This window comes from Vigna umbellata, chromosome 5 (genome assembly GCF_029865625.1).
Source record: "Vigna umbellata cultivar VRB3 chromosome 5, Vumbellata_1.0, whole genome shotgun sequence".
In the NCBI taxonomy this organism is placed as follows: domain Eukaryota; kingdom Viridiplantae; phylum Streptophyta; class Magnoliopsida; order Fabales; family Fabaceae; genus Vigna; species Vigna umbellata.
The window spans coordinates 52,906,451-52,978,539 of record NC_142169.1 but is presented as its reverse complement, the minus strand read 5'-3'; the positions used below and the strand labels follow the sequence as shown (position 1 = coordinate 52,978,539).

The following is a 72,089-nucleotide window of genomic DNA, read 5'->3' as shown; positions in this document are numbered from 1 at the left end:
GATGATCATTGCAAAAGAAAAATACAACCATAAAAAAAGAGAAAATAACACACGAAAAGGATAATCAAATTTGCAGCACAAAAGTAATATATATATATATATATATATATATATATATATATATATATATATATATATATATAATCAATAAAAAAGCCAATTCAATAATTCAAACACACTCCACACCAGAAAATATAATATAATCATTCACATAGAGACATCTTTAGACTCAATGATCCCGATATAGACATTGATGTATGATTCTCAGTGATTTTGACACTTGTGGTGGATTCTAATGCTTTAGAGAGTCATTGTCAATGGGTTTGAACCGCACCAATAATCACGTGAAAAGCATAAATCAAAAGATCACATAACCATAGATGATGAAAAACATCAAAGCATAACACAATACAGACTAACACTTAGTTGTACCAGGGCATGCTTAGCATGCAAAGGCTCACTATTTAAGGAGTGCTTAGTGGCACAAGCTGAAGCTCAACACTGACAACCCATGGAGCTCTCTAACTTGAAAGCACTTATAGGTTAAAACCAACACTCAACTTTAGGACCATTGGAGCTCACAAACTTGAGTCGTTCAATAACAAAAACCACCACTCAACATCCTGTTACGAAATTTACCACTAACTTTGGATTTTTTTAAGCTAGCATTTCCATCGCTCAGCACCACATCAGATGTTTCATGAAAAAGTGAGATTTTAACTCGTTCAACTACTCAATTTGGTATCCTTCACTTTTCTCAACTCAAACTCATTCCAAAATGCTTTCTAAATGATATCAAACTAACCAATTTCAACAACCAATATTTCTCATTCAACCCCTATCAACTCAATACCATCAATCCACACTTGATCAACAAACACCATAATTACATCAACAACACTTAAAGTTATAGTTCCACATGACCAAAATTCACACATCACTTTTAAAGACATATTCATAGTATAAAATGATGAAACACCAAAATACCAAGATATCAAATAAAATCTCAATTTGTCTCCACAGTACAAATTTCTCACTTATTTTCACCATTAAAAATAAAATAACTAATTTCAGCATGAACATTTATCCCTCAACTCAAATCTTCAACCACATTAAACATGCAATATGTATTCCATTTCATAATTCGAACAAGAAAATAACATAATTAGCTTCTTCTCCTTAAGAAAATACCTCAAACAAATTTAGACAACCAAAACACATCTAGTTTCACAGGATGCTTTATCTACATATCGAAATATCACATAAATGATCGTGTCATACCGTTATGATCACTAATCAATAAGGACTTATATTGACGATTCAAAAAGCACATACAAGCATAAAAAGCTCACATGCAAGATGAAACAAATTAGACATCAGAGAAAGACATAAAACTCAACTTACACGATTGAAGAAACCGATCGATTTTAATTGAAGACTTCATCGTGAAGATCACTCCTATGATCTTAGATCTTCAATGAGATGAACAAGGAGCTAGAAGGAAAAGTCAGAGTACTCTAAAATAAGTAGTTTCTAAAGAGATTATGTGTTTTAAAATGATAAAACTTTTTTATTAAAAACTATTTATATTAATTTCTTTTAATATTAAAATAATTGAGTTTCATTATTTTTAAATCACTATCAATTCTAAAAAATGTCATCGTCTATATGTTAAAAAAAATAACATTATTCACAAATATCATCCCTTATCTTTTTAATTATTAAATATTTTAACATTTAAATAAATTTTACATTAGAATTAAAATAAGAAAACTAAAACTTAATAAATTTGAATTAACTTATCTAAATAAAATATTAAAAAAATTAATTTGAAATAAAAATATTTAAAATTTAATATAAATTAATATTATAAATTATGAATTTTTTATCCGAACTGAAATTTAAATAATGGAAAAAAAAATCAAATATTCTTAACCATGAAATGTCTAATTTATAACAATAAATAAAATCAATAAGGATCACAATGCCAAAAATAGTAATTATATTAACCTAAAAATAAGCAAATGGGTTAAATACTCAAAGTTAAAAAAAATATTTATGGTAAAAAAAATCATACATATGTAGATAAATTAAACTATTATTAATGTTAAAATAATTAAAAAATAAATCTAATATAATTTAGTTTGATAAATATGATTTTTAACATGATAGTTACATCTATTTTGTATACTTTAACTTTAAAGTATTTAATATATATATATATATATATATATATATATATATATATATATATATATATATATATATATATATATATATATATATATATATATATATATTTGGACGTATTTTTACTCAGAATTTTCAACAAAAATAAGTAATGAAGTAAAAATATATTTAATAATTATAAAATATTAGGAAAAAGTCATTCTTCTACGATTTTTACTTGCTAAAAGAAAACAAAATTGAAGCTCCACTCTAAGTAATAACATAGTAACTGCAATGGAATAAAAGGTAAATATTATAACATCGCAAAAATATAGTAAAGTATTATACAAAAGAGTCATCATAGATATATATGATATAATATGATAGAACAATTATTAGCTAAAGTATAAAGTATAAGTTATTCAAAAATAACTATAGAATTTAAACTTTATATACAACCGATTTAACAAAACAAATCACAAGTCTAGTATAAAAAAATCTACACCACAGGGTCTCCTCCATCGAGCGTCTGCTCCATAGAAACCTCATCTCCCTCTGCTCACACCCACAGGATTGCAAAGAAAAGAATACAACCACATTCAAAACACAATCACAAACAAAAAAAGAAGGGTAAATTAGATTACAACAATTTATGATATATATATATATATATATTATATATATATTAACATAATGGTAACATTCACACAACAACACATAACATATTTAAACCAAACATCCACTTGTTATGCATGACAAACATTTTTACTTGACCATCCGGATTAGTATGAATATGTAGCTATGACAGTTTGTACACTTCTTGTGGTGAAACAGCTGGCCCACCCCAAGCTACCACACAAGGTTAATCTGTTATCACTCGTCTTAGGCCAAGGTAAAGCCCCTAAACTAAGGCCTCCTGCTATTCTCACGACATGCCTCACCCTTCTCTACTTGAGAATAGGTGACCATTAGAATGTCAGAATGAACTCCAAGACTGAGCTTCCCATATTCATACTTATAATACTTGAAATCACCACTGAGAAATTCCTCCTTGAAATTCTCTTCCACACCATTTTGAAACCATGATTGAAGCCATATACTTTCCCTTTTGAATCACAATACATAACATTTATAATCACAACATCTCATAAACATTTACACATCATACACCATGAATCAAAACGTAACTTCAAGCCATAAGGAAATAAGAATGTAAAGAATAAAACCCTCCTCACTGAGCAACCAGAGAGTCCTTTCACTCAGCGACCCTGCTCGTTGTGCGAATACATATACAATGTGACATACCCCTTAAGCTCTCGCTCAGTGACCCTACTCGCCAGGCGAGACCAGAAACAATGGTCCAGACCCTTTAACCACTCGCCCAATGACCCAACTCGCTAGGCGAAACTAGAGACAGTGGTCCAGATCCTCAACCCTCTCGCTCAGTGACCCAACTCGCTAGGCGAGACCAGAGACAGTGGTCAAGACCTTCAATCCTCTCGCTCAGCGACCCAACTCGCTAGGCGAGACCAGAGACAGTGGTCTAGACCCTCAACCATCTCGCTTAGCGACCGAACTCGCTAGGCGAGACCAGAGACAATGGTCCAGACCCTAAACCTTCTCGCTTAGCGACCCAACTCGCTAGGCGAGACTAGAGATAATGATCTAGACCCTAAACCCTCTCACCCAACGACCCAACTCGCTAGGCGAATCCATAGATAGTGGTCCAGACCTTTCAACCACTCGCTAATTGAGTCGTTCAGCGAGTCTACATAATTCTTTAGCACTGAACTACAGAATTTGCAACTTACACCCAACTTGACCAAATTGAAATATTTTTCCCAACTTTTAATCCTCCTAGATCGTGTTATATAATCAATTAAGCTTGAACAACTGTGTTTAAACCATTCTAAACTCATTTTAAAATGTTTACTAACCAAATTAAACTTCAAAATCTACTAAACCTCAACTTATGGACTCAAATTGAATTCTACCACTTTTGGTACAATTTCAAGAAACTTAGGGACTCTAACAAGTCCTAAATGACTTACCAAGACTATCCCAACTGACCATTTGATCACCTAACTCCTAGTTCAAGTTTTTACTATTCCACTTCCTCAAAACTAGCTCTTAAACAAGGATAAACTATACCTACTCATAACCAACTAATCATATCACATATTTCTAACATTTTACACATTCAATAACAAATCAAACATTATTCTATACTGTTCATAATCACAGTTCATAATTTCATACTCCAAAAGCAGTCAAATTGAATATGATACATCTATCCTAAAACAGAATTTCAGTTCAAACAACTCAATATTCTTGTACTCATCAACATACACAATTAATTATCAATTAAAACAACCTCTAACTTCCTTTACCTCAATAAAACGTGCACAACTCTATAAAACCCCGACAATTGCTTCCCTTGCAAGGAAACTCTAGAAAAACCTATAAATCATCGATTGATGATAGGAAACAAACCTTAGAATCTAAATTGAGCTAAGAACCAAGAAAGAGAAACTCTCCTTACTTGCAAAATTAGCTTCTTTGCATGATCACAAATTTAGAGAAAAACTAAGAAAAAGGGAATGAAACTTACTTGCTCAACTCAACAAATTGATCGGTTGGAAAGATAACCCTTGTCGCAAGGATCACTTAGACACCTCCTAATCATCGAACAAATGATTTAGGAGTAAGAAATTGTAGAGAGAAGTGAGAGAAAACAAAGAGAAAAGAGTTTAGAAAGATAGACAATATTTTAGATAATGAGACGAATTTAGAAAATTCTATTTATATTATAAGATTATTTCATAATAAAATATTCGATCTAATTATTTTATTACACTTATCAACTCTAATACTCTATTTTCTAGGTTTTTACACGTACATGATGATGAATATTAGTTAACAATGTATAAATATTATAAACTCTTAATATATCATCATAAAAAGTTTTTAATTGAATTCATAGTTATTTTAATTAATTAAAATAGTTCCCACAGGAAATAAGGACTTAAATTCCTATAAAAAGAAATGTTTATATATAATATTATAACTTACCATAACTAAAATGCTTCTACATGAGAATGTTGCGAAGAAAAAATTATATGAAGAATGCTAGACAGGAATGGCAAATTGGAAAAAAAGATAAAACAGAAATGATGAGATGGAAAAAAATAGTGTAGAAGTGAAGAGATTTTGAACATGAGTATAAAAAATCCTGCACTTTAATTCTCGAAATTTCCCCTTCTGATTCATGCATGGGACCCAAAGCACCTTGTTCTTCCTCCCAAGGAATGGTGCATATAGTCTGCACCATAAATTGGTGCACAGATAAAATGATAAGATTAATTATGGTGGGGTCTTGTGTTTTTTCTTTGAAGAAATAAAGATGACCAAAGTTTCAACATTGAATGGTGTTTGAAATATTGCATCCATGGTAGGGTTGAAGATTTCTTCAGATGACCTGCTGCTGCTGCTGCTCCTCCTTTCAACAATCCCTTCACAACAGTTATTTTGACTCAAAACATATTCACGCTCACCAACCATTTCATTCAATGTTTTTAATCCATTTTTAATTTTTATTAAATCTACCACTGAAAATACATCTGCTTAATTCTATCTAAATCTATAATCTTTTTCGATTTCCTTTCAACTTTATCACCAAACTAACTAAGTTTATGTGTAATTTTCAAGTTTAAGTCATAAATAAGTGAGACTAATGACGTACATTGACATCTTTTTTAAAATTTAAAATTTATATTTGAATTAAATATCATCTATTTTGATTTCAATTTGATATATCCAAAATTTTCATGTTCTATCTAACTATTCACAAGAGAGAAAAAAAATACTTATTATTTATTGACAACAAAAAGAAAACAAAATAAATAAGAATATTTTAATAAAAAAAGACAATTCAAAGAAATTGTTATGAAAAGACAATGTGAATTTCTCGAAAGGTTTTTACACATAAGGATGGAAGTAGTATTTTATTGTATCTAACTCTTTCAAAATAACAAAGAATATAAAGTAAAAGAAAGAAAGTGTTATTGATTTTTAAATCCCTATTATACATATTGATGTATTTTTTCTGCCTTGATCTCGTAGAGAAAGATTCCGAAATTTGCGTTTCAAATAAAAAGTAAAGGAAGGAATGAACATGAGTCACCCCATAACCTTACCATTAGATTTGAAGCTCTTAAGAAATTATGATTTGGGTGCCAAGTGATTGAGACTTCAAATCTTGCACTCTTTCAATTTCTGAAATTGACTGAGTCATATATATATATATATATATATATATATATATATATATATATATATATATATATATATAAACATCACTTTTTTTAAGAATTTAATCAAAATATAAATCCAAACTTTAAGATGAAATGATTATACTATACAAATAAAATATAACGGTTACTAAATCGATAATTTTAATTAAATCATACAAAATTAAAGGTTAAACATGCTTTTTAAAATTATTTTAGAAAATTGTGTTTCGTAACTAAATTAAATTATGTACTTATTTTACTCTTATATTTCAAAATGGTTATACAAAAAAGATATGTGAAAATCATATAATTAAAATTTGTTTGTCGGATAAGGAGCACTCTACATATCTTTTTGTTGAAAAAGATAATTAATACAACTTTCTTTGAATACAAAAAAAAAATAAGTGTTAGATTGAAATATAAGTATAAGTTTCATAGAATAAAAATAAGAAAATTGGATAACATATAAATATTAAAATCCGTAAATTTATTATTTTAAGGTTTTCTTGGAAGTGATATTAATTTGAGATAACTCCTCTTTAAAAATGCATCAATAAATATATAATTTAATTTAAAAACGAAACACATTATTTTAAAACAATTTAGAAAAAAAAATGTATTTAACTTCGAAATTATTTTTTGTAAAATGAAGGATATATCAGCCAAACTTATTCCTAATTGACATGAAATTCCTAACTACAATATTTTATATGAATTAACTGATCTTATATATAATTGATTTAAAATTTCTAAATATAATATTATATGTAATCAATTTGGTAAGAATGAGATATAGAAACTGAACCTACATTAGAAGAGACAATATGATTCTTAATAAATAGTAGTGTTGACCTTGAGGAATAAGTGAGATATAAATTATTAAAAGAAAATGTTTGAAAGGGTTATTGGACCGTTGCTAATGTGAGTAGAAAAATGTGAGGGAGTAGAATTTGTTTGTTTGTGAAAAAAAGAAAAAGGTAAAAGTAAAAGAAAAAAGAAAATTTAATAAGAAGGCAATGACGCAGGGGATGATTGCAAATGTAACTAAAGAGAGTGAGAATAATTGATTAGTTGATGAATGAAAATGGTTTGAAAAAATGGGCCTTTTGATCACTTTCATGGGGCTTTCTTAGATGCCTCTCTTTGACTTAAAAATCCCGTGTTTGACATGCAACTTACCTACTCCCTCATTACTCATTCTTCATCTTCAATATGCATAATAAATAAACAATCTATTTTTTCCAACATTCTTCTCCTTTTAATAACCACAACCATCTCACTTCTTGTTGATAAACAACGATATTTGTTTCCTTCTCTGCTAATCCAAAATAGGCAATATGTGGAAGCATAAAAATAGCTGTGTATGCATAGAGAAAAATAACACCAGAAATTTTAACGTGAAAAATCCTCTCGGAAAAAACTACGGGACCTAGTCCAGAAAATTATCTCCATTATGAAAGTAGGATTACAGTGTTTCTCTCACTCTCTGAGGATCTCTCAATAAATCTCACCCTCTCAGATGGTATACAAAAACACTCTTTTTTGCACACTCACAGTTTCTACTACACAGTGTCTTTCACCTCTCGGTGATGTTTCTCTCTTCACGGTAGTACCCGTGGCTTTCTCTCTTTCTCATCTTGAATTTTTTCTTCACCGTTTGATTCTTGGTGAGTTGTGTTTTGCTACACATTTTGCATTCATTTTATAATGAATGAAGGAAGAAAGGACAAGAAACATGATTGGTGCATTGGAGCAATTTATGGAGCTTTAGTGAAGGTGGAAGACATTCTTCCTCAATATATGGTATATGAAAACATTGACCCTTCTTTTCAGCATGTGGATGGATCCCATTTTTGTTTTTATCCAACAAAACTCCCCCATAAAACTCAAAATGGGTATTCCATCCTTCATTCCATCATTGCATCCTATCTTTAGTTGGAAGGTACCACGACACCAACACCTTGACAACAATCTTTAACCTTCTTGGTTGGTATTGACTTAGTCATCATGTCAGACCAATTTAAGTCTGTATGGATTTTCTCTATCTTCAATTTCTTCTCATCCAACGCTTCTCGTATCCATTGATATCGGACGTCGATATGCTTCGAGCGTGAATGGAACATGGGGTTCTTGGTTAGATGAATAGTACTTTGATTATCATAATTCACCACATAATCATCTTGATCATGTCCTAATTCACTTAGGAAATTCTTCATCCATAGCATCTCTTTAGAGGCTTCAGTCACCGCTACATACTTTGCTTCAGCAGTAGACAATGTCATACATTTTTGTAGCTTTGACTGCCAAGAAATAGCTCCCCCTACAAAAGTAATCAAATAACCTGATGTTGACTTCCTTGAATCGACATCTCCAGCCATGTCTGAGTCTGAATATCCGATTAGCTTTAGATCTCCATTGCCAAAACACAAGCTTCTTTTGACAAATCCTCTTAGATACCTTAGTATCCACTTAACAGCTTCCCAATGCTCCTTTCTTGGATTTGACAGGAATCTGCTCACAACTCCTACAGCATAGCCAATATCTGGCATTGTACAAATCATTGCATACATAAGGCTACCCACGGTAAAATAGTAGGGTACCTTGTTCATTTCTACTTTTTCTTCTTCATTCTTTGGACATTGCAACTTGTTGAGTTTGAAATGTCCAACAATTGGAACACGAGCAGATTTGGCATTGTGCATGTTGAACCTTTTGAGAATCTTCTCAATGTAATCTTCTTGAGATACCCATAGCATTCTTCTAGAACAATCTCTGGAGATTTTCATTCCAAGTATCTTCTTCACTGCACCCAGGTCTTTCATGGCAAAAGACTTAGTCAATGCCTTCTTGAGAGCAGCTATTTTAATTTTGTCATTCCCTACAATCAACATATCATCAACATACAAGAGAAGTATGATGGACTCACCATTTTCATAATGCTTCACAAACACGCAATGGTCTGCGGAGGTCTTCTTGAAATTATGTTGGATCATGAAGGAATCAAATTTCTTGTACCATTGTCTTGGAGCTTGCTTCAGACCATAGAGACTTTTCTTCAGACGACACACAAAGTGTTCTTTGCCTGGTTCTTCAAAACCCTCTGGTTGCTTCATGTAAATTTCTTCCTTTAGGTCTCCATGTAAGAATGTTGTTTTGACGTCTAGTTGTTCAATCTCCAGGTCTAGTGTTGCTGCCAGACCGAGAATCGCTCTAATGGATGTCAACTTCACTACTGGTGAGAATATTTCATCAAAATCTATTCCTTTCTTCTGGTTGCACCCCTTCACGACAATTCGTGCTTTGTAAGAATGTTGTTTTGACGTCTAGTTGTTCAATCTCCAGGTCTAGTGTTGCTGCCAGACCGAGAATCGCTCTAATGGATGTCATCTTCACTACTGGTGAGAATATTTCATCAAAATCTATTCCTTTCTTCTGGTTGCACCCCTTCACGACAATTCGTGCTTTGTACCTTGGGCTTGGGTTGTTCTCTTCATTCTTGAGCTTGAACACACATTTGTTCTGCAATGTTCTTCTTTCTTTTGGTAATTCTACCAAATCATAAGTATGATTTTCCTTTAAGGATTGCATCTCTTCTTCCATGGCTTGCAACCATATGTTTTTGTCTTTCATCTCCATTGCTTCTACAAAGCTTTGAGGTTCACCTTCATTAATAAAATTAACATATTCATCTGAAAAATACCTTCTTGACGGTTGCTTCTGCCTTGTTGATCGCCTCAATTGGGTTTGTTACGGAGCATTCTCAATTACTTGATCTTCTATCGTCAGATTAGGTTGATTTGCTTCTTTAGCCATCTCATCAAGTTGTAACTCCTGATTTGTCTCAGCTTGACGAGTCTCTCCCCCTAAGTTGTTCATCACAATAGTGCTTTGATCACTTATCACCTTAAGTGTTGGTTTCTCCACTTTCTTGATGTCTTGGATTGTCTGATCTTCAAAGAACACCACATCTCTGCTTTGAACAATCTTTCTGTTTGCAGGATCCCATAATCTGAAACCAAATTCATCTCTTGGAGAACCAAGGTATATGCACTCTTTCGCCTTAGCATCGAGCTTTGCTCTTTCATCTTTCGGAATGTGAACTGATGCCTTACATCTGAAGACTCTCAAGTTGCGATATGAGGCCTTTTTAGCGGACCATACTTCTTCTGGTATCTTACCGTTTAATGGTCTTGATAGTGATAAATTGATCAAATGAGTCGTTGTTAACACGGCTTCCCCTCCCAGAATGACTTGGGAAGTTTTGAGTGAGACAACATGCTTCTGGTCGTCTCGGCAATCGTTCTGTTGAATCTTTCAGCTACGCCATTCATTTGAGGTGTCTTGGGAGGTACTTTCTCATGTCTGATCCCATGAGTCTTGCAATAGTGCTCGAATGGACCTCTATACTCTCCACCATTATCACTTCTCAAGCATTTCAACTTTCTACCAGTTTCACGTTCAACTGAGACATGAAACTCCTTGAAGATTCGTAGAACTTCATCTTTTCTCTTCAAAGGATAGACCCACAATTTTCTAGAGTGGTCATCAATGAAGGTAACAAAATATTAAGCACCACCAAGGGACCTTTCGGATGTTGAACAAACATTTGAATACACAAGATCCAAAATATGCTTTCTTCTTTTTCTATTATCATATTTATGGAAAGATACTCTGTGTTGCTTACCTACTAGGCAGTCTTCACATAATTCAAGTGGTTGTCTTTTTCGGTCTTCCCTTCTGGAATTTCCAGATCTGTGATCGGCTCATACAAATCCTTGCAGTATAGATGATCTTCCCTCATCGGCTTCTAGTAGGAGTAATTATCCGCAGTTAGCTTGAACATGTCTCCTTCCATCTTGAGTTTCACAGGATTTTGACTTTTTCGAACTGGTGGCTCTGATACCACTGTTGGGAAACAACGATATTTGTTCCCTCCTCTGTTAACCCAAAATGGGCAATATGCGGAAGCGTAAAAATAGTTGTATATGCGTAGGGAAAAATAACACCGGAAATTTTAACGTGGAAAATCCTTTTGGAAAAAACCACGGGACCTAGTCCAAAAATTATCTCCACTATGAAAGTAGGATTACAATGTTTCTCTCACTCTTTGAGGATCTCTCAATAAATCTCACCCTCTCAGATGGTATACAAAAACACTCTCTTTTGCACATTCACAGTTTCTACTATAAGTGTCTTTCACCTCTCGGTGATGTTTCTCTCTTCACGGTAGTACCCGTGGCTTTCTCTCTTTCTCCTCTTGAATTCTTTCTTCACCATTTGATTCTTGGTGAGTTGTGTTTTGTTGCACATTTTACATTCATTTTATAATGAATGAAGGAAGAAAGGACAAGAAACATGGTTGGTGCATTGGAGCAATTTATGGAGCTTTAGTGAAGGTGAAAAACATTCTTCCTCAATATATGATATATGAAAACATTGACCCTTCTTTTCAGCATGTGGATGAATCCTATTTTTGTTTTTGTCCAACACTTCTCCAAATAAATTTATTTACCATGCTAGAGTTGCCCAAATTTTCCTTCAAATTATACTTAATGAATAACAATCATTCTTCATTTAAATATTTCTCTTAAATTTTGTCCAAAATTTAGGTGTATTAAATATAAATGAGTGAGTTGAACATCTTATATAAGATAGAAGATTTATAAATTTATTATTTTTAGATTTTTAATGAAAGTAGTGTTAATTTTTTGTATGAATTAAACTTAATTATTAATAGAGTTGTTTTCTTGATGAATTATTTTCTCAAATGACTTTTCAAATTTCTTTTTTCTTTCTTATCATTTAAGTGTGTTTAATTTTGTTATAAAGCTTATTTAGAATATTTTTTGATATTTTTCTATCTAAATTATATTTTTAGAATTTTTTATTTTAAAAATACATTTGATATTAAGAGGATGAAAATTTATTTCTTTTGATTTATTTTGAAGATTGTTAACTTTTATCATATATTGAACGGTTTGCTTTTTCCTTAATTTTATGAAATAGTTTTATTTGATTTTATCTCTTATTTCTTCACCTTTCTCTCCAACGAATGGACCATACGTGTGTCGACAAATTGATGTCTTCCAATCATTTTTATTCAACCTAGTTGTGTCTCTTTTTCACAATTTCATGAGAAATTATTGAATAAAAGACCTCTTCAAAAGGTATAATGATGAGAAAAATGTTAAAATAATAATTTTCTTTTCAGAATGAATTAATGCCAATGGTCCCAAGCCACTTTTTTAAATGATATTATTCACTGGTATTTAATGTTGGCAGATTCTGTTTGAAATTTTCTTCCCATCATGTACACTGAATTACTCTCTATGTAATGGTCCCTCAATGAATTTTATTTTAATCTACGTTTTTTTTTCTTCCTTCGTAACATTCTTTTTCTTTGTATTGTATTTCTTTTCCTTCTACTTTTTTCTATTTCAATTTTTTGGATAAATGAGTAATTTTTTTATCTATCAATATTTTATTTTGAAGAAGTTTCTATTTAATATAAAATATTTATGTTTCATAATATTTTGATCGCATATATAAATACTTGAAAGTTTTTACTGATTTTTTAATAGAGAAATATTGATATTTTAGATTCATATCGTGATTATATATATGTGTTTTGGTTGATCTCTGGTGGTATTTATTTGGGTTTAAAGTTTGATATATGATTTCAACTTTTTTGTTTTAAATTTTGGGCAAATTATAAATAAATTTTGATATATATTACATTGACTATTGGAGTTATTAATTTGTGATTTAATATGTTAATTTTAATTATGAAAAATTACAAGTAAAAATATTGTAATCATGAAATTGAAATAGAAGGAGAATTAGAAATATGAATAGAATTAATGTAGACCTTTTTAAATTGAGATAATTTGATTAAATATTCTATACTAGGAAAATATATTTTTATGTTCTTTTTTTAACTTTAGTTTTAGTATTGTATTTGAATGTATTAACATTGAGGTAGATGGTAAATAAATAAGATGATTAAATAAGATGTGGACACTAACAATTTAATTATTATGTTTAATTTATGTTATGAACATTAAATTCCATGAATTCGATGCTATTTTAAGAGTGTGTGTTATCTTCATTGAGTTTTGAGTTTTCACTCAACCTGTGAGTTCAACAATTACATCAAATTAGTTTTAAAAAGTTAGACTATTTTTAGGAAAACTCATTAACTATTTGTCATTATATAGTCATTTTTTATTTTTAAAAACTTTATTTTCAATCCCGTTAGTATAGAAAGTTTGTTTTATATAGAATATTTAAGACTAATTACATTACATAAATTATATAGGAAGCGTGATGTATTTTTTTTTTTAAATTTAATTGATTTTAGTTAAGGTCAAAATCTAAAATAAGTAAAAATAATATTAGTATTCATTTATATACAATATAAGGGTAAGACCCTAAAAAATCAAGTATTAGATGTGGTAGAGTGTTTTAAATAATGATATTCCATTATTTTATTTCAAAAATATCAAGAGTAAAAATAAAATTTCTTAATCAAGAGTTTTATTATCTAAGAAATTTTATTTCTCTAAAACTTTCTTCTCTAAATTTCCTCTGTCTCTAGAAATCCTAACTCCCTACCTATCTGTTGAAAGATTAGAAACCGTCTGAGGATTCTTTGAGGCGAGATCTTCATTTCTAATCGATTGGTTTCAACTATAGAGTAAGTTTAATTCTACCCCTTTTTCCTTAACTTTTGGTATCTTTGCATGTAAGGATTTTCTTCACTATTTTGGGATTTGAGTCTTCTCTAAGACTCTTGGTTGATTAGTTGTACTATGGATATACTATGATCAAATTATCATGAAATGTAGGAGTAAGTAGAGATCTTGGAGCCATAGGAAGAATTTTAGAGTTTTTAGCACCATCAGAACGACAACCAAATAAGTTATGTAATAGTTGATGTTTATATAATGATGTAATGACTTAGTTGTGAATTTTAATTAAATCATGAAATTTGGTATGACTTGGTGCGTGAGAAAGGTGGTGAATTGAATTGAAAACTGATGCATGTTGGGTGTCTAGTTTGCTGCTATTAAAATTTGTTTATTGAATGAATTTGTGAATGTGAATTTAGTGGGTTTGAGCTTATATGTTTTTACATAACTTGGGTGTGGAATATAGTAGTAAAAGAGTGAGTTTTGGGCATAAAAATGGGGTTTTAACAAGTAAGATTCCAAGATCATGGTTTAAGGAAAAATCTGCAATTTTAGGAATTGTCTTGGGGTCATTTAGGGCTTCTTATTGTACAAAAATCTAGTAGATCGTCTGATAAGAGATCTTTTAGGTAAGAGTCATCTGGGAGATCGTCTGGGTAAGAGTCGTCTGGTGAGGAGTCGTCTGGGTAAAATTCGTCTAGTGAAGGATCGTCTGGGTAAGGGTCGCCCTTTGGAATGTGTAAGGGAAGACTAATCTCATGGGGAAGTAGGTCGTGTGATTCTTGTTTATGACTCTGCAAAGTATAAATACTACCATGTGTGCAAACCTTCAGCGAAGTCTATGTCAGCATCGGATCCAGATCATCGAGTGGAGAGGTTTAAGTGGGGTATGATAAAGTGTTTGATGGGTTGTTATAAATGTTGATATATGATTTCTTATATTAAATTGTAATATGTTGATTTCTTTGTATATTAGCTTATCCTTGCTTTTGTGTTGTCTGTTTGTGTGTATTATAATCTCTTTGGCAATGATCACCATTTGGTGTGAGTAGAGGATGTTCTAGGTGTCAGCCCACTGTTGATGGAACCAGAGGATACTATTGAGTGATATTTAGATTTTAGCATATAGATATGTCTATAGATTCAAATATATAAATACCTAGACGCTTTGTATAACAATTTACCTCTTTTGGAGATACTTTGTATTTAGGAGGTTCCATAAATATGTGTTTTATGGATTATCACTCTGGATAATTGTAACGATAAACTACATGTTTTCTTGTCTATATGTTATGTTTTATCAAATCTATAATATTTTGTTTAGTAGATTACTCTATTAAATGGGATGTTACAATAAGTACATGTGGTGCATCCACTTACTTTAAACTTCTCTTATTATTAGGATTCATATTTTCGTTATAGAAAGTTTCAAGAAATAAAACAAATTCACAATATATAAATAGGTGCAAACCTTATCTTAAAAATTAATTTTGTAAAATTAAGTTATAGTTTATTTTTAATATAATATTAAAGTCATGAACTAAAACTTATCTTAACAAATACTAATTGTTTGTTAGGTCTTACCATTAGTTTTCACAACCAGAGTGAACAAAGTATTATGAAAATCATAATCCAAATAAAAATACAACAGTAGCAAAACACATAATCACTAACTATTAGGTTCTTATTTATGTTATAAAAATGAGTATATAAAATCTTATTTAAACATACCTAAAAGGGAAATATCAACAACATGAAATTATAAAAATGTAAGATATAAAGGTTTAATAAATCTCTATTTGACATAAGGAAATACTACAAAACATTTCAAAATTTTCTAACATGGACAACTTTTATAATAAAAAATCATGAAAAACTTGTATTCAGCATATTATCTCTCAAACAACTTTTATTTTTATTATATCTTGATCCAAGCTCTTTGTAAGAGGTTACGAGTATTTGAATTTTTTTTTTTACCAAATTTTTGTATCTCGAGTATTCTATCATATGCAAGAACTCTATTATCAAATATATACAAAAAAGAAAATACCAAAAAATTAGGTTTAAAATCAATTTTTAACTATTATAGTGATTTTTACAAAATCGAGTAAAAACACAAAAAAAAGATAAGTTTCCTAACATTAAATTGGTGAAGATAAAAACTACACCAACAAACAAATTCAATGGAAACATTTATATATTGTCATGATTGAGATCCCAAAATCAATCACAAATTCAATTTTTATATTATAACGGAGATATAGAACATTGATAATGGTGTGTCGTTGACGCGATCAAATTAATATTATTAAATTATAACAACTTCAGTATTACTAAGATAGTAGCCAACAAAATAGAAAGAGTAAATTTAACCCTAAGTTGTCTCCTAATGAACATGAAATTGATCATTAACAAATTAGTTCTTATAAAAACTATACAAAAGTGTTAGTAAATTAATAAAAAAGATAAATATAAAAAGAAAATTAAAGAACGAAGTAACAAAATATAGAAAGAAATTTATAAAGATATTTAAAAAGATAAAAAATATAATAAAAAATAGTTTGATTTCACTGTTTTATCAAAATAGGATTCATCATTGGTTATCTAAAGATTATTGTTCAATTAATTATTATCTTAGATTTTCAAATTCTCAATTAATTTGTTGGTGTTCTCACTCTTAAAGAAAGTACATTGTCACTTAAAAGTAAGAACTTTGTAGATTAATCATAGTAAATTGAACCAAAGTACATTCTTAATTAAATATTACTATGCTTAATCATGTATATTCTTTTACCTCTTATATCAAGTAAAAAACTAATTAACCAAAGTACATTCTGGATTAATTCTTATTTAAGTTTTTACCACTAATCAAAGTACATTCTCAATTATTGGCAAAAACTCATTCAATCATATGAAAGTTTCTAACTTTAATTAAAGTAAATTCTCAATTAAAATTAAAAACCCTTGGACTCATATGATTGATATGTTATGTAGATTTGACACCATGATAAATTTCTATAATATAAAAACCATTACTTTTACTTGATTAAGAAGCAAAAGACAAGGATAAAAATAAATCACAATAAGAATAAAAAAAACAAACAAATTTATTCATCTAACCTTAGAATCCAGTTAAGAAGTTACAGCAGAATCAATCTTAGTGGCTTATCACACCATGAAATGTTGAAATAACATGAAAATAGAAGAAGAGAGGGTGTAGAACATGTGAGAAGAGATGGTGGATGAAATTTGAACCCTCAAAGGGTTCTAAGCTCTCTAATGTGTCTCCCTAAGTCTCTTTATATAGAAATTGAATTGGTCTTTGTTTCACGCTTTTCTGTTGTTGTAATCTTCTTTATGATAATGTAATATCCTCAAATTATCTTCTAAATGATCCAATATCGTCAAAATATATTTGATTGTTATGGAGATCAAAAAATATTTGAGAAGATATATGCTAGATTAAAAAAGATTTGGTAAATATTAGCTTATGATATTTATTGATATAAATAAGTAATTATTTACTAATATCAAATAAAATATCTTAAGACATATTTTCTTCAAATTATCTTTAATCATAAAATTTTATCAATTATAAAAGTCCTTTTAGTAAAAAAAACTAGAGAAAACCGTTAGATCCAATTTTTGTTACCTCTTCCCTCTTCTTGGCTTAGCCAAATTTCTTCACTTTTTCATGTTATGCTTGATTGACTTCTTATGGTCTTGATTATTTGCTATTCTTGGATTTATCTTTAAGGTGTTATGAAACTTTTGACCAATTTATTTTCACACCTGAATGAGCTCAACTTAGCAGCAGTTGCACTAACACACCTCAAAATATCCAAAGAACATTATGCAACTAAAAAGCTAATTTTAACATATTTTTGTATCCCATGCTAAATAAATCCAATTATAGAAAATCCCAATTAAAATACTCTATTAAAGTACAAAAAGTAATTAAAAATCCAATATTAAAGGCTAAATAAGGACATAAATACGCATTCATCAAACACCTAGCTCGATAACGTACTTAGACCTATAAAAACTTCAATATAGTTGGAGGAAAGCACTCACAACTATAAACACCCACAATCATTGGTTCATACCACAAAAGCGACATTTTAAACATCCACCAACACACACATAGCTATTATCGAAGAAGGATCGCTAATAAAAAAAATCACTTTTTATAATGATTTTTTGTATTAGTTATAATCCATCCACTCTAATAAGTGACAGGTGACACAACTGTAAATATCTATATCGGTTTTAGGTATAACCGGTATGTGATATTTTTTTAATAAACAAGAATTGTTTTTTACCGATTCTAGTTATAACCGATATAGAAAGTGAATGTAGTAATAGTTTTATAATAAAGAAGAAAACTTACTATACCAATTCTAGTTTTAGCAATATAGAAAGTAGTTTCTTATTTTGTTTAGGCTTAATACCTATTTTGGTCACTATTTTCGTAACTTTTATTCAAAGTGGTCCTTAACCTTTTTGGTGTTCAAAGTGGTCTTAATTTTTTATCAATTTAGTCATTTTTCTTAACGGTGTCTAAATCGTTAATGACATAATGTCCATATGATCCTCAATGAATGACATGACCCATTTTTTCTAACGTGGCTTCCCATGGTCTCTTTCCACCTCATCATCTTCAACCTCTCACCACTAGATCACCATAGTTTCCTTCCACCGTCGTTGGCGATTCGAAATCCTTGCACCTTCCATCTTTGTCAACCACCACATAGCAATACAAAGCCACCACAAACCATCATTGTTCAAAATCGCATCCTACAACAGGAATCACAACTTCAAGCAAAAAGCCCCAAACAGGAAACGAAAATAAAACCATAAAATCGTGAGCACCGAAAATCATGAATCACATCCCAAACTTGTAATCCCAAATTGCAATGCTAGTTCACACTACCACAAATCTCCCTTTCCAAACAACGACGAAACTTATCTACATTCACCACACACAACACCATTTCTCATCTTCTCCAAACCATAAAATCTTAAATCACGAGTTCAATGCTTTGTAGCATCACCAGGGAAGACCACCATAAAATCGTGTCTCCTCCACGCACCTACAACGCAGAACCACCATGAACCACAACGAAACAACAACAACCTGCAAATTGAAAACCCAAATTAGAAAACTCTAATTGATTCACTATCATGGGAAACTAGAAAACCCTAATTGCTTCACTGTCATTGGAAACGAAAAAACCCTTAATTTCTTCACTGCCATAAGAAACCAAAAAACCTTAATTGCTTCACTGCCATGGGCACGTCGTATAAAATGGCAGCCACATCATTCACTGAGGCTCAGATGTGGTACTCTAAATAAACCAAACCCCTACTAAAAATCCTATCTTGGTGAAGAAGAACTTGACACGTGGTACTCTAACTTTTAGAAAAACTTTCTACTCCTAGAGCGTCATGTGGAAAGCCATTTTAACAAAAGTTTCTCCACTTGGAAAATAACACATGACTACTACCTTTATAAGAAAACTCTCCATTAAGAGCTTGTCATGCAGAAAACCACTTTAGCAACCCTTTTGATATAACACGTTTGTTGAGTATTAGATTTTTCAAATTAGTACTTAAATGCTTGACCTTGTAAATGATTATATATGATAGTTTCTTTTTACGTGTTATTGAGAACGTACATTGTAATTGTTATAAAAACTTCCTCAGTTGAATAAGAATCGTTTAATGCAAAAGTTTTTTGTCAAACAAATGTAGCTGCATGTTTTATAAGAGAAGCATTTATACCAAGGGTAAACAATAATTGCACAATCATTTTTATACTGGTTCACTCCAATTGAGCTACGTGTAGTCTCCTCTATAGAAGGTTCCACTATAATCTTAAACAAGATTACAACTAAGTATTCGCACCACTTCTGGTCTTCTCAATCAGCGAATAACCTTCCGATACCCTAGACTGGATGAGTATTCACACCACTCCTGGTCTTCTCAATCAGCGAATAACCTTCCATTACCCTAGACTGGATGAGTTTTTGCACCACTCATGGTTTTCTCAGTTAGCTAGTAACCTTCCATTACCCTAAACTAGATGAGTATTCACACCACTCTTAGTAGTAAACAACCTTAGCTAGATTCCTTAACTCCACTAAGTTCAACAAGTGTTTTATTTCTCTTAAGAATTGCAATCAACGATTGCTTACAAGTCGTTTAGACTATTACTCTCGTAGAGAGGATACAACTACAATACAATACAGTCTAAACACTCGTAGGTGTTTATCTTTTTTCTCTTTTTTTCTTTTTCTTACAGCAATAAGCAAATATCACAATGAAACTTGAGAGTATTGTTTGACTTCTTTCCCTTTTTTCTGCTAAGATGTTTTCTTTTGCTTAAGCTTTTTTATGCTTCTCTTTTGAATGCTTTTGTCATGATGAATATTTTCGTTGTAAGCTATCCTCTTGATTATTGCTTTGAGTGTTCTTCTATTTAAAGACTCTTGGAGAAATATCTGTTAGACTGAGCTCTTAGCCTTTATTCTTGTGTCTTCTCTTTCTTCATGTACAACAGTCGTTGGTTAAAGTGAACTTGTTAGAGTAGACTTTCTTTTTCAATATTTTGCTTGAAGTAGGTTGTACTTTATTTTAAGCACTGGTTCTCAATCATAGAACATTTTGCGAATATCTCTTTTGTCTCTGATGTCCACTTCTGATATTTGAATAAAGCATGTGGATGCGTGTAGAGTAGGTTATTTGCAAAGAATAGAGTAGATTGTGCATGCAACATATATATCTTATCTCTTATAACTTTTGTTGGTTTTGAATGTTAAGCATTTATTGTCATTTAATATTTGTTTAGAACAACAAAGTGCTTTTCATTTTTTAGTGTTGAGGTAGCGTTTGACAATTAAGTTTTTCTTCTAAAGATACCAAGCGTTGAGAAATAACTTCATCGTTGGACGAAGTAACAACTTTAGTTCATGGTATCATTTAGACTGATGTAAATGCTTTTTGTTTTTTTTTTGTCTTTTTAGAGCAAGAGTGTTTAGCAGTTTGTGTTTTCTTTTACATTTTAGGTTTAAGCTTTTTAGAGTGTTTTTGTCAAAGACATAGTCTTGACACTTTTTCTGTTTTTCTGAGTGTTCAACTGAATACCCATTGGGTATAGTATAGCTTACGCGTTTAGAATAACTTTCTTAGATGCTTTGACTTGTTAGTTTTTAGCATAGTGTCTGGGTACTTAACTTAGGTGTTTTTGTGTTTTCTACATTCCTAGGTGTTTTCCTAAGGCTTTTGTGTTGTTGGGAATTTCGAACCTAATGCTTATGTTTCTACCTATGGTATTTTCATATTCGTATTTCGTTTAATGTTATTTGATTAAACTTCAAAAAATGAGAGCGTTTAGACGTATAGACGATTTTGTCCTAACATACAAAATTAATCACCCAAGATTAGCTTAAGTTAGGTGCAAATATTATCTTATAACTTAAGCAAGATTGTTAAAAAAACCCTACACTACTTAGTCTTAATACAAGGCTTAAAAAGAAATCCTACACTACTTGATCCTTAATATAAGGTCTAAATATTCCTAATTTAGTAGAGCTACTCCAGGATGACTTAAGAGAAAGAACTTTGCTTCATCGTACATAGATACTTCTAACTCTTCTTAAATGTGCTTGGACCATGGTTAGGAGGTATGCCATCAAGTGCTGAAGCCCCAACCCAAATCCTAGCAAAAAGCTCTAGTTCGTTTGGGCAGTTGCCCCGACAACATTTAAGGGATGGCATTATCGTGGAAGACCTCATCAACCTACACTATCATTCATTTCTTGATTTCTATTTATGTACTATGAATTTTTGGTTTTTCTTTCTTATTTATAAAATTTGGTTTCAGATTTATCTTTATCGTGCTTCTCTTATGTTTGATTTTTCATTTTGTGTATTTTTTCTATATTAGTCGTGGCCTTAACTGTATAAAAAATGACACTTTCTACATCAGTTGTAAATTCAGTATAGAAAGATTTTACTTTCTATATCGGTTGTGAAAAGTATAGAATAATTCTATACTATCTATATCTATATCACTTGGAAAACATATATAAATTTTTTTTAACCGATTTAAAAAAGACTTCCTTACACTATAGTAAAAAAAAATGGAGAAATTGCGTAACCATTTTACATCATATTATTTGAAATTCGACATAAAAATTACCATTTAAGTCATTTGACATAAATATTAAGTTTTAATTAGACCCAGAAAATTTGAAGTAAAAGAGTTTAACTTATTTTAAAAAATTGTTACCGTATATTATTTTCATGCATCCGAGATGAATCGTGTTACGTGACCTCATTTATAATAGTATAAGTATTTTAATGTCACATGTTTATTTTATCTTACCCAACAACACAATAGTAAAGTTTAGAGTTTAAAGAAAATTTTGAAATGAAAAATAAAAATAAAATAGTTCAATTACGTTATAAATACATTTCACCAAGAACAAACTTGATAAAGAGCTTTAAAAAATGATCTTGATAAGAACACAAAAAGAAAGAAAAAAGAGGGAACATCAATTTTAAATCTTAATTTATTTTTAAAAATATTTTCAAAGAAAATACATTCTACCCTTCAACCAAACCTATTTTAACTTCCTCTTTTATTTTAATAAAAAGAGTTTTACACAGAATAAACAAACCTTTATTCTAAAATTACAACAAACTCCTCATCCCTATTTACTTAGCACGCAAAACTAGTTTTAGAAAAAGGATACCAGAAAAAGAAAAAGTTCAGTATTGAGCAAATATTTAACCGATGATAAATGATAGATTTATGAATAACTTTTTTTTTTTCACAAACGAGTCTTTAAATCATTCATCTTCTCTCTCTATATACAAGTTTTTCAGTCAATGAAACTTAACTAATGAGATGAAGTTCGATTAAGAATTAAAATAAAAAACTTATATACAAAATAATAATTCAAAACCAATAACTTCATATCTTTCTGATGAACCAATTTGTATATTTAGTATATGAAAAGTATAGAATAATTGCATGTGATGTGAGTGATGAAGAAGTTCTTGGGGCTAGTTAATGATGGAGAAATGAGTTTGTTGGGTGCATAGACTAGAAAACAACCCTTTTCTAACCCTCCACTTCATCATGTTCCCATCAAAATGGTAGCTGCAGTCTAATCATGCTTACAAATCAAAGTATCAAATTTCTTTATTAATGAAAGTTAATTAGTGTGTGGTGGAAAGGGACCAATGTATTGAAACTGCTAAGTTATGGTGTTTTCTTAATTAGCATGCATTCATATATTTCTGGAATAGTGTGAGTGACAACACACTCAAACAAAAAAAATAAGTATCCTAAAATGTGTAGCTATGTATATTAATTGATCATCTATTCAGAATGTGTTAATCACGTGTCACCGCTTAGTATATGTTTTTCATCAAATGGGTTGTTTTAATCATAACAAAATTATACGTGTTTTCATTGTTGATTTTTTTTATACGATAATGAATCATAAGTAACCGCTACAAAAATAATCTATTATAGGAGAGATTCATTACGACGGTTTTAGAAATTTGCAGTAATTTTCGGTGATTTTACTAAAAGCTTTTATATTTTATTTTTTAAATAAATTTTTGATAATTCTGAAATGGCGATTAAGTTTTGTTTTTTTTTTAAATAAGTTTTCGGCGATTTTAGAAAGAAAGTGTAGTTAACTTTTTTTAGATAAATTTATGACGGTTTTGGAATATAACTGTTGATAATCGTTATAATATTTTTCCACCTAATTCCTAATTATTTCATTCGTATTATGTCTTTGCTTCTTCTTTATTTCAGCTTCAGACTTTATCTTTTCTATCTGGTCTTTAGACTTTGTCTTCTCCACTTCGCCTTTGGATTTCGTCTTCTCCACTTCACCTTCACACTTCGTCTTCTTCACTTCGCCTGCACACTTCCTATTTTGTTCTCCATTTCACATTGTCTCCATTGCATCTTCTCCATTCCATTTTCTCTATTTGCTAGGTATTGACATCTATCTTCAACAAATGATGACATGAATGGTCTTTTTCTTATTATTGTCTCCAATTTATGCCACTAGAATATGAACTCTCTTATTTGGGATATAAGTGCCTGTGTATGTGTCACCCAATATTTAAGCATATTTATGTATGCTATGATCAGTCTAGTGTGTTGAAGAGGAGTGTAATTGAAGGTTGTCATTGTATTCTTGTATATTCAATCATTATAGTGGATTCACTGCAACTAAGGTTGTTGAAGGAGGACTAGATGTAGGCTTGGCATAGCCGAACCAATATAGATTGCGTGTCTTGATCTTTCTCTCCTTCTCTTTATCTTTATTGATTCATTTTTCTTTGATTATTGATTTCAAGTTTTAAGAATTCATAAAGATTTCAAAAAGGGTTAAAACCAATTCACCCCCCACTCCCCTCTTGGTTTGAGATATAAGGCTTTTTGTTTCTAATACTATCATTAAAACAATCATAATAATAAGATATAACATACTAAATATATCAACCATAAACAACCACCCCATACCCAATGATAATAATGATAAAATTCTTAATCTTGTAACGTAACAATTCAATCATAGTAATTTACTCAATTCTCAATACACGATCATCGGTCTTCAATCCTTCATCCTTGATTCCTTGGTCCCTGATGTCATCACTAACATCTTCCACGTAGACCCTTATCTATCAACTCATTAGCACTTATGCTAACTATTAAAATAACCATTGTAGTAACACCACTATTAACATAGCATCATTTGGAGCATCTCCAACATCATGATCATCATCATAGATATACATCATCATGATTGTCCCAGTCAAGACCAAACCATGAGCATTATCGTACCATAAACACCTTACAGTGGAAAGAGTCAGTTTCATCATGTATTGTACCTCACCGATTGTAGCCGGTTCTAGAGCCCAATCTATAGCCTCCCCATACAGATACACTCGAGTAGTCCATTTATCCAGCTAAGAAACATGTAATCCTACCACACAAGGAAGGAAGACACCATCACCTCCACACAAGGAAGGTTCAATACCCGAAATAACCCTTCCTATGCACCCAAGGCAAAGGAAGCACCTATTCGCAGATAGAACCAGGATGTACTAGGTACAACAAGTAGACCTATCCTCTAGTCTCATGCTCATCAATCACATAGTCAGGTACACTCGAACACTCACTCATGCTCCAACCTCAACCCCACGTCAAACTTGATCCTAAACATAACCACTAATCTCATTCTCTTATTATCATCACGTTGTACAACTCCTCAAGCTTGGTCCACATCCATTCTTCACCAAGACACACTTTTCTAGTAAAAATACACTGGATAATCGATTATCATAAGTGATAATTGATTATTCCTGAAACGTTCACATTTTCACAAAATACACTGTGATGATCAATTATCATTTAAGATTATCGATTATCTCAATGGTTCCACACAGTAAACCACTAGAATTTATCACGCATGATGAGATAATAGATTATCATCCCAGATAATGGATTATTCCCGAAACAAAACTTAATATCATTGCATAAATATTGGATTATAGTTAGTGGTAATCGATTATTTCCGAATCAAAACACATCCTGGACAGAATTCAAGTATTCAAAACACACATACATCAACCCTAGATCACAAGAAAACATACCCAATACATCATGCATGTATTCAAACCTCATATACCCTTATGAACAAACCCTGATACATACATTACATCATTTGGATTATCAAAAATCCATCATTATACAGATTATAATCCCCAAGAAACCAATATTCTCAAAACCACTGTATTCTCTATATACTACATTTTTCTTGGGTCTTATAAAAAGTTACTTCCATATTCTGATAAAAACGATCCTCACTGTGGGCAGGGTGTTGCCTGCCGATGCCCACTCTGTTTGTCGAAAACATTCTCACATTAAGTAACTTAGTAAAAAATAGTTGCAGTTCTTCACAAGTAAGCTTGTAATGGATTCATAACAGAGGCCCATTCAGGTCAGGGTTCATAATTAAATAAACCCTTATAAATATTATTTTAATCGTATTTTGACTTCAACATTAATTTAATTTTGACTAGAATTTCTGATATAAAACACTAACTTGAAGGTCAAAAAATCTTTTACAAATACTTACCATTCGATAGAGGACAAAAGAGACCGAAAATTCAGTACCTAGTAATAACCGTTCTTGAAGTGAAAAAAAAAATTACAATTTTACAAATAAATAATATATATATATATATATATATATATATTTTTTTTTTCTGGCATCATAAAAGTAAAAAAAGAGATGAGAAATGTAATTATACACTACATTCCAACAATTTCGGCTTTTAAGGTGATGTAGTTAATGTAGAATGTCAAAACTATCCGTTAAGTCTATGTAGAATATCAAATCTATATCTCTTCTAAATGATAACTAACGTTTTTTATTTAGAAAAATTGATGGTAATTTCGGTTATCTATACTATTGACTGAAATTTATCTTAATAACAAGAAGAAAATAAAGAAACCAACTTTTAAAACATTCTAAGGAAGAGTCCCTAAATATTTAGACTTTCAAAAGAAAAAATCTTTTGGGAAAAATATTTTAAATTATAAAAATGTTTAAATAAGTTTTAAGTTCATAATAAAAATTTTATACTTTTCAAATTTAGTTCTTGTTATTTCATTATTTTATTAATTAAGTGATGTGATTGTTATTTTGTTTTTTCACTATATTTTGGTTGTTTTCACATGTTATTTTATTATTTTAAATATTATTTATGTTACAATTTTCATCATCAATTTTAATTACTATAATTTTTCCTTTTTCCAACTCATTAATAAATTCTCACCTTCTCTCAGTTTTCTTTATCAAAAAATCTCTCACCACTTCTTTCTTTCTTTACATTTTTTTAGACCTTTTACATATCGTTTCTTTCAGTGACCATTTTGCGAGCTTCTCACTCAACTCCAATTCCTCAACCTCTCTCCTATAACATGTTTAATGTAGGAATACATGACTTTACATGAGAAATTAAAATATTTCTAGTTGGACTTTAAACACATTCACAAAATCTTACTTGAACTATTGTATATCTGTTCCTTATGATAAAACTATTGTAGACAAAACTAGTGCACCAGAGGATACCACTTTGTTTCTCTTATTTAGACTTCTTACTCCCATCCTTGAAACCATTCCAAAACTTTAAGAGTGTGTTCACTTGAAGGAGAGAATTTGAAAGAGAGGAAGTAAATGAATTTGAGGGGTTTTGAGAGTAAAATGTGTGTTTTTTTTAAGGGATTTAGAGGTGATTGAGAGTAGATTTGGAAGTAAAGTTTCTGAGAAATTTGATTGATGTAATAGATTAAAAATGTTTTAATGGATAGAAAATGGAATTACTAAATTACCTTTAATAGTAAAAGTAGTATAAAATGATACTTATGAGTAATATATTTTTTTTGATAAAAATTATTTGAAATAGTAGATTATTATTATAATAAATAAAATTTTTTTAATGTATTTGTTATAAAAATGTTTAAAATTTTTGTGCAAGAAAGAAAACTAAGGCTTGTTCTTTTGAGTGGATTTGAGAGAATTTGAAGATAATATTTTTTGTCGTTTTTTTGAGCGAATTTGGAGGTAAATGAGAGTGAATTTAAAAATATTTTTTTTTTAATTTGTCACGTCAATACAATTCTATACTAATTCTCACAATTTTTTTTAATTGTCACATAAAAAATCAGTGTTGGACGTGATAAGTAACCTAAGGAAAGTTTTGTGAAATGATTAAACTCACTCACAAATCTTTTCATAATATAATATATAAGATAAGATAAAGGACGGATCTCACATTTTCACGCTCCTTATCGACTTCAATTCACTTTAAATGAATACAAAATATCATCACAAATCTCCACTTTCAATTTTTGTGTAAGTAGTAAATCATTTAAAACGAACACACCCTGAGCTTAACAATTATATAAAACAATTATTTTTGTTATACATCAACTAAACAATAATATAAAACTTAATTAACCTTATAATTACTTTTAACAAATTTTATGCTTTGTCACAATAATATTTATAAATAATAATTTTTCACTTCATTTTTAATACATTAATAAATTCTTGTCGTTATTATTATTACTTTACTATTATAATAAAATAATTATATTGGTTATAAATAAGTAATAATTGATTTCGGAAAGGAAAGTCAAGTCATTCTCTCCCACCGCCCTCAACGACTACTTATTTTGAATATAATTTCCGAATGGACCATTTTATCCTCATTGTGTCACTCTCTTGGAGGAGCGTTCCTTTTAAATAGATTTAGTTTATAAAATTTAATTATCGTAACATTAATAAATAAATATATTCTACATATTGATTTATGATTAAATGATCATGTAAATAATAATTTACTATATTTTTTATTTTTTTATGAATTTAAAAACTGAATTTGAAGTTGTTGACAAAAGAAACAAGTTGGAGCCAACAAAACAAATGATTACTGTGTTAGTTTAGTTTTTCTATTACAAATAGCTTATCTCATATTTAATTCAAAATAAGAACATCAAGGCATAATGAAATGAAATAAAAAAAAATGTGACTAACATAAAGTACGAGTAACATGATTAATTTATTTGTTGATAAAACTAATAATCACTTAATTTAGACATTGATCTAACTTTCTCTTTATATTTCCCACATTCTTATATATTTCTAGTTATTTAACATAAATGAGACATTATTATTATTATTTTCGATCTTTCATGTTACACCTTCAAATAGTGTTTTGTAATTTGATTTAAAAGCATGCATTTTCAAAGTGGAGATGAATATTCAAAGTATATTAAAAGTAAGAATGAATGTCAGTTATTTTCAGACAAAAATATGTATACAATTTAATTTAATGTATTCTTAATAATTTTTTGAACGGTTAAACTAATTTAAAATGAGATTATGCATAATTTAAATTATTACAAAACTAAACAATATAACTGGATGTGTTTGTCATTAGCAAAAATATAAAGAGAATAAATAATAGTACTGTCTGAAAAATATTAGATTAGTAATGTAAATTATATATTTAACCTTACCTTTTTTATTTAAAAGCAATCATTTCTCCATAAACCAAAAAGGGCAATTTAGGAATTTCAATTGTAGCATTCATAACGGTCATCTTTCTTTCCTCTTTGAGTAATTCCAATTCAAACACTCTTCATCTTCCTCTCCATCCAACATTTGAATCTAAACTCTCTCTCTCCCTCTCTTGTGAATTTTTCATTCTCGAAAAAAAGAAAATGAGGCAAAAGACCAACAACACAGATTCTAGTGGGTTTTTGGGAACCATTTCTTCTAATTTTCTCAGATCAATCTCTTCTTCCAATCGCAAACCCACTTCTTCTTTCTTTACAAACCATAAATTCCTGAATTCCGACGTTGAAAACACTCCCCCTACCCATCCAAACATTTCCCTCAATCACCATCAACAATTGAAGCCCCACGACCCATTTTCCCACAGCAACTCACATGTGAAGGCAAGTTCAAAATTTTACTTCCTTTTGGGTCACATTTCAACTTTCAAGATGTAATCTTTAGCCTCGGAAACCAGTGTGTAAAAAAAATATTATTTTTTGCTTATTTTGGAACAGGTTGTGGTGAGAATTAAGCCTGAAAATATCAATGGAAAAGAGGGGGATTGGGAAATTAAGAAGGTTTCTTCTGATGCCCTGTGTATTGGGGACATAAAGTTCATGTTTGATGAAGTTTTTGATGCCAGCTCCAATCAGGTAGGAACTTCACTTAATTGTGTGATTGGGATTCTTGTTTTAAATCTTAAAGTATCTCTTGATGTAAGAAAAGAAAGTAATTCGAAATTACAGCACTTTGGTGTAATTATGAGGGAATGGAGACTTGGCCTTTCTTTATTCATGTTCTTGCTGCCTGGTTTGCTTTTAAGAGGAGATCAATCTTGAATTTGATTTATGAGCTGTTGTATGTTCAGGAAGATGTTTTTCAGTCAGTGGGTGTTCCCTTGGTTCGAAATGCCTTAGCTGGTTACAACACTACTATTCTGTCATTTGGCCAGGTACATTTGGTTGCTTGCTATGTTTTTTAACTTTCTTAGTGACAAAACGAGTGTCATTTTTGGATGGAATATTGAGGATTATTTTTCCCTTCTCACTTGTGTTGTACTTCTTTACTAGTCTGGGAGTGGAAAGACTTACACAATGTGGGGTCCCCCAAGTGCCATGGTTGATGAGTCCTCGTGTTCTAGTCAATTGGGAATTGTTCCTCGGATCTTCAGAATGTTACTTTCTGAGCTAGAGAGAGTATGCTCTATCTTCTACTTAAATTACTAATTTTTTGCATATATATGTATATATATATGTGTGTGTGTGTGTGTGTATATATGTATGTTTCTTCTTTTAAATTTAGAATAATTGAGTCTGGCTTACAATATTAGGAGAAGCTTATTTCTGGTGAGCAGCAGTTCAATTATCAATGTCGTTGTTCATTTCTTGAGGTAAATCAGAACTTTAGTTTCCTCTATAAAGCTTCCCAAAACAGCAATGAGTTGGTCGCTTAATGTTGGTAATGTGTTCCTTCCTTTTATTTGGCTGTGTTTTAAAACAGATATACAACGAACAAATTGGCAATTTACTCAATCCTATCCAGCAGAACCTTGAGGTAGGCTCCTTCCGTCATTTTGGTACAAGTTTTTATGAATGTATCGCTTCTCGTTTCTTCTGTTTCTAGTTGTTACATACTTGCTACCTTGGTCAAAATTATTGCAGATGAAGGATGATTCAAGAAATTCTCCTTATATTGAAAATCTGATTGAGGAATACGTCACTAACTATGATGATGTGGCAGAAATTTTGATTAAGGTAGGGAATCATGAAGGTTTACATTGCTGAAAGCTTTGTTTTTGTTAGCTGATACTTTTGCTCTAAGTATTGTGTGCATTTGCTCATTAATGGCAGCGGTCCTTTTTTAATCTTTATCGGTTAAGTTCATTCTTTTATGTATGCTGCAGGGCCTTTCAAGGAGGAAAAAGGGAGCAACGAATTTAAATTCTAATAGCTCTGGATCACACATAATTTTCACATTTGTTATTGAATCTTTTTGCAAGGTACTGTGAAATTTTGTAATTCTACCTAACATTACCATCAATTGTGTACGGTTATGACTAAGGTTCAAGGCAGGCTTCCATTGTTATTTTCTTCATTATTTTTTGTCGATTATGATTTTTATAAAATGATGTTACAGGGAACCACAGAGGGCTTATTCAGTAGCTCAAAAGTTAGCAGAATCAGCCTTATTGATCTTGCTGGACTGGACAGCGATGAAGTTGGTGATTTAGGTAGCCAATGTACAAGGGAAAACAAACATGTCCAGAAATCATTATCTCAGCTCGAGTAAGATCCCGTAACAAAATTACTTCTTAGGGTGTATTTGGGTTAATAACTTAAGTACTTTTTTTGAAGAAGTGCTTATCATGCAAGTGCTTATGTATAAGTTTTTTCTTTATAATGAAAAAGAAAACAGGGTTAAACAAGTTTAATATAAGTTGTAGGTTGTTTTGTAACCTATTTGGAGACGTTATAAAAATAGGGCGAAGATAACTTACGGAGATATCTTATAATTGAACTAAGGTGAAAATAAATTATGGACATGTCATAAGCTATTTTCATTAGTTTTTCCTAATACTTGGAAAAAGGCTCATGTCATAAGATAAGCCTAAGTAAGTTAACAAGTTCTCTTATCAAGTTCTCTCCCACGCAGACCTTAGTTTTCTTATCATAATTTCTATAGTATGATTCGAAACGGAAAAATAACACTTTGCTTTTATTGCTATTTAATGATTATGATTGCTTTCTATTTGTAACCACTGTTATATTTCTTTGTTGTAGGCATTTAGTGGATGCTCTGAGCAAGAAATCTCAGTCTGGAAAAAATGGAGACATTCCACACAGCGACTCCTGTTTAACTCGATTACTACAAGAATCACTTGGTGGAAATGCCAAACTCTCAGTAATATGTTCCATCTCCCCTAATAAAAAGTATTAACCTGGATTGAAGACCATAATTTGTTCATGTATAGAGTGTAGTGCGACGGTATTTTTGAGTTCTAGAAATAAAGATTGCACTTGTTGAATTGTAGGAGTAATGATAAAACCCTGCGCACACTCAGATTTGGTGAGCAAGCAAGATCCATCACAAATGAGCCAGTTATCAATGTAATAAAGGAGGCTGATGTTGATTTGAGCAATAATATCAGACACTTAAAGGTATATTTCTGTACTCATTTAGGTAGTTGTTACTAAAAGATCAAACTAATGAAAATCTTTGAATTACAATGTGTTATGTTCAGGAAGAACTTATTAGAGCAAAGTACGATGTTTACAGCTCAGCTGGGAGTAAAGAAGGATACTTCCAAGGACCAAATGCACGGGAAAGCTTGAATCAGATGAGAGTCAGCTTAAACCGCTCTCTTCTCCTATCCAACATAGATCGTGATACTGGTGAGCGCGTAAATGTCAGCAAGGATGACATACAGCAATTACGCCAGCATATTGATGAATTGGATAACTCATCTGAAGGAAATCCAAAGGATATGTATGTCAATGAAAATTGTGATGCAGACACCACCAGCGTTGATGAAATTGAAAAGGATGAGGTATGCTGCGGAAAAACACTGAGCATTTCAGTCAATTCATGTAATCAATTTCCAGTACTTGCTGGACCACAGTTGTCCGAATCTCCAAAGTTCAGCAAAACTCAAAGGAAAAGTTTGGCTATTTCTTCAAGCTATCTTGGAAGTTGGAACAATGTGGCAGAGAGTTCAACTTTCAACAACAATATGTTAGACAAACCTTTTAAACAGGGCGAGCACGTGCAATCCTCAGTACAGGGTGAGCACTTGCAATCCTCAGTACAGTCTAGCAAGGTTGAGTCCTTGGCAGCAAGCCTTCAGAAGGGGCTACAGATTATTGACTATCATCAGCATAATTCAGCATTGAACAAATCTTCATCGTCCTTCTCCTTTGAGCACTTAACTTTGACACCTTGCCTAGACATTGACAAGGCTGAATCTTGTGACCAAACAATACCACAGAAAGCTTCCAGTGATGAAGTAGCTTCTTTCCTTTGTGCATCTTGCCGGACCAAAATATCTAGTCAGGATTCCAGTTTGGTCCAAGTATGTTTTTTGTCTTAATTTTATCAAGTATCTTTCTAAATACTTATTTCTATGTCTTCACCTCATTTATCCATTTTTTTGACAATTTAGCTGGCATTTGGAGAATGTAATGGTAAAAACATCATGAAAGAGAAGGAGCTCGAGAATGTTTGTAAGGAGCAAGCAGCTAGAATTGAGCAACTAAATCAGCTGGTATTAATACTCCTATTTTCCTTTGTGAACTGTGGTTTTGATTTTACATTTAATGGCGATGTCTCTTACCAGGTGGAGAAATTGAAAGGAGAGAGAGAAGAACTAAACTCCATTACTATGTGTAACTCGATGAAAGATGAAGAAAAGGTCAGTTGAATGTAGTATCTAATTTATAATTTATAGTTCATAATTATAAAGTCTATCCCGTTGATAGTTATTAGTTTTCATTTGTTTTGGTTGATATCATTTGCAGCATCTAAGGGAATTTTCCTCAAATGGTCATTTGCCATGCATTATAGAGGAAAAATGTGAAATTAAAGAAGTTCAGGAAGAGTTAGCCCAAAAGGACGTCTCTTTTGATTCAACTGAGAAGGAATCACTTCTTAAGGAAATTCAGAATCTAAGGAGCAAGCTGCAATCATGTAGCGATGCACCAGTAAAAAAATCTACTGACAAACTAAGGTCTTCATTGATGTCAAGATCCATACAACTGCAAAAGAGCGGGGTATTTTCTTATGATAATGGCAACGAAGAGCTAGAGAATGAAAGACAGAGATGGACAGAAATGGAAAGTGAGTGGATTTGTCTTACTGATGAACTTAGAGCTGATCTTGAGTCATATCGCCAACGTACTGAGAGGTTGGAGATGGAACTGGCGTCAGAGAAGAAGTGCACAGCAGAGATAGATGATGCCCTAAAGAGAGCAGTTATGGGACATGCTAGAATGGTGGAACACTATGCCGATCTACAAGAAAAATACGATGATTTGGTTATGAAACACGACGCCATAATGGAAGGGATAGCAGAAGTGAAGAAGGCAGCAGCGAAAGCCTCGAAAAAAGGTCACGCCCGCTTTGCCAAGTCTCTTTCCGCTGAGCTTTCAGCATTGAGGGTGGAAAGAGAAAGGGAATCAAAATTATTGAAAAAGGAGAACCAGAACTTGAAGACTCAGCTTCGAGATACTGCTGAAGCCGTTCAGGCTGCTGGAGAGCTACTTGTTAGGCTAAGAGAAGCTGAACATGCAGCAGCTTTTGCAGAGGTACAATTCTATCTCATTAAGGGTTCCAGAATCAACACACCATATTTTAAGTGTTTTGTTTTTTGCTCACTAATTACTTAATAAACAGGAAAAAAGAAAGGTACAGGATTAACAAGGAAAGTGAAAAGGAATTGCATTTCTGTCAATCTATACTAGTTGAATGTTCTCAAGATGGATTAAATAATTATACTAGTTGTTGTGAAGATTCAGCATATGTTCTGTCTTAACATTTTTAATTCATTTCTTGAATACTATATATTTCTTATGTTATACAGGAGAACTTTGCAAATGTGCAACAAGACAACGAAAATTTGAAGATGCAAATTGAAAAGCTGAAAAGAAAACACAAGACAGAGATTAATACCATGAAGCAGTACATTACAGAGAGCAAATTACCTGAGTCTGCACTGCAACCACTGTATAAAGAGGATTCTGATGTGGCACACAATGCAGCCTCCTCCTATACATACGATGATCAGGCTTGGAGAGCAGAATTTGGAGCAATATATCAGGATCATTACTAACTTACCGGTTGTTAGTATTATTAGCATTAGATAAAAGGGAATCAGATCAAAGTTCAAGTATTTTGTCTGGCATAGATCCTACTTGGATCAAATGCCACTATTCTTTTTGTGTATTCCTAGAAATTCTTTGTTTTTGTTCCAATTTGTGATCATCCAAAACTACAATTCAATTGTATCTTCTCGTGTATTCATCTCGTTGATGTTCCTTACCCTAGATTTTTCATTGTAAACAAATCGCCTAATAGTTTTCTCATTTCAGTTCTCTTTTATTCCCAGACATTCTAAGTCTCCAAGTTGCCAAAGATTTTCACAAAACGAATGTAACTTACCTGATTTATTCATTCTATTTGTTGTAACACTACCATGAACATTGTTGGCTGTTTCATGAGAGTCAATGTCAGCAAAGTTTCCTAATCTTCTGAAAGTGAACCAAAAACTTTTTCATAGATGACAAGCCAGAGGAATAATTTGTATCTTATACATGATAACGATATATAACTTTTTTCAGTGCAAAATCTTCAACAGTGTCAAATGAATCAAAGTCTCTGTTGACTTGGGTTAGTTTCTTCTTGTATGATAATGTAAAACTACTTAAAATTGTTTTACACCAAGAAAGCATAGCCACTTTCTTTCTAAATTTCTTCCACACGATTAGATGGTATGACTTGAAGAGCAAATGCAGAACTCCATGGCACCATTAATCACAACTTCAGGCTCTTGAATCTCAAGTTCACAATTTCATGGCTCTTGAACTGTATTTAAAGCATGTCAAAATTTAACTGTAATATGTTTTTTGTGGTTTGTTGTGATGACCTTTTGTAGATGAAATCAAATTAAACTACAATTTATATATATAAACTACAATTTATATTCTAAGATTGATACATATTCTAAGATGTTTCCTTTCCTTAATTCTTATGTTTATCCCCATTTATCCTCAAGAAAGACAATGAAACCTAACCTACCCATTTCAATCTATTGCTTCTTGCACCCCATAATTACTAATTGTGCCCCTATAATAATAGGAAAAAGACTCAAAACCCTTCACCACACCACCACTGCCGTTGCTGTAGAGGAAGAAGAAGACGGGAAGAACAGTCTAGGGAAGAAGAAGATAAAAAAAAATGTGAAAAAAAACTTTCCAGAAAGGTTTTTTGTAGCCTATTTCATGTGTTCTAGAAAGCTTTTTCCCAAACGCATATCATGTAGAGAGGCTATGGACAACTCACTCCAATAGGGATTATATGCATTTCAAAAAATTTGCTATGAAAATTTCATTCAGAAAAACTTGTTTCTTCGTGTGTTCTAAAAATTTTATTCTGAAAATTTTTATCCAAAAAATTTATTTTAGAAATTTTGTTCTGGAAATTATGAAAAGTTTGTTCCAAAAAGCTTCTAAAACATGTAATCTAAAAGTCACTTGATTATTTTAAAAGTTGAGGGAGTGCGTGAAGAAAGTTGTTGGAATGCAGGTAAAAGTCCCCTTTCCCTCATTATAAATCTTAAAAAAAAAAAACTTCCAATAACAAACTACCCACGATTTCAGTTTAATACCAAGGACAAAGCCACAAAAAATTTCACTCGTTTTCTTTTTTATTTTTTTTTATTTTAAAACATTGAAATCAATTATTAGAAACACGATTCAGTTTATCTTCTTTAAAATATTTAAAAGGTAAAATGATGTTAGAAGCACCGGTTCTTTAAAATGAAATAGTATTTATAGAATGTCTAACAAAAATTTCTTTATGATTTTTCAAAACTTCTTTTATTGGACTGCTTTAAGACTCTTATTTTCTTAATAATTTAACATTTTTTTCTTATGTAAAAAACTATTTCTAGAGAATAAAAAGTTGTTTTTGTAAGAATAGCAAATGAAAAGTACTGGATTCATAAAATTACAATTTTTTTAAATTTTTAGAGTTTCTTTATAATAAAATTAAAATTGACTCTTAGTTGTTTATACTATATCTTTTTGTAAGGAGAAATATAAAAGAAAGTGTAAGAAAAGGAAGATGAAATCCCCATATGTATGTCTCGGAGAAAATATTAAAAACATTTAATACCTATTTTGGTGTTAGATTTGTTTAGAGTGATTTTACTTTTTTTTTTCTTAAAAGTTACGTACGTTTTTGTAAAAACGGTTTACGTTAATTTTAAACTAAGTTTTATTGTTTACGACCTATGAGGCAGTGGACTGATGAAATTTGATATTCACATATGTAAGATAATAATGAGCCAACTCAGACTACTTATTCTTGTGATAATATAGCTCCAATTACAAGAAAATATGAGCCACCTTAATCAAAAGGATCAAATAACTGAAAAAATAAACAACTATAAAATGCTTTAGTTATATACTTATATCTTCCCATAAAACAATAATCAAACAAAACAAAAACATCCCGCGCCTGAATATATGTACACACTGCATTGAATAGGTATAAAAGGAGAGATCTTTATGTTCATCATTCAATAGGTTATAATCACAGCATATATTCAATCTTAAATGAGTACATTAAATACTTTCTGGGAACTTCTCCCTTAATGATTGGCTTGCCAAAAACAAAAAATCTAGTGTATTTTTACCCATTAATACAGATTAACAGTGAAAAATCACTCAAATTTATTGTTATTGGGAACTCCTCTGATACCATAACACTAAAACAGTTGTATTCCAAAACACTTGAAATCAACCAAAATAAACATTAATTTTTACCCTTAAATTTCTCTGACAAAGAAATCATGTTAACCCGCACGTATATTCTTTTCTTCAAAACTAATCACATAATTAATTTGTCTATAATTACTATAATTTGCTCTCCGTTTCTTGTATTCTGAAAAGAATTGTCAATAATAGAGTTGGATTACAATGGACTGTGTAAATTTCTTGGAAGTGATTTCCAATTTACTAAATTTCTCATAACCAAAAATCAATAATTCAAAATGAAAGTAAACTTCAATATTTTCCAAAACTACTTACATTAGTAAAAAAAATGTTTCTTAACTCGTATATGTAAGGACCTAAAAATTTGAACTCAGGGTTATTGGGCCTTAATTGTGGCAGCCAGACCTTTAGCAATTTGGGCTCATGACCTTGGTAAGTGGGCTCTCCTAAAAAGAAAAGGCTGAAGTTCATTTGCCAATTCTCCTTTCTCTCTCTAAAACCCCTTTTCCCAAATTCTTTTCTGCCTTCTCTCTAGCCTCCACACTGATTTAGCCATTGCATGTTCTGTTAGGTGGTACCCTAGCGATCGCCTCGTAGAGAGCTTCAAAACCATCCGATTGATTTTACGTTCTTCAACCGGTAAGTGGCTTCCTCTTTTCTCCGCTATTTTCGAAATTTAGGGCTTATGGTTCTACTGCTTTTGTGCAATTAGAACTGTCCTCTTTTCAATTCCTGTCAAGTTTGAGCTCTAAGGGTTGTTCTCATCACCAATGTGATGGTTGTAGGGCACTGCTTAAGTTCTTCCCGGGGTAGGATACTGTTGAAAGTTGTGGTGTGCTAGACGGCTCAACTTTAAGGTAAGGGGAGCTAGTTCTATTCTTGATTTTACTGTGTGGAGTGAATGTATGATAAAATTTTGTAGTGGTATGTTGTGGAAGCATGAACTTGGTTCTAGTAAACTTGAAATGCATGTATGGAAGTGTGTGTTATGTGAATTTGGTGATTGATGGCTATAAACTGTTTTGGAATGACTTAGAATGAGGGAATTGTGTATGTTGAAACTGTTTTGGCATGAAAATTCGGTGGTAGTGCTGTTAGAAAGGAAATCAAGTGTCTTTATGGTCAACTTGGGCTATTTTAGAGGAAGGGAGGTAGGGATTTTGAGTAAATGAGGGCTGCAGTGTTCCTGGACTGTTTGGGCAGCCTAGACAAGTCCATTGTGACTTGTTAGAAACATAACAGTAGTCGAAAACATGTTCCAAGTAGTAGAATCAAATTTGGGTCCCTAAGTTATTGAAGTTAGTGTTTTGGAGCTGAAAGTGAACTTTAATCACTTAAAAATGGTAGTAGAAATGCTTAGAATCATTTGGATAAGTTTAATTAAGTCTAAAACGAGAATTAAGAGTCTAAGAAGTTGAGAAAAGTGGTTAGAAATGGTCAAGGGAGGTTCTGTTATCATTCTGCAGAATTCTGCAGAATGCGAAAACTGACCGTTCGTCCATGTCAGATTTGGACGATCGGTCATGCCATGTGCTGAGTGGCTTTCGGTCAAATGTTGGTTTGGTTAACGTTCGTTCGTGGTAATAGCGTTTGGTCATAATCATGCTTTGGTTTAGGCATTTAGCGTTCGTCCTTGTCTGGAGAGCGTTCGGTTTTAGGGGATGATATTAATAGCGTTCGGTCATTGGTTTAAATAACGATCGCTCAGGTGTTGGTTAGTAGCGTTCGTTCATTCGCTGGTTTAGTAGTGTTCGGTCAGTTGAAGGTTTAATTAGCGTTCGGTCAGAGGTTGAATTAGTAGCGAGCGTCCATAGGTAGTAGCGAGCGTTCATATTGGTGGCGTTCGGCCTTGGTTTAGTTGCGATTGTGAGCCTTCGGCCTTAAGTTTGTATTCTTAGGTTTGAATCTTAAGCGTCCGGTCTTGATATTTGTTAGTGATCGTTAGCGTTCGGTCTTCAGGAGGTTTGATCGTCGAGCGCTCGTCCAAATAGTGTCCGCCCAAGGGCTTTTGGCGTTCGTCCAAATAGTGTTCGTCCATTTAAGTGGTGATGTTTTCTGTTATGTTTCCTCTCATTCCAGTAAGCTATGTTATTTAAATATTTTAGTTACAATTTATGAATGCATTTTCATGTGATCCAAATTGGTTGAAAGTGTATGGTTATAAGTGGTTTATGATGTACATTGTTGATCCAAAAGGAATATCATGAGATTTAAAATGGTCGGATTGAATCGGAAATTTGGATCTCTCGGTGGGATCAGTTAGTGTATTGAATGAATGTAAGAGGCTTCCATATGGGGGGTTATCCCTAACACTCCAACGGTCTTTCATTCTCACTTAGAGAGCATTGACGCGTGTGGTGGGAGTAGTGGGAGGTCCTAGGGTAGACGCTATCACTGGAGGTCTATTCCGCGGTAACGGACTAGCCTTGTGTATGGTCGGGTGGAACCCCTCGGCAATGGCTTTGCAAAGCAGTAGAGGCCATCACAAGTGCACAACCCGCCCCAGCTCTACATACATTCTATGTCCGGACGTATCTAGAGTCTTAACATGATAGGATGCTTGTCTTGATGAGTTTTATGAAATAAATGCTTATGTTGACTAAGGTGTTTATATGTGTATGGATATTCTGGTAAATGCTAGATTGATTGAAAATGAATTGTATGATTGTTTGAGACCTAGCTCACCCTTGCATTTGTATGTGTTGCATGTGTTTGCTTTCCCCCTTGCGATGATCATCCAATCCTTTGGATGTGAGCAGTAGGTGATGATGTACCTTTGGAGCAAGCTTTGGAAGTTGAGGAAGACCCAGCACCTAGTGCTTAGGATTTCTTCTAGCTCTTATGTTAAATAGCTCTTCATTTTGAAAGACTTCTAGACTTCATTTTATCATGATCCGTCTTTTGGAAAACTTTTTAGGTCTCTTTAAAATTTCAATAGTCTTGTATTTTGGAGAGTTGTGAACTTGTACTTAAGTTTTAACACTTCCCAGCCAGACTTGGATAACTGTACTCCTTAATTCTATCTATTGTGTACTCTTAACTGCTTTCTATTATTATAATCGATGCATTCTACATATATACATTGCTATATATTTTGGGATGTCACATTTATGGTATCAGAGCAGTTTTTATCCTTAGAGAACCTGTAGGTTATGTACATCCCTTACTTGTGCTGATGTGCCTTAAATGTACGGAAGCATTCTAAATTCTTGAGTAAGACTAATTGTTTTACTCTCTGATTTTAAACAGAATATGGCGCCTAGACCTCCTCCTCCTCCACCTCCACAACCCGATCAGACGGAAATGATGCGGATGATGGAATCACTAATGAACTCCATGCAACAACAAAATAATTCACTAGTCCAACAAAATACCATGGCACTACAAAACTTAGAAGCCGCTAGAGTAGCCTCGGAAAGTGCTAGGGTGCCAGCCGAGGCCACCCAAAGACAGTTCTTGGAGGTGATGACTAGTGGCAGGATTCCCACCGGTCCTTCTTCTTCTTCGGCTGCTCCAACTCAAGAATGGAGTTTGGAAAATTTCTTGCAGCATCATCCCGCCAAGTTTGATGGCAAATGCTCACCAGATGAAGCCGATCAGTGGCTTCGTGATATGGAGAGAGTCTACAACGCTAAGAGGTGCCCTGATGAAAACAGGTTGTCCTATACTGAGTATCTATTGACTAGAGAGGCAAGCCACTGGTGGAGTAGTGCACGGATGATCTTGGAGGAAACTAGAACCCCTATCACATGGGACTTATTTAAGAGGAAGTTCTATAGGGAATACTTCCCTGACACTCTTAGATATGCTAAAGAAGTGGAGTTTTTGGAGCTAGTGCAGGGAAATATGTCGGTATCTGAGTATACTGACCGCTTCAAACATCTTCTTAGATTTAACACCATGACAGTGGATGAAGAGTGGCAATGCCGCAAGTTTGAAAACGGGTTGCGTGGTGACATCAAGCTCTTGGTGAGAGGTCACCGTCTGAGGGAGTTTCCAGCTCTTGTGGAGATGGCTAGGGATATGGAGAAGACAAAGAGAGAAGTTGAGGGATACCCGAGCCGTCAGGTCCAGCCACTGAGGGTTGGGGGACCAGCCATGTCTAGAGGCGGGTCCAGTTCCAGGAAGGCACCATACTCCAGATCTTCTTCTTCTCGTAGTTCTGGAGGATCTTCTCAGCCTTCTGTTCAGCCGAGCCAGTCCTCATCTCAGAGTGGCGTGAGATGCTATGGATGTGGCGGTTCGCACTACTTATCTTCATGTCCCCAGAGGACTAATTTTCGGAGGTGCAACCGATGCCACAAGGAGGGCCACTATGAGCGTAATTGCCCTATGGGTAGGAGAGCTACTTCCCGGCCGCAGCATGCAGGGAGATCTCAGCACGGAGGTGGCATCAGACCTCAGGCCACTGGACGTGTTTATGCACTGACGGGGACAGAAGCAGCTAGCTCAGGTGATTTGATTTTCGGTACATGTGTATTGGGTGGTAGATCTTGCATGGTTTTGTTTGACTCTGGAGCGACACACTCATTTGTGTCTGAGACTTGTGCTAGAGAGTTGGGGTTACCAGTGAGAGAGCTACAGTATGACTTGACTGTATCTACTCCTACTTCTGGGATAGTGAAGACATCTACAGTTTGTGTTAGATGTTCAGTAGTGGTTGAGGGGCGTCAGTACAAGGTAAACTTGATATGTTTGCCTTTGCAGGGTTTGGATGTCATCCTAGGGATGGATTGGCTGTCTGTCAATCGTATTCTCATTGATTATGGAGAGAAGAAGCTAGTATTTCCTAATGAGGAGGATTACACACCTCTGACTCTTGGTGTGTTGAGACAAGACCTAATAGAAGGTGCATGTTGTTTCCTGATACTATCACACATGGAAGTAAAGCAAGGAGATTCTGCCGTAGACCTCTCGGTAGTCAGTGAATTTCTAGATGTGTTTCCTGAGGAGATTCCTGGCTTACCTCCTCCAAGAGAGGTAGAGTTTTCTATAGACCTTGTATCTGGAGCAGGGCCTATCTCTATAGCCCCATATCGCATGGCGCCGACCGAATTGGCCGAATTGAAAAAGCAGATTGAAGAGTTGTTGGAGAAATAGTTCATCCGACCCAGTGTTTCTCCTTGGGGTGCGCCTGTATTACTTGTAAAGAAGAAGGATGGAAGTTCAAGATTGTGTGTGGATTACAGGCAACTTAACAAATTAACCATCAAGAATAAGTACCCTTTGCCTAGAATTGATGATTTGATGGACCAACTACATGGGGCAGTTGTGTTTTCCAAGATTGACCTATGGTCCGGCTATCACCAAATATTAGTTAAGGCTGATGATGTTCAGAAGACAACTTTTAGATCCAGATATGGCCATTACGAGTATGTGGTCATGCCCTTTGGTGTGACTAACGCCCCTGCCATATTCATGGATTACATGAATAGGATTTTCCGACCTTTCTTAGATAAATTCGTTGTCGTCTTCATAGATGACATTCTAATTTATTCTAAGAGTGAAGAAGAACATGTCGATCATCTTAGAACGGTGTTGAGGATATTGAGAGAAAGAAAGTTGTATGCCAAGCTCTCAAAATGTGAGTTTTGGATGAGAGAAGTGCAGTTCCTTGGTCATATTATATCAGCTGATGGGATTTCTGTAGATCCGGTCAAGGTTCAAGCCGTGTTACAATGGGAAAGACCAAAGTCAGTCACTGAGGTCAGAAGCTTTGTTGGGTTAGCAGGCTACTATCGCCGCTTCATTGAGGATTTCTCTAAGATTGTAGCCCCTTTGACGCAACTGACGAGGAAAGACACTCCATTTGCTTGGACCGATCGTTGTGAGACTAGCTTTCAGGAGTTGAAGCAGAGATTGACTAGTGCTCCAGTATTGGCTATTCCTGACACATGTAAACCTTTTGAGGTTTTCTGTGATGTTTCCTATCAGGGACTAGGAAGTGTCTTGATGCAAGAAAGAAGAGTTGTTGCATATGCCTCAAGACAACTAAAGATTCATGAGAGAAACTACCCTACACATGATCTGAAATTAGCTGCAGTGGTGTTTGCTCTCAAGATATGGAGACATTATTTGTATGGAGCTCAATTTCAGGTGTTTAGTGATCACAAGAGCCTGAAGTATCTCTTTGATCAGAAGGAGCTTAATATGAGACATAGAAGGTGGATGGAATTCTTGAAGGATTATGATTTTGACCTTCTTTATCATCCAGGGAAGGCAAATGTAGTTGCTGATGCCTTAAGCAGAAAGTCAGTACATATTTCTGCATTGATGGTTAAAGAGTTGGAGCTAGTTGAGAGCTTTAGTGATTTAAAGCTGGATGTAGAATTTGAACCTGATGGCATTAAATGTTGCAAATTGGTTATATCAAGTCGTATCTTTGAAAGAATTAAAGAGGGACAACTAGTAGACCCCGAGCTTCAAAAGTCAAGGGCTTTAATTGGTAGAGAACAAGGAAGAGATTTTAACACTTGGACAGACGGTCTTCTACGATTCAAAGGAAGAACATGTATACCAAATGATGGAGAGTTGAAAAGAGTGATTTTAGAAGAAGGTCATCGTAGTCGTTTTAGCATGCATCCCGGCATGACTAAAATGTACCAAGATCTTAAGAAATCATTTTGGTGGTCAGGTATGAAAGGTGATATAGCTAGATTTGTTTCCTCTTGCCTTACCTATCAGAAGGCTAAGATAGAACACCAGAGGCCAGGTGGTATGTTACAACAACCTGATGTTCCTGAGTGGAAATGGGACAACATTGCAATGGATTTCGTAACCCATTTGCCACACACTGTCAGAAAGCATGATGCCATCTGGGTGATAGTTGATAGATTGACCAAGAGTGCCCACTTCTTGGCAATTAATTTGAAGATGTCTATGCAGAAGCTAGCTCAGTTGTACATCAAGGAAATAGTTAGATTGCATGGTGTGCCTTCCAGCATCATATCGGACAGAGACCCCCGCTTCACTTCGCGCTTCTAGCAGACTTTACAGAATGAGATGGGCAGTAAACTCCAGATGAGTTCTGCTTACCATCCTCAGACTGATGGTCAGTCAGAACGAACTATACAATCATTGGAGGATTTGCTTAGGACGTGTGTACTTGATCATTTGGGAGTTTGGGATGAAGTGCTGCCATTGGTGGAGTTCACATATAATAACAGCTTTCAGACCAGTATTGGAATGGCACCGTTCGAAGCTCTGTATGGGAGGCGCTGCAGGACACCTTTATGCTGGTTCCAGGATGGGGAGTTTGTGTTGACTGGGCCAGAAATAGTGCAACAAACGACTGAGAAAGTGAGAGTGATTCAAGAGAGGATGAGAGCCTCACAGAGTAGGCATAAATCATATGCTGACAGGAGACGCAGGCCTTTGGAGTTCGAGGCCGATGACCATGTATTTATTCGTGTGACACCTACTACTGGAGTAGGGAAGGCTATCCGTGCTAAGAAGCTTTCTCCCAGATACCTTGGGCCATATCAGATTTCTAGACGCATCGGACCAGTCGCATATGAGATAGCTATGCCACCCCAGCTAGCTAATCTCCATCCAGTCTTTCATGTTTCTCAGCTTCGGAAGTATGTCCCCGACCCTTCTCACGTGTTGGAAGCTGACACTGTACAAGTCAAGGAAGATCTCTCTATAGAGATGCAACCGGTCAAAGTAGATGAGAGGTTATCCAAACGACCAGATGGGAAAGCTACTAGACTGATCAAAGTCATATGGGATAATAGAACCGGCGATTCTACTTGGGAGAAGGAGGAAGAGATGAAGAAGTCATATCCTCACTTGTTTTCTGGTAAGTCCTAATTTTCGAGGACGAAAATTTTGTTGTTGGGGAGAATGTAAGGACCTAAAAATTTGAACCAAGGGTTATTGGGCCTTAATTGTGGCAACCAGACCTTTAGCAATTTGGGCTCATGACCTTGGTAAGGGGGCTCTCCTAAAAAGAAAAGGCTGAAGTTCATTTGCCAATTCTCCTTTCTCTCTCTAAATCCCCTTTTCCCAAATTCTTTTCTGCCTTCTCTCTAGCCTCCACACTGATTTAGCCATTGCATGTTCTGTTAGGTGGTACCCTAGGGATCGCCTCGTAGAGAGCTTCAAAACCATCCGATTGATTTTACGTTCTTCAACCAGTAAGTGGCTTCCTCTTTTCTCCGCTATTTTCGAAATTTAGGGCTTATGGTTCTATTGCTTTTGTGCAATTAGAACTGTCCTCTTTTCAATTCCTGTCAAGTTTGAGCTCTATGGGTTGTTCTCATCACCAATGTGATGGTTGTAGGGCACTGCTTAAGTTCTTCCCGGGGTAGGATACTGTTGAAAGTTGTGGTGTGCTAGATGGCTCAACTTTAAGGTAAGGGGAGCTAGTTCTATTCTTGATTTTACTGTGTGGAGTGAATGCATGATAAAATTTTGTAGTGGTATGTTGTGGAAGCATGAACTTGGTTCTAGTAAACTTGAAATGCATGTATGGAAGTGTGTGTTATGTGAATTTGGTGATTGATGGCTATAAACTGTTTTGGAATGACTTAGAATGAGGGAATTGTGTATGTTGAAACTGTTTTGGCATGAAAATTCGGTGGTAGTGCTGTTAGAAAGGAAATCTAGTGTCTTTATGGTCAATTTGGGCTATTTTAGAGGAAGGGAGGTAGGGATTTTGAGTAAATGAGGGCTGTAGTGTTCCTGGACTGTTTGGGCAGCCTAGACAAGTCCATTGTGACTTGTTAGAAACATAACAGTAGTCGAAAACATGTTCCAAGTAGTAGAATCAAATTTGGGTCCCTAAGTTATTGAAGTTAGTGTTTTGGAGCTGAAAGTGAACTTTAATCACTTAAAAATGGTAGTAGAAATGCTTAGAATCATTTGTATAAGTTTAATTAAGTCTAAAACGAGAATTAAGAGTCTAAGAAGTTGAGAAAAGTGGTTAGAAATGGTCAAGGGAGGTTCTGTTATCATTCTGCAGAATTCTGCAGAATTCTGCAGAATTCAAAAACTGACCGTTCGTCCATGTCGGATTTGGACGATCGGTCATGCCATGTGCTGAGTGGCTTTCGGTCAAATGTTGGTTTGGTTAACGTTCGTTCGTGGTAATAGCGTTCGGTCATAATCATGCTTTTGTTTAGGCATTTAGCGTTCCTCCTTGTCTAGAGAGCGTTCGGTTTTAGGGGATGATATTAATAACGTTCGGTCATTGGTTTAAATAACGATCGCTCAGGTGTTGGTTAGTAGCGTTCGTTCATTCGCTGGTTTAGTAGTGTTCGGTCAGTTGAAGGTTTAATTAGCGTTCGGTTAGAGGTTGAATTAGTAGCGAGCGTCCATAGGTAGTAGCGAGCGTTCATATTGGTGGCGTTCGGCCTTGGTTTAGTTGCGATTGTGAGCGTTCGGCCTTAAGTTTGTATTCTTAGATTTGAATCTTAAGCGTCCGGTCTTGATATTTGTTAGTGATCGTTAGCGTTCGGTCTTCAGGAGGTTTGATCGTCGAGCGCTCGTCCAAATAGTGTCCGCCCAAGGGCTTTTGGCGTTCGTCCAAATAGTGTTCGTCCATTTAAGTGGTGATGTTTTCTGTTATGTTTCCTCTCATTCCAGTAAGCTATGTTATTTAAATATTTCAGTTACAATTTATGAATGCATTTTCATGTGATCCAAATTGGTTGAAAGTGTATGGTTATAAGTGGTTTATGATGTACATTGTTGATCCAAAAGGAATATCATGAGATTTAAAATGGTCGGATTGAATCGGAAATTTGGATCTCTCGGTGGGATCAGTTAGTGTATTGAATGAATGTAAGAGGCTTCCATATGGGGGGTTATCCCTAACACTCCAACGGTCTTTCATTCTCACTTAGAGAGCATTGACGCGTGTGGTGGGAGTAGTGGGAGGTCCTAGGGTAGACGCTATCACTGGAGGTCTATTCCGCGGTAACGGACTAGCCTTGTGTATGGTCGGGTGGAACCCCTCGGCAATGGCTTTGCAAAGCAGTAGAGGCCATCACAAGTGCACAACCCGCCCCAGCTCTACATACATTCTATGTCCGGACGTGTCTAGAGTCTTAACATGATAGGATGCTTGTCTTGATGAGTTTTATGAAATAAATGCTTATGTTGACTAAGGTGTTTATATGTGTATGGATATTCTGGTAAATGCTAGATTGATTGAAAATGAATTGTATGATTGTTTGAGACCTAGCTCACCCTTGCATTTGTATGTGTTGCATGTGTTTGCTTTCCCCCTTGCGATGATCATCCAATCCTTTGGATGTGAGCAGTAGGTGATGATGTACCTTTGGAGCAAGCTTTGGAAGTTGAGGAAGACCCAACACCTAGTGCTTAGGATTTCTTCTAGCTCTTATGTTAAATAGCTCTTCATTTTGAAATACTTCTAGACTTCATTTTATCATGATCCGTCTTTTGGAAAACTTTTTAGGTTTCTTTAAAATTTCAATAGTCTTGTATTTTGGAGAGTTGTGAACTTGTACTTAAGTTTTAACACTTCCCAGCTAGACTTGGATAACTGTACTCCTTAATTCTATCTATTGTGTACTCTTAACTGCTTTCTATTATTATAATCGATGCATTCTACATATATACATTGCTATATATTTTGGGATGTCACAGTATACGCTTCGATTTTGTAAAAACCGACGCATATAAAAATGTGGTGGTATTTTTGTAGTTATGATGAATTTATATGTCTCGGTTGTTTGGAGACAGAGGCAATAAAACCGTTCTGCTTCGATTCTGCTATGAACTGGAGTAGTATGTCCTGCTAGACATTCTGGAACCGAACGTTCCAAGTTCATTTTGTCTGCTAATATATATGTCTCGATTGTCTGGGGACAGAGGTAATAGGACCGTCAGCTTCGGTTCTGCTATGAATCGAGGCAGTATGTCTTGCCAGACACTATGGAACCGAACGTTCCAAGTTCATTTTATCCACTAATAATGCTTTGGTTGTCTGGGGACAGAGGCAATAGGACCGTTCCGCTTCGGTTCTGCTATGAACCGAAGCAATATGTTCTGCCAGATAGGTGACCTTCTCTGGAACCGAACGTTCCAAGGCATTAATATGCCTCAGTTTAGGGGCGAACCGAGGCCTATAGGGTGCTTACTGCCTCGGTATTTTACTTAACCGAGGTAATAGCCCCTGCGTAAGTTCAAATTCAGAACGCTAAACACAAACACATTTTCTCGCGCAGTATTCTTCCTATTCCCTTTCGCGCCTCAAAAGAAGTTCTTCTCTCCAACATAGGGTTCTTGTTCCTGTTCTTCTCTCCGTTCTGATTCGTGGCAAAGGAGGAAGCTTCCTTCCCTCCCCTTTTTCTGATTTCGATTAAGTTGTTTTCTGTTTGATTGATTCTCTACAAGAGTGGTGGTGTTTGATTATATTCCCAATCTCTTCTCTCTGTCATTTATCTTCTTTCCCCTTTCTCACTAGATCTAGGTGATGACAAATTTATGAACCCCGAAAAACGGCGCCAAAAACTTGTTTAACAATTGGCAAGTGTTACCGAATCGTATCAAGTAATAAAACTAGGTAAGACCAAGTATCGTTTTCCCAAAGGACTCACGACCTAGTTAGCTATATGATTTGTTGATTATTTAAGACTTGTAAACAATTGATTTTAGGTTTTAAATGCAAAAGATAGTAATTAAACATGTATGAATGAAGTTGATCAATGGAAAAGAGGAATACAAACACTTTAATGAATTAGATGGATGAGTATGTTGTTGGGGTTATCAATTTCATCTTATCCACTCTCATATACTTGTAGGAATCCATCATTCTTTTCATCAATTGCTAATGCCACTCTCTAAATCACCTTGCAAGAAGGCCTATCCTTAATTACGAGTTCATACAATTCCTAGCATCCCTAATAATTAATTCTGAAGTGCAGAAGCTTAAAGGCAACCAATATGCTATTGGGAGAAATTCCCCGGATCTATATTTCCCCGTACGTTCCCATATCGACAAAATCAATAATCATGGAAATGAATGAGTTAAACAAAACAAGCTTCAATCAAAGAGGAAAAACCCTAACTAATGATGAAAGAAAGCATGTATCTTAAAATAAGATGTTAACACAAATTCCATATATGAGAGTTTCACAAGACTACATTGATTCCCCAACAACAATACAAGATTTAGTTCACCATATTCATGGTGAAACTAGATGAACAATAATGAAAGAATGAAAGATAAAACCCTAGAAAGATGAAGAGGTAGCCTGAGCATCCAAGATCTTCCTTCAAGGGGTGGAAAAGTGAGTGTTTGCTTCGTCTCAGCCAAAGATACAAACCCTAGCACGTCCTAAAGCTTATATACTATTCTAAAATATACAGAAAATTAGGCCGACACCCAAAATAGTGCCGCTCAACGGTAAACTACCGCTCAGCGGTAAATGCGTGAGTTGATTCTTCCCCCTCAGCGGCATTTTCACCCCTTAGTGGATCCAACGTGAGTTCCTGAATGCCGCTCAGCGGTAAACTGCCGCAGAGCGGTAGTTGCGACTTCTCCTTTTGCACCTTTTTATGTCTTTTCTGATTCCATCTCTATCCTTCTTCACTTCTTTCACCAAATTCACCTTAAAACCTGCATAAAACACTGAAATCAAGCATAAACCTGTCCAGCTCTCTTATTTCTAAAAATATGACCAAAAGCATGATTTCTAAGTGTTAAAGGTTGCTTTTAGTATCAATTTTAAGCATGAAAATAACAGTTTTTCAACTGTTATCACAACCCCAAACTTAGAACTTTTCTTGTCCTTAAGCAAACAAGATGTAACTCAATCTTCTACCAATACGTGCAATGGTTCACTCATTCAAAAATTCTCTTTTCAAGATAAGTACAAACTTCAATTAAACTCATGACAAAGATTTCAATCAAGACATGCACATGCTTTAGTGTTCACAAAGTCACTTAATATCCAACAAATGCTATTTTTCATGAATGATCAATCAACTAAGCATGGATGTTCATGTGCTCATGGAATATTTCCTCACTAGGTAAAGTGTTTAACTCAAACACAAGTGTATAAGAGGTATTCACTCATTCACTCTACTATCACAATGTCACATGAAATGACTTTGCCTTTCATTTAACCATAATCAAATAAATTCACAAGCATACATCATCACAAGGACTTTTCAATGGCTTATAATGTGGCTGGGCTAACAAAAAAATATGTTTTTCTAGATCACAAAACCCTTGAGTTAAGAGAATCGTATAAACACAATCATTCTTACTTTTCCCAACTTTCCTTTGCATTGAGCTTTCCTTTTTCTTTTCTTTTCTTTCTCTTTTTCTTTCTCTTTTTCTTTCTCTTTTTCTTTCTCTTTTCACATACTTAATTCTTAGCTCTTAGCTCAATGCTTTCAATTTCCCTTTCTATTTTCCAACAACCCCAAACTTGAACATTTATCAATACCACAAAATATTTTCTACTTAACTCAAGGTAAAGCTTTTTAACAAGGGTTTTCAAATCATGTTCAAGGCTAAGGGTTCAAAGGATAGAACACATAGTGTTCTCTTTTAGTGGCTAATTTCATGAAATTGGCTAATACAAGGGTTACCAACAAATGGCCTTGATCATATGATGCAAACAAGCAAGTAATTCAATCATAGAAAACCTGGGCAAAGTCATTCATGCTTCCAAAGGAATAGCATTCAATCACGAAAACTCTGGAGCTCAAAACCTCACATATCAGCTCATTCACATTTGACATACACATCATGCTTAATATCATAATCACAATCACAACATTATGCATTTGTTCACAAAGCTTGTGAACCACCTGTATAAGCATCTAATGTGCACATCTCAACATCAATCCATATCAAAGCATCATCAAGCATTACTTATCAAACAATCACAATCATAAGCAAACCATCATAACAGACAAAGTTTCCAATTGAGTACGTCAAACCCTATTCTAAAACAAAAGTAAATAAGTTCAGAACACAAAACCAAACAAAAACATAAGTCCTGCTCTAGTTATGATAGCATTCATCAGTAAATGTTATCTCAAATCCTCATCAATCTAAGCTGTCATTTGTATCCTCCTCTTCTTCCTCATCTTCAGCATCCTCAAATGCATCATCATCATCATCAGCTTCATCTTCATCCATCTCCATACCTGAAGCTTCAGCTGCTCCATCTCTACTGCCTTGTACCTGCTCTTCTGGCCAAGTTACCACATTATGAAACTCCTCCATAGTCCACCTGTGTGCTGGAGGTGTATCATACATTCCAACAATCATCTCAGCAGTGGCCACCTGTCCTCTATGGATAGACTATAACTGTGCACCTATAAGAGACATGTACATGTCCCTCATTTCGAAAGGTTCTGCTTCATGTGTCTCAGCAGATGCCTGACTCTATGCTTTCCCTCTTTCTCTGCGAGTACGGCGTGGTGGAACAGGCTGAGCTGCTTCCTCACCTCCACAGTGTTGCCTATAATAGGCCTCATCAATTGCTTTCCTTTGCCTTTCAAATGGTGGAGCAGAAGTATCCACCCCAGCTATCTTGCAGAGGTGTGTGATTAAAGAAGGATGTCCTAAGGGTGCTTTGCTGTTTGTTGTGTTAGCACACACCCTTATCTCATCAGCTATTACCTGTCCAATATTGACATTCAAGTTCCTGATTGCACAGTAAAGGAGGAGTGCCCTGCTAAGAGTGATGTCTGACACATGAGAACATGGCTGAATGTTGGCATGAGAAAATGCCATCCAATACTTTGCAAGAGGAGTCAAGTCAGTCCTCTTAATGTTCACCACAGAGCCAGTTCTATTCCTCTGAAAATGTCCTCCATGTACACATAAAACTCTCTCCACATCATCAAAATCAGCGCCTTCTTCCATACAGAGAGTAAACTGGCACTGCTCACCAGCCCACACAGTATCCAAGAAGTTGTTGATGGAATAAGGATCATACCTAATAGCATGGCCTCTGACATAGCCTAGGTAATTCTCAGCTAGATAATCACCAATCTTTCTTGCATTAATGTAGAATTCTTTCACCACAGCTATATTGGCAGGTGTAGGGTATGTAGCTAGCTTCCCCCAATCATTCCCTAACAATTGCTCTCCAAATTGAGGAGCAAAGTTAGGTATCATTCCAACCTTTCTCTCCATAAGGAGTCTCCTATCTTGGACCACCTTAAAGTGCTTCTCATGTTTGCAAGATAGGAACCTACTAGAATGGGGTTGTTATGGTTCCTTTTCTTTTCTTTTGGATGCCATGGTCTTCATTCTTTTGCCTGAAGAGGATGTCATTCCTACATCAAACACAGATACAAAACCACAAAAAATGTTGTTAATCATTAGTAAAACACAGACAACACCTTATTTCGAAGTTAAACCACCGCTGAGGGTCAAAATCACCCCTCAGCACCACCAGTGCAGCAATCCAGAACGCAATTAAGCAAAAACAGCATGTCTGTCACAGTGCCGCTCAGCAGCAATTTACCCCTGAGCGGTGACTCTGCAGATTTTTGAAAACATCATTTTTAACCTTCCTAACTCCACCCACATGCAATTTTCAGTTTTCCAGATCAAAATCATTCAGTTTAATCGGTTCAAACATCAATTAAATCATCAAATCATGCATAGAAATCAAAACCCCTAAAGATTCATGCTTTAACAATCAAATTCAAACTCAAGAACCCTAGAATGAAAAATGCTTGACTTACTTGGGTGGAGATGCTAGATGAAATGAGAATGCTTTCAAGCTATGATGCTCTCTTCCAACCCCAAACTTAGATGGAAAACTAGTGAGAAAGTGAGTGAAAGGGAGATTTTCTCAAGAGGGATGAGGGAAAAGTTGCATAGAACCTTTGAAAAAGTATGTAGGAGTGTGTGTGCAAAGAAGAGTCTGAAAAGAGAAGCTAAGGTGCAGCTTAGGGCATAAAAATACCCTAATGGGCTTGGGTTCCGCTAAGGGGCAACCTAAGCCCAGTCTGCGACACTACCGCTCACCAGTAGTTTGCCGCTCAGCGGCACTTTCGGGAAGTGATCTTCTTCTCCCTAGCTTAACCTAAGTGCCTCCTAAACATGCCCCTCACTTGCTCCCTGCAATAACATTTTGGTTTAATAGCCAATTTAGTCCCCATTTTGGTTGAAAAATCTCAATTTAGTCCCTCGTTATAAAAGTGTTTTACATTAGTCCTAACTTTTAAAATAGTGGGTCAGATTGGTCCCTTTCGTTAAATATAAGTTAACGAAATTAATGGATGATGATGTGACACAGCTTAAAGCTGATGTGTTAGATTGGTCCCTCGTTAGCTTTAAGTTGTGTCACATCATCATCCATTAATTTTGTTAACTTATATTTAACAGAAAGGACCAATCTGACCCACTATTTTAAAAGTTAGGACTAATTCAAAACACTTTTATAACGAGAGACTAAATTGAGATTTTTCAACCAAAGTGAGGACTAAATTGGCTATTAAACCTAACATTTTCATATTACTCATGCTAAACCCTATTATGCAACTACAATAAAACAAACAAAAATATAATCAATCAACTGGGTTGCCTCCCAGGTAGTGCTTGTTTAACGTCACGAGCCTGACCCAAAATCCACCAAAACCCATCAGTAGGTGCAAAACTTTCTTACCAACACCCATCAGTAGGTGTAACAAACCTAGTATCCTTCAGTAGATACTTAACCACCTAGCATCCTTCAGTAGACGCTATATCCAAAAAAAAAATATTTACAAAAATAATGTCCAACTGATTAAAAATTACAAAACCAAAATAAAATCAAAAGAAATATTGTCCTCAAATCACGGGAATGCCTTCCAGCAAGCGCTCTTTTAACGTCATTAGCTTGACCCAATAAAGTTCAAGTTCCTTCTTCATGGTTGATGTCCATATCCCACCAACTCCTCAACTGCTTCCGGTGTACTGTTTTGACTCTTCTAGAATGTGGAGACTCTATCTCTATCATCTCCTTTTCTTTGTAGCCTTTCACAACCCACAACTTGTTTTTGAATCTCACAGGTGTACCAAGTTGGAGTCGTTCTTTCATCCAGTCATCAGGAACTTTTCTTCCTCTTCCCATCTCTTCTTTTTCATGTACCTGAAACAACAAACAATGTTTACCTCTAACCTTGGGCTTTTCATCTTCAGGGCTAGTCATGAGTACATCTTTATATGCAGCTTTATAACTAGCTTCTTCCTCCTGCATCTGCCTCTCTTCTTTGAAGACATCTACAACAACTCTCTCTTCTCGGTCTTGGAGCACCACTATACCTTCGTTTACATCAATGATGGCTTTGGCTGTTTTCATAAACGGTCTTCCGAGAATAATGGGTATCTTTTCAGTCTCCATCTCCATCACCACAAAGTCTACCAAGAACTGGAGTTTGCCTACACAAACTATAATATTCTCTACTATTCCATAGGGTTCCTTTGAAGCTCCATCTGCCATTACTAAGTTAACCTTTATAGGCTTCACATCAACATCACCGATGTGCTCCAGTAAAGAATAAGGTATCAAGTTAACACTTGATCCTAAATCAAGTAAAGCTTTTTTTATCCTTTTCTTCCCTATTGTGCATGTAATGGAAAAACCTCCTGGATCTTTTGCTTTTGGAGGGAATGACTCCTTTTTAACAGCTTTATACTTCTTTGTATCATCATCTCTACGTCTTTTCTTTGTAGAGACTTCTTCCTCATGTTTAGTATAAACTGTAATTTGTTGTAATATGTCCTTCCAAGGTACATCATTGTCCACCATCTTGAATAATTCTGTAAAATCAAATTGTTTCTCTTGATTTATTGGAAAAGGAAAAATATCTTTACTCTTTATCTCTCTTCTCTCTCCTTTCTCTTTTCTTTCTTCTTTTTCTTTTTCTCTCTTTTCTCTCTTTTCTCTCTCTTCTTTTTCTGTCTCCCCTTTTTCTAACTCAACTGTCTCATCATTTGTACTCTCCAACATTTTACATTCTTCCCTGGAGTTAACCTTAGTATTAGCCCCAAAATTTTTGTCTAGCCTCTCTTCCAACTGCTTGGTAATCTGACCCATTTGAATCTCCAAATTCTTGATAACAGCTTCAGTGCTCTTTTGAGTAGACTCAGGTTTCTGTATGAACTGATGAAAAGTTTCTTCCATCCTTATTGATCTTTCATTAAGTATAGAAATTTGTTGCCATAAGGTTGGTTGTTGTTGTTGCTTGTTAAATTGCCCAGTTTGTCCAGCTTGCCCACTTTGTCCTTGACCAATGCTTGGGTGTGGTTTCCACCCTTGATTGAAATTCCCTTGACGATATTGATTGGCCATGAAGTTAACATCCTCTAAGGCTTCTGCTGGAAAGGCGCATTGACCATTGATATGGTCACCCCCACATAATTCACACAACTGTGATTGAACCTGTGGAACAGTCTTTAACTCTTTTGGCAGTTGTGCAAGTGTTTTTGTAAGAGTCTCCAGTTGTTGAGTTAATATCTTGTTATGTGCTAGCAAGGCATCATTGGTTTGTAACTGTAGAACTCTTTTTTGTTGAATAGGATCTCCTCTTTCATTGTTCAGCTCATTATCACTAGTAGGAACTTTTCTTCCTCTGGAGTTTTCCATTTGATATTTCCTCCTGCTGAGGCGTCAAGCATCATCTTGGTTTGTGAACCAAGACCTCCAAGGAAGATTAGGACTACCTCCACTTCGTCGAATCTATGCGTGGGAGTCTTTCGTAATAAGCTTTTATATTTGTCCCATGCATGACCCAATGATTCCTCCATGCCTTGCCTGAATGATGAAATCTTTTACTTTCCTTTATTTACCTTTGATTGTGGAAGTATTTGTTTAGGAACTTTTTCACCACTGCTTCCCACTTTGTAAAGCTTCCTTCTGGAAAAGAATTCAACCAAAGCTTAGCGTTGCCTCCTAATGAGAATGGAAACAGGCTAAGTTTGATTGCTTCGTCCGGCACCCCATTTATTTTCACCGTGTTGCAGATCTCATTAAAAGTTGTGAGGTGCTCATATGGGCTTTCGTGAGACAACCCATTAAATTGATTACTCTTCACCAGTTGGATTAATACCGGTTTCACCTCCATATTAGCTGCATTGACTCTTGGTCTTGCTATGCTATTGAAATGCTGAGGTCCAACTATATTAGTGTAATCTGCAAGAGTTCTTCTGGCATTATTATTCTCCATATTCTCAGTGTTATGGTCAGAACCTTGTGGTGATGGTTGTAACAGAGTTTCCAGAGAAGGAAAAATTTCTCTTGATGTACGGATTCTTCTCCCCCGTCTACTCTCGTCTAAACCTTCAAGAAGAGGTTTTGCAGTTTTCTTGCTCCTGGCTCGGATTGCCTCCCGCATACACAAGAAAACAAATCCCTAGAAAAATTGGTTAGCACAAAAAGATATAAAAGAAGATATAAGATTCATAAATAAAAAGATAAAAACAGAAAAAATAAAAATAGAAAACAAAAACAGAAAACAGAAAAAAATAAAAACAGAAAAATAAAATAAAATAAAAATAAAAACAGAAAATAAAAATAAAATAAAATAAAATAAAAATAAAAACAGAAAATAAAAATAAAATAAAATAAAATAAAATAAAAATAAAAACAGAAAAAATAAAAACAGAAATTCAAATTTCAAAATTCAAAATTGAAGTCAAAGATAATCAATAATCACACAAATGAACTAGTTAAACCACGAGTCCCCGGCAACGGCGCCAAAAACTTGATGACAAATTTATGAACACCGAAAAACGGCGCCAAAAACTTGTTTAACAATCGGCAAGTGTAACCGAATCGTATAAAGTAATAAAACTAGGTAAGACCAAGTATTGTTTTCCCAAAGGACTCACGACCTAGTTAGCTATATGATTTGTTGATTATTTAAGACTTGTAAACAATTGATTTTAGGTTTTAAATGCAAAAGACAGTAATTAAACATGTATGCATGAAGTTGATCAATGGAAAAGAGGAATACAAACACTTTAATGAATTAGATGGATGAGTATGTTGCTGGGGTTATCAATTTCATCTTATCCACTCTCATATACTTGTAGGAATTCATCATTCTTTTCATCAATTGCTAATGTCACTCTCTAAATCACCTTGCAAGAAGGCCTATCCTTAATTATGAGTTCATACAATTCCTAGCATCCCTAATAATTAATTCTGAAGTGCAGAAGCTTAAAGGCAACCAATATGCTATTGAGAGAAATTCCCCGAATCTAGATTTCCCCGTACGTTCCCATATCGACAAAATCAATAATCATGGAAATGAATGAGTTAAACAAAGCAAGCTTTAAGCAAAGAGGAAAAACCCTAACTAATGATGAAAGAAAGCATGTATCTTAAAATAAGATGTTAACACAAATTCCATATATGAGAGTTTCACAAGACTACATTGATTCCCCAACAACAATACAAGATTTAGTTCACCATATTCATGGTGAAACTAGATGAACAATAATGAAAGAATGAAAGATAAAACCCTAGAAAGATGAAGAGGTAGCCTGAGCATCCAAGATCTTCCTTCAAGGGGTGGAAAAGTGAGTGTTTGCTTCGTCTCAACCAAAGATACAAACCCTAGGACGTCCTAAAGCTTATATACTATTTTAAAATATACAGAAAATTAGGCCCACACCCAAAATAGTGCCGCTCAACGGTAAACTACCGCTTAGCGGTAAGTGCGTGAGTTGATTCTTCCCCCTCAGCGGCATTTTCACCCCTTAGTGGATCCAACGTGAGTTCCTGAGTGCCGCTCAGCGGTAAACTGCCGCTGAGCGGTAGTTGCGACTTCTCCTTTTGCACTTTTTTATGTCTTTTCTGATTCCATCTCTATCCTTCTTCACTTCTTTCACCAAATTCACCTTAAAACCTGCACAAAACACTGAAATCAAGCATAAACCTGTCCAGCTCTCTTATTTCTAAAATATGACCAAAAACATGATTTCAAGCTAGTTTCTAAGTGTTAAAGGTTGCTTTTAGTATCAATTTTAAGCATGAAAATAACAGTTTTTCAACTGTTATCACTAGGTTGGTATTGTAGAGAGACGAAACAACAAATGTTTTTCACTATTGCTGGTTTCTCTCAACAAACCCTATTCAGAGGTTCTATTCCCAATCTCTTCTCTCTGCCATTTGTCTCGAGCGGTTCTATTCCCAATCTCTTCTCTCTGCCCTTTTTAAGACTTCTCTCAATAAACTTGCTTCAAGCTTCTTTCTTCCTTTCTCGTAGACAACCAACGTGAAAGAGGCGGCTAAGGTGAGGCGACGACGCAACAAGGACACTTCGATGGTGCTGCGATGGCACGACAAGGGCTCTACGATGGCAGCGAAAGAACGACGATGGCGTGGCTAGGGCTTGGTAAGGGCGAGAACCGTTCGGTTCAGTACAAATAGAGGCCTAAATTCTGAAAAAAAAAATAAAATACCATATTGCCTCGGTTACCTAAGAACCGAGACAAAATCTGACCCCTTTTTGCCTCGGTTCTTAATTGAGGCAAAAAACCTACCCGTTTTTGTCTCGCTGGTGTATGTCTCGGTTGCGGAACCGCTGCCTATAGGCGAAAATAATCGTTATCGTTTCCCTTTATTGCACTTGCGTTAAAAATTGACTTGAAAAATATTTACTATTACTATGGGCTTATAGCTGACCAATCGAGTAAGGTGGCAAAATAGTTGGAAAGGACCAAGCGGTTGACATGTCAAAAAGCATCTCATGACCGCTCGGTCCCGATAACTGTTGAGCATAGTTAAGACGCAATTAATGTCACAATGGCCTAGGGAAGTCCTACATTCTAAGTCAAGTCCTACGAACGCGTGGAAATGCTAAGTAAAAATGCTTGAGAGCACGCTCGGGAACAAATAGTGAAAAAGCAGGAAAGAATAAACTAGATAAAAACTTGTATACTAGTTGAAAGTAGTTCATTACAAAAAGCCAAGGGTTTAAAATCGAACCCTGGCATAGGAAACAAGGTGAACTATCACATTTGTGAATTGACCACATTGGTTTCTACAATCACTTCAACGATTGGGGGTTGCTCGATAGCCCGAACAACCAGGGTTGAAGGCGGAGGGACAAGCATGGGCACCAGCTTGTCGTTAACTACGATCATTCCGACGTCAAGCCGGGGATCGTCTATAGGCACTTGAAAAAGCAAGTTGCACTAGGTGAGCGCATTCTCAAAACCAAGGACATGCTCGTTAATGACCTCATCACCCAGGAACCTTTTATCATTTTCCAACTTAAGTACTGTGTTGCATAGGGCGACCCGCTCGATCAGAAGATTGTCCCTTTTGGTCACCAACTCCTTGCTTTTGCTAGTGGGTCGCTCTAGGTCAAGCTTCAAGTCCTCGTGGAACGCTACAGTTTACGATAGGAGGAGTGGGACTCGGCAGGTAGAGTTTTGGCCTTGTTCTTGTCATCCTCCACCATATTCTCCACCTCGGCCAACCGAAGGGTCAGTTCCTTGTTCGACTTCACTGCTTCATCATACTTTTCTTGAAGCGCTTGAAGCACGGTCGAGGAAACTGCCTTCTTCTCATCGGCATAGGCCATGCACATGGTTGACCGAGCGCCCAGCTCGAAGGCCATGTTTGAAGCCTCCTCTTCAGTCATCCCCTTCACAAAGCCCTTTTCTTCAGGGAAAAGGTCAAAGTGGATCCGCTTGGCCACCCATAGGCTGGGATCGAGCGACCCGAAAAGAGGGGGACCGTTAGGAAGGGCCCTCCTACTGCATTTGGAAGAAACCGAAGGCTCCCGAGCAGCCTTCCTTTTATTCTTTTTCTTCTTCTGAATTGGATCAGAAAAGATGTGAATGACCTCAACCACCTTCTTGACAGCGGCAGTGGCTAGACTAGCGGAAGCGGTGGTTTGAGCCTTAAGAATGGTCGGTTGAGGTTGCGCTTGTTGGGCCTGCGCAATTGGCTTGGGTGGGGAAGGAGTAATGGGCGCACGGGATGAAGTCCCTTTGCCAGACTTCTTCAAATCACCTCCCATAAGGGAAAACAGGCGTGCAAAGGTGTTACTCTTGGCAGGATCCATTGACGACAAATAATCTACACGACAAAAACAAATTTACATAAGTTACAAACGACTACTCGGAAAAAATGGTCAAAAGTAGCTTACTAAAGACATTATTGTGAAGATTCTTATTGTTCAAAAGACTAATGAGCTTGTGGGAGGAGGACTTTAGGGGAAGCTGACTTAATTGCCTGATCAAATCCAACTCCTCAGGCGTCATTTTGGACTTGGCCTAGGAAATAACCCTCTTTGGACAATCGGTCCAGTAGAAGGGAAATTTGGGTTGGTCGTCCAGGAAGTAAAAGCTTGGACACCCGACCTCTAGAGGGACAACCTTGACAAAGTTTCGCTTAAAATCCTAATAGAAGGTGTTGAACAGCGTAAAAAGTTGTCTATCCTGGATTAAATTAAGGGAAACCTAGGGCTTGTTCGGGTGAGGCTACACACGGAAAAAGCGGAGAAATGTGCCAAGAGTGGGATATAGAGCAAGAGTCGTGCAGGCAACAGAGAACACCTACATGAATTCCCAACCGTTCGGATGCAGTTGGGTGGTAGCCACATTGAGCTCCCGTAGAACGTCCATTTGAAACTCAGAGAAAGGAAGAAGGACTTTTAAGTCCTTGAACAACGTGGAGTAGGCGTAAAAGAAGTCTGAGGCGTAGCCCTCCCGACCAAGACACGCCCGCTTGGTTATCTCGCGGATGGCTATTTTAAAATGGCTCGCATCCTCAAGCTTTTTCACTAGGTTAATGCCGCTGATTAGCTCTTTAATGGGACGACCAGAGTGGAAGGAGGAAGCAATTTGCTTGACCTTGTGGGAAGCCCAATCGTAGCCAGCGATAGTGGACCACTTTTAGGCTTTCCGTCCCAGGCTCCGGAGAAATTCACGTGGATGGCAACTTGTTCAACGTCGCTATCTTCGAGAATATGTGATGAATCCTCATTGCCTGACGTCCTGGCCTGGTTGTCGGCTTGGGGATTTCTCTCGTCTACAACACCCAAGGTGGAGGAGGAAGACGTAGCAACCTTGGTCTCAGCATACCCCTCACCTTCTCCTCTGGCGGAGTTAGAAGAAGCTTGAGAAGACATGGTTACTTGAAGCAGAGAGTTTGAGGGTGTTTAGAAGGGAAGACTAGGAAGAATGCTCGGTTTCCTAGAGAGATCGAGGGTAAAAGTGGAGAAATGGGATGACCCTACCAGTATTTATAGATGGTAAAGACGGTTCACCAAACCCATCTGGAGCGTTGAGAGGGAAAAGATATGATGGTCCAAGCATCGTGACGTTAAATTTTCACCTTTTCCCGCCCATTTTTTCAGTTATGACTCTTCAACTTTTGTTTTTCCCGCCATTTTGCAGATACTGAAGGGACGTGACGATTCATGAGCTGTCACAACCCAAGAACCCTAAACCGATCGGTGAAGACTTCAAAACCTACGCAAAATTTAAGATGTTGTTAGGGCTTGGGGGGCCTATGTTACTATGGGCTTATAGTTGACCGATCGGGTAAGGTGGCAAAATAGTTGGAAAAGACCGAGCGGTTGACATGCCAGAAAGCATCTCATGACCGCTCAGTCCCGAAAACTGTTGAGTAGAGTTAAGGCGCAATTAATGTCACAACGGCTACTGTTAAGCGGTTAAGGTTTGCATTAATGATCATTAAGAGGTAAATTAATTGGTCAGATTCTTTTAAACTCTATAAATAAGGGTTTAATTTCAAGGTAATCTCACTTTTACTCACTATTGAATTAAAAAAGGCCTACAGAGAAAAATTCTGACTTGAGTGTCGGAGTGTATTCTACAGGTCACCCCCCTACACCGATCGATTATCTGGAGCAAGGAGCAAGGAGGACGTTCGGCAGAGACAGGGGCTCTTTAGGCGATTATCCTTATCCCATTTCAGTAGGAACATTTACCATGACTAATTTCACAAATGGCATTTAAGCATATGACAGAAGGACTACTTAAGCTATCAAAAAGGAAGTATGTCCAAGATTAACAACCTAAAACAACACTGAGTATAATATAACTAATTAGTGGAGAATTTTTGGCTAATCCTACCTAACTAAAGTTGATCTCAATAAAACTTTCCAAAGTGAAAGGGCATAACACTGATCGATAATAGAAGCATGTGTGGTGCATTGATCCAAAAAGGGTCCATTAAGGCTTGATTTATATGTTGTTTCACAGATTCCCTATGAAACCAATGCAAAGATTTATATATACTTGTTTTCTCCATAAAATTCAATTTATCTCTCCTTGTTTAGCACTTGATGAGTCCCTTCGAAGTGATCTTTAATAACTAAGAGGCTGATATCTCTTGTGAAGCATTATATTTCATTTTACCTACACAGATCTCTAATAAATTTCAGATAATAATAAAGAGTATGTTTAAAACAATATATTAGAGAGTGTATAACTAGTATTTATCATTGAAGTATTTGACTTTGTGAAACATGGAATTCCCAATTCCATCGGTGGCCTATGAACATTTACAGAGCACAACTTAGAAAAACAAACCAAGAAGAATGAAACACTTGAATTAGTGAAGCATATCTCAACTTCTTTTGTTTACACAACCAAACAATTAGAAGAACTTGAAGAGAAAAGATTGAGTTTGGCTTCAGCTTACGAAGATTGAATTTTACCCTTTATCATCCTCGGACCAACCCTATTTCTTCACGACGTCGACTTTGACATTCCAAAGGGGTTTTGAAACAGCTCTTTTAGCTTGAAGCGCCAAAGCGAAACTCAACTTTTAGCAACTTCACTTCCTCAATAGCGGGTCTTAATTCGGAGCACAGTTTCGAAGGTCAAGAGTAGAGCAAGTAGTTAATTCTGATGTGCGTTACTCTGGTGTTGAGCAACTTTTAAGGTTGTCACGTCAATTGGAATGATATTTCCACGTAATGAATAAATGTCAACTCATTCAAATAACTCATTATTCAGTTTTGGCTAGGGGCAATTCTGTCGTTAGCATTTTAACGTTGTAGGCAAAAAAGACTAATGTGAACCGTTTTTACAAAATATGGGACGTGTGTGAACTTTTGAAACAAGGTAGGACGACTTTGAACATACTTAACAAACCGAGGGACCAAAATAGGTATTAAACCTGTTAAAATTTAGGAATGAAAATTATGGCTCACTCTATTTAGGTCCATCTCATACTTGTCTTCAAAATGCAAGTTGAGTTGGTTTGTTTTATTTGAAAATATAGGTTCGTCTGACTTGTCTTGCATAGGTCTTGGCTCACGGTTTTGTGGGTTGATCCACAATTTTTTGTTAATTTCTTCTGATAAAGCCTTAAATGTCCTACAAATAGGAAGAATTTATCACATTCACAAAATTAAATGATAAATTGATAATCCATCATTTTTATTATATTCGTACTTTGGTATGCATGATGAATTCTTGAGATTTTAACACATTTAGATATATGGTTTCTTTCCACTTATACAATAATTTGAACATTCATGCAGGAATTTAAAAAGAAAATAACAAACATACAAAAGTGCAAGAAAAACGTTTTTCTATGCAAGCCGCAAAATGGCCCGCCCCGCCCATGCCAATGTGGGCTACAACTAGTGCGGGTGCCTATGTGGATTGACAAGCCAGAAATCTCATTTTGCCTTACATTTTTTCATGTGGGCTTACGGGCCAACTTGTATGGCTCGCCCCTCTTTGTCATTCATAATAAAAATAAAGAAATGATAAAAGTAATAAATAAATATTATAATTGTAAAATTATGAATTTACCTATTCTTTGAATTTAAAGAGATAAATATTTTTAGAAATACTAGTTTTAAAATTTCATTATTTTCTTTTCATGTATAACTATAAAATATAACCTATGAAATAAATTATTGACATTTATAAAAGAAACAATTATATTAACAATTCACAATTAGTTCAATTCAAATAAAACACATACACATAAATCACATAGATCTCTCTCTCTCACACACACACACACACAAATATGTATGTACTCCCCATCCGCTTCTTACCACCTTTGGATGTCTTTGTCTATATGACATAGATCACTAGTGAAGCAATGAGATATGTGTTACAATATAGGTATCAAAACACAAATATGTATGTACTCCCCATCCGCTTCTCACCACCTTTGGATGTCTTTGTCTATATGACATAGATCATTAGTGAAGCAATGAGACATGTGTTACAATATAGGTGTCAAAACACAAATATGTATGTACTCCCCATCCGCTTCTCACCACCTTTGGATGTCTTTGTCTATATGACATAGATCACTAGTGAAGCAATGAGATCTGTGTTACAATATAGGTGTCAAAACATAGAATTCAAATCAAATAATAATTCATATATAATTTTATTTATGTATCCACAAATTCTTATAATTCTCATTAAGTTAGTTAATTTTTTTTAGGGTTAAATATGTTTTTAGTCCCTAAACTATTGGCCGTTTCTGGTTTTCGTCCCTCTTCCAAAGTAAGGTACAATTTGGTCCTCATTCTTTAGAAAAACGTTCGTTTTAGTCCTCAAAATTTTGTTTTTAGTCCTCGTTTTAGTCCTCAAAACGTTCGTTTTTTCGACTAAAACGAACGTTTTTTAAAGATTGAGGACTAAATTGTACCTTACTTTGGAAGAGGGACGAAAACCAGAAACGGTCAATAGTTTAGGGACTAAAAACATATTTAACCCTTTTTTTTATATAAGATATAAATTTAATCAATTTCAATAAACACAATTATATAATATAACCTATTTGACTAAAACCATCAATTATATATATGAATTATTACTCAATTTGAGTTTATAAAAATATCCATACTTAATGAGTTTAAGAGACCATAAGAAGAAATATTTTTTTCCAACAATAATATGCTCCCTTTAGCAAAGATTATGCAGAAAATGGGTTGAGCTGCAATACTATTTTTTCTTAGGTAAAAATTTATTTGTTTGAGAAAAAATAGAAAAAAAAAACAAGGTTATTTCATCTTTATTTTCGTTTAAACAAAAAGTCTTTCACTTGAGCAAAAATATTAAAGAAATCAATGTCAACAACATAATCAAACCATATTTCAAGATAATTTCAAAAACTTTTTATTAATACAACAATTCAAATGATTAATCTAAATCATAATTTGCTCAAACATTCTTTTTTTACTAATTCAAATCAACTTTGGTCTCTTAACTCAAATTTTGCATATTTAACCGCATATTAATTTCACAAGCTATTATAAGAAAAGATGACGAAATTTATTCTACATATCAAAATCATATTCAAAAGTGAATTTGTGGAAATTTTGTAACTCAGATGCTTAGTCTAGTCATCAAATCAATATATCAATAAAAGTATCCAATTTAAAACATGTAAAACAATAACTTATCAAACAAAATCAATAACATTCAAGTTCAAACATTCAAATTTCTTCTTAACCAATACATTCCATGGATACAAAAAAAAAATCTAATGACCAAGTCACCTTCACATACATGCCCAGCGCCATAAAGCCAAAGAGTTTTAGGAGCATTGTTGTTGGGTGTCACTCTTAGGGCGTTGGATGCCAACTTGAAAGAAACTTCCCTTCTCTAGCTTTGTATGAGAATGCCCAACAGAGAAAGGATTGTGTTGGGTGATGGTTTCACCGAGATGACACTTTTGGCCTATTTCTTCTTGTTTGCTCAAAGGAAAAAGGAACTTTGGAGGCTTGAAATGCAAAATACACTCATTGGAGTGCTAGAGAATTAGGGATTGTGGGAAGAACTCTTCTCACTTATTATATCTTCATCTTCTTCCTTTATTTCATCTTTTATTTTCGTAAACCTATTTTGTTGGGGAAAATGTAAACACATACACACACATATATACACATACGCACACATGTACACACAGAGAAAAATATATCTAATGAAGTTTGTATCTAGAAATGAAATTTGACTCATTAATTACCTTAAAACCTAGTTGTTAAAGCATGTTAAAACCTAGTTGCTAAAGCATATTAAAACCTAGGTCCTAAAGCATGTTTTTTTGTGAGGAGCTATAGGAATTAATATTGACATTTTAATGAAGAAAAGTTCAGTGTATGAAAGTGAGGTAGGTGAAATCTAACTCCAATAATAATATTTCATATTCATTTTTCGTTTTGATAAACTTTCAAAGTTGTTTTAATTGTTTATGCATAATTTTACTTTCTTGCACATAACCTAAATTATGAAAATATTCTTCTAAATCTAGATAAGTTATTAATTTGCATAAATCTCATGAGAAAACAATCATTAGGTCTCACCATTTATTACTTGGTATGCTTGTAAAAAAAATTAACTTCATGCTTTTGATAACAGTTGAAAAACTGTTATTTTCATGATTAAAATTGACACTAAAAGCAACCTTTACACTTAGAAACTAGCTTGAAATCATGCTTTTCCTCATGTTTTTAGAAATAAGAGAGCTGGACAGGTTTATGCTTGATTTCAGTGTTTTTGTGCAGGTTTTAAGGTGAATTTGGTGAAAGAAGTGAAGAAGGAGAGAGATGAAATCAGAAAAGACAATAAAAAGTGCAAAAGGAGAAGCCGAAGTCACCGCTCAGCGGCAGTTTACCGCTGAGCGGCACTCTGGAAGTCACGTAAGGTCCGCTGAGGGGCAAAATGGCCGCTGAGGGGAGAAAACAAGTCACGTACTCACCGCTGAGCGGTATTTTACCGCTGAGCGGCACTTTAATGGGCTTGGACTTGACTTTTTGTAATTTACGAATGATATATAAGCTTTAGGGTTTCCTAGGGTTAGGTATCTTTGGCAGAAACGAAGCAAACACTCTCTCTTCCACCCCTTGGGGTAGATTGGGAGATGGTGACAGCTCTCCTCTTCTCTTTCACGGGTTTTTCTATCTCTTTCATTCTTTCATTGTAATTCATCTAGGTTCACCATGAATATGGTGAACTAACCTCTTTATGTTTGTTGGGGAATCAATGTAGTCTTGTGAAACTCTCATATATGGAATCTGTTTTTACATCTTGTAATTAAGACTTATGCTTTCTTTCATCATTAGTTAGGGTTTTTCCTCTTTGTTTAATGCTTGCATGGTTTAACTCATTCGATGCATGATTATTGGTTTTGTCGATACGGGAACGTACGGGGAAGTCTAGATCCGGGGAATTTCTCCCAATTTTATATTGGTTGTCGTTAAGCTCCTGTACTTATGAACTAATCATTAGGAATGCTAGGAATTGTATGAACTCGTGATTAGGGAGAAGCCTTCTGGAAAGGTACATTAGAGAGTGGCATTAACAATGGTGATTTGATCGTTGAATTCCTAAAATATATGAGAGTGGATAAGATGAAATTGAACCCCAACAACATATCCATACATAAATTTCATTGAAAGTGTTTATCTTTTGCTTTTTGCCATTGATCACAATTCATGCATACATGTTTATTTTCTGTCTTGCATTTTAAACCCCAATTTATTCGTTTGTAAGTCTTAGTTAATTAAGAAATCACATAACTAAACTAGGCCGTGAGTCCTTTGGGAAGAACGATACTTGGTCTTACCAAGTTTTATTACTTGAACGATTCGGTCATACTTGCCGATTGAAAACAAGTTTGTGACATCATAATTTGGTGTTCATAAATTTGTCCATCAAGTTTTTGGCGCCGTTGCCGGGGATTCGTGGTTTAACTGGTTAATTTGTGTGATTATTGATTATCTTTGACTTATTTCTTTTATTTTTAATTTAAATTTCGAATTTTTATTTTATTTTATTTTATTTTTCTGTTTATATTTTTCAGTTTGTATTTTATTTGATTTTATTTTATTTTTTTGTTTTCTGTTTTTCTGTTTTCTATTTTTATTTTCTGTTTTTTATTTTTTGGTTTTTATTTGATTTTATTTTATTTGATTAGATTAGATTTTATTTTATTTTATTTTATTTTCTGTTTTTATTTTATTTTATTTTATTTTATTTTTCTGTTTTTATTTTATTTTATTTTATTTTTTTGTTTTTATTTCCTATCTTCTTATCTTTTCAATTATATCCTTTGATTTTTTTTTTCTCTATCTTTTTGTGCTAACAATTGTTTTTAGGGTTTTGTGCCTAATGTCTGCAGAATGCAATTTGGTAAAGAATTTAACTATATGGGCACTCAATTCCACCAAAGTAATCTCAACAGCTGGTGGGAACCTCACTCAAGCATGGATCAAAGCCAATTTTGGCAAGCTGCTGGACAATTTGAGAACCAACCACAACAACAATGGCAGCAACAACCCTTTTTATCAGGAAGTTTGGATAGGTTGGAGGACACCCTTCAACGATTTTTGAAAAATTCCGACTCTACTCAGAAAAGCATTGAAGAATCATGTAAAAGAATGGAGATGCAACTTCGTTACATCAATCAGAGATTGAATGATGAGGTTAATACTGAAGTTAACCTTAAGGAGGAAGGGCATGTCATTATCACTGAAAGTGACAAGATTCTTGATGAGGAAAAATTAAGGGTAGAGAGAAAAGAGAAAGAAGAGTTGAGTGAGAAAGATAAAGATGAAGAAAAAGAAAAAGAAGTGGTTGAGAGAGAAGAGAGAAAGAAAATTTGTGTGAAAATAAAGAAGTTGAGGAGAAAAAGAAAAGGGAAGAAAAAAATAAAAGAAAAGAAAAAGAGAAAATTTAGGGAGAGAAAAAGAAAGAAAAAGAAGATGAGAGGAAAGAAGAAGAAATCATATGAAAAATCACATCCTCATCTAAAGAAGAATCATAGGAAGGAAAAGAAATTTAAGTGCTTTATGGAAATCTTCAAGAAATTGGAGATTAAAATTCCTATGATTGAGACACTGCAACAGGTTCCTGGTTTGATCAAATTTCTGAAGAAGTTCAGTAGAAAGAAGAAAAAGAAGAAGGAACTTGAGCTTGGGTCAAGCTAATGACGTTAAAAGAGCGCTTGCTGGGAGGCAACCCAGTTGATTTAAGAACTTTTGATTTTATTTTGGTTTTGTAATTTTTAATTTGTGGACATTATTTTTGTAATTATTTTGTTGGAAATAGTATCTACTGAAGGATACTATGTTTGTAACACCTACTGATGGGTGTTGGTAAGAAAATTTTGCACCTACTGATGGGTGTTGGTGGATTTTGGGTCAGGCTCGTGACGTTAAACAAGCGCTACCTGGGAGGCAATCCAGTTGATTGAATATTTATGTTTGTTTGTTTTAGTTAGGGTTTGCATAAGCATTTTGAACATTGAATTGCAGGGAGCCAGTGAGGGGCATGTCTAGGAGGCACGTAGGTTAAGAAAAGAAGGAGAAGAACACATCACGAAAATGCCGCTGAGCGGTACTTTACCGCTGAGCGGTACTCTCGCAGATTGGGTTTTAGTTCCCCTTAGCGGGACCCGAGCCCATTAGGGTATTTTTAAACCCTAAGCTGCGCATTCTCTCACACTTTCAGACTTTTCTTTGCACAAACACTCCCACATACCTTCTCCAAGGTTTTTCACATCTTTTCACTCTTCCCTCTTAAGAAAATTTCTCTTCCACTCACTTTTTCACTAGTGTGCCATCAAAGTTTGGGGTTGGGAGAGAGCATTCTAGCTTGGAAGCATTCTCATTGCATCTAGTATCTCCACCCAAGTAAGTAAAATGCATTTTGTTCATTCTAGGGTTTTTGATTTTGGATATGATTGTCAAAGCATGAAGATTTAGGGGTTTTGATTTCTTTGCATGATTTGATGATATATTTGATGTTTGAACCGATTAAACTGCATGATTATGAACTGGAAAACTGAAAATTGCATTTGGGTGGAGTTAGGAAAGCTTTAAAACAGGTTTTTCAAAAATCTGCAGAGTTACCGCTGAGGGGTAAATTGCCGCTGAGCGGCACTCTGCCAGATTTGATTTTTCTGGTTTTGGTGATTTGGAATGTGGTACTGGTGGCGCTAAGGGGAAATTCTGGCCCTCAGCGGTGGTTTAGCTTCGAAAGGAGTTGTGTTCTGTGTTTTACTAATGATTAACATCATGTTTTGTGGTTTGGTTTTGTGTTTTGAATGTAGGAATGGCATCCTCATCAGGATAAAGATTGAAAACCATGGCAAACAAGAGAAAGGAAAAGTAACCAGAGCAACCCCATTCTAGCAGGTTCCTCTCTAGGAAACATGAGAAGCACTTTAAAGTGGTTCAGGACAGGAGACTGCTGATGGAGAGAAAGGTTGGAATGATACCTAACCTTGCTCCTCAATTTGGAGAGCAAGTGTTAGGGAATGATTGGGGAAAGCTAGCCACTTATCCTGTACCTGCCAATATAGCTGTGGTTAAGGAATTTTACACCAATGCAAAGAAGATTGGTGATTATCCAGCTGAGAATTATTTGGGCTATGTTAGAGGCCATGCTATCAGGTATGATCCTGATTCAATTAATAACTTTCTGGACACTGTATGGGCTGGTGAGCAGTGCCAGTTTGCTCTTTGCATGGAGGAAGGTGCTGATTATGAGGATGTGGAGAGAGTACTGTGTATACCTGGAGGACACTTCCAAAGGAATCGATCTGGCTCAGTGGTTAACATTAGGAGGACAGATTTGACTCCTCTTGCAAAGTATTGGATGGCGTTTTCTCATGCCAACATTCAGCCATGTTCACATGTGTCAGATATTACTCTCAGCAGGGCATTCTTCATCTACTGTGCTATCAGAAACTTGAATGTTAATATTGGGCAGGTGATAGCTGATGAGATTAGTGTGTGCGCCAATACTTCAAACAACAAAGCACCACTGGGACGTCCTTCTTTGATCACGCACCTTTGCAAGATAGCTGGGGTGGACACTTCTGCTCCACCATTTGAGAGGCCAAGAAAAGCTATTGATGAGGCCTATTATAGACAGTACTGTGGAGGTGATGATGCAGCTCAGCCAGTTCCACCACGCCGGGCTCGTAGAGAGAGAGGGCCAGCACAGAGCCAGACATCTGCTGATACACATGAAGCAGAACCATTCCAGATGAGGGACATGTACATGTCTCTTATAGGTGCTCAGTTGCAGTCCATTCACAGAGGGCAGGTGGCCACTGTTGAGATGATTGTGGGGATGTATGATACACCTCCAGCCCACAGGTGGACTATGGATGAATTCCATAATGTGGTAGCTTGGCCAGAGGAGCCAGTGCATGGAGGAGGAGCTGGAGCAGCTGAAGCTTCGGCTAGAGAGATGGAAGAAGATGAAGCTGATGATGATGATGCATTTGAAGATGATGAAGATGAAGAGGAAGAGGAAGATACAGAGGACAGCTCAGACTGATGAGGAGCTGAGATAACATTTACTGATAAATG

At 34.9% G+C, this 72,089-nt stretch overlaps 3 protein-coding genes across 3 annotated transcripts; all 3 read left to right on the top strand.

Moving 5' to 3' along the window:
• Positions 1–29,412: 29,412 nt before the first annotated feature.
• LOC124842369 (kinesin-like protein KIN-12F) lies at positions 29,413–35,420 on the top strand. Its single transcript, XM_047318835.2, has 16 exons — positions 29,413–29,720; positions 29,835–29,972; positions 30,188–30,271; positions 30,390–30,515; positions 30,650–30,709; positions 30,820–30,873; positions 30,981–31,073; positions 31,223–31,318; positions 31,456–31,604; positions 32,100–32,249; positions 32,351–32,477; positions 32,561–33,388; positions 33,479–33,580; positions 33,653–33,727; positions 33,834–34,619; positions 34,895–35,420. The coding sequence occupies exons 1-16, from the start codon at positions 29,484–29,486 to the stop codon at positions 35,141–35,143; spliced, it is 3,354 nt and encodes a 1,117-aa protein (XP_047174791.1). The 5' UTR covers positions 29,413–29,483; the 3' UTR covers positions 35,144–35,420.
• A 5,640-nt stretch (positions 35,421–41,060) lies between these two features.
• On the top strand, positions 41,061–42,908 carry LOC148198599 (uncharacterized). The gene has a single exon (XM_088115871.1). It carries the CDS (start codon positions 41,061–41,063, stop codon positions 42,906–42,908), a length of 1,848 nt encoding a protein of 615 aa, XP_087971997.1.
• A 2,085-nt stretch (positions 42,909–44,993) lies between these two features.
• LOC148198598 (uncharacterized) lies at positions 44,994–45,620 on the top strand. Its single transcript, XM_088115870.1, has one exon. The coding sequence runs from the start codon at positions 44,994–44,996 to the stop codon at positions 45,618–45,620; it is 627 nt and encodes a 208-aa protein (XP_087971996.1).
• Positions 45,621–72,089: the final 26,469 nt, after the last annotated feature.

Coding starts and splice junctions, on each gene's coding strand:
- LOC148198599 (XM_088115871.1), top strand. CDS start 41,061: ATGGCGCCTAGACCTCCTCCTCCTCCACCTCCACAACCCGATCAGACG.
- LOC148198598 (XM_088115870.1), top strand. CDS start 44,994: ATGGCACCGTTCGAAGCTCTGTATGGGAGGCGCTGCAGGACACCTTTA.
- LOC124842369 (XM_047318835.2), top strand. CDS start 29,484: ATGAGGCAAAAGACCAACAACACAGATTCTAGTGGGTTTTTGGGAACC. Junction 30,874..30,980: donor CTATCCAGCAGAACCTTGAG/GTAGGCTCCTTC, acceptor AAATTATTGCAG/ATGAAGGATGATTCAAGAAA. Junction 33,389..33,478: donor AGGATTCCAGTTTGGTCCAA/GTATGTTTTTTG, acceptor TTGACAATTTAG/CTGGCATTTGGAGAATGTAA.